The following is a 60,948-nucleotide window of genomic DNA, read 5'->3' as shown; positions in this document are numbered from 1 at the left end:
GAGTCTATTCAGTACGCTCTGCCAAATTTCGTGCAAATCGAAATATATATAGGGACTTTGGTACACCATTTATATTAAATCGGTCGAACATATATATGAGAGCTATATCTAAATCTGAACGGATTTTCAAGAAATTTTACATACATTATTCTAGACTCAATTCAGTATGCAATGCCAATTTTCGTGCAAATCGGAAGATATATAGGAACTTTTGTACACCATTTACATTAAACCGGACGAAAATATATATGAGAGCTATATTTAAATCTGAACCGATTTTTCCCAATTTCATTAGGGTTCGTCCCTGGGCCAAATAAGTGAGCTGCGCCAAATTTCATCCAAATCGGCTCATAAATGCGACCTGTACGTTGTTCACAAAAATACATGGACGGACAGAGGGACGGACATGCATAAATCTACTTAGAAAGTGATTCTATGCATATTCTCAAAAGGAACCAAGGGTCTATCTCGATTCCTTTTGTCTGTTGCAAACATATGCACAACGACAAAATATCCTGTACCACAGTGTGGTGAAGGGTATAAAAATTCCAAATTCCACCTAATCCATAAAGAAATATTTTACAAATCCTTGAAAAATATTCCCACTTCCCATGTCAGATATTCCTGGAAAACAACAAATGTAATTTGTAACTGTGTCCTGTATCCTTGTCAGTTGCCAAAAAAAAAAATTAATGTCATTCATTCTGATATATTAAGTGTTGAAATGAATGGTTTCCATTCCCATTTCGACTCTTCATCAGTTCTCCGGAAGAATATCTGTATTTGTTTAACTGACAGTTAACATGACAATTGACACACCGACATACAGACAATTTAATTACAATTATGTATTTTTGTTTTTGTGGTAGATAACATTAGGTTTTTGTTATGGTAAATATTACATACATAACTACATATGTATGTAGGTAAAAGAAATGGAGAGAATTCAAGACATATGGTTAAGGGGTAGGTGGATGTTAAACATTTTTGTGAAATTCTCCAGTGTTGCATACCCTAACTTCGTCTAAAACAAATTCCGGGAAATATTTTTTTAAAAATCATCGATTTTTTACTGGAGGTCTTACAGTACCACTGTGCTTCAACATTGTTACATTTAATTCTCTGGCAAGGCAAGAAACCAACCAACCAACAAGTGTTGTTGTTGCTACTGCTACTACAACATCTATTGTCTGGTAGAGACTAAAGGCTAAAGTCATTATCACCAACATTGTCACTGTAACGGCATGGCTCAACATCCACCTTGTCCGCATCATCCTCGTTAGGTGTTGTCTACTCTAGGCATCAAGGTCTGTCTCTGTCATTTTCACTACTTATGTTGATACATTAATTCTAGAACACACACACCTTAATGTGTATGTATGCATATTTAGTCACAATGCAGGTAAACAACAGGATCATCCTTCTAACCCTCTTCCCACAACCCCCCTATTTCTACCTTAATTGTTTTTTTTTTGTTTTGTCTAAAAAGTGCGCTCTTTACTTACTTGATGTACGGCTGATGCAGTGCCACCAAACTGGCATGAATGCCCACACTGACGGCAGCCAAATGGAAATAGTCAAACAGCACCGGCAGATGATAGTGGAGGCCACGTCCGGGATGGAAATTCAGCTGGAGGGTACGGGTCGAGGCCAATGCCAAATTGGATGCTGTGGCATTCTGTTCGGCAAACCACAATTCCAATTGTAATGAAAATTCTGCACGTTCTATGGATTCTTTTAAATGGCGGCTGTCAACTATGTGTGTGTGTGCGAAAATATGCAAAGAGAATGAAAAGAAATATAATATAATAAAATTATTTTAATGAATAACTTTTAGTTAACAGGAGATTATGGTTTGTACATTTTTTTTAAAGAAGTCTTTGCAAAAGAAAATACATAAATAAATAAATACAAATCTATGCCTAAATAAGGTTCTTAAAAATTAAAACAAAAATACTCCAAGCCCAATTGAGGTCTTTAATAATTTAAAACCCAGTGAGCGGAGCAGTATAGTCGGGCGGGGCCAACCATATGATACCCTACACAACTACCTCTACCTTACACTGAAATATTTTCCGAATATTACTAATATTCAGTACAGCCCTTCTACTTACTTGTCCATATTTCCTTCACGGTGGGTTGAGTTGTGAAGTTCCATAATTGGAACTTCATGGAATTTCAAAGTGATCAGCGCTATATTTCCGTCCTCTAAATAATATTGGTATATTCACATATATATACTTAATAGACTCCCATATTCGAATACATATTGAATATAATTGGTATCAATTTAAATATGTAATCTTTATCTTGGATATGTCCTTCTCACATTATGTCCTTACATATATTATATACCTATGAAAACAAATTTTGCCATTTTTCACACAAAAGTCCACGGTCCTTTTTAACCGCTAATTATAGAAAAATTTAGTTAAAAAATATACATGCTTGTTTGTGGGTCAATCCCCTTCTCCATGCAAAAATATTTTTTTTAAAAAATCGACACCTATTTGTCTTCGAAAAATATTTTTTTTTTAATTCACGCATTTCTATGGTCCTTGAAAAAATTTTTAAAACACTCGCCTATCTTTGGTACCTGAAATAATTTAAAAAGAAAAAAAGTGAAAAAGCGTTAAGTTGACACAGTCGGTCCGTACTTAAAGGTGGGTCTCCACCATAGATATACTGACAGGCATTTCAAATACAAATATGGGGAACATACCAAAAAGTGTACATATACCGACATTTCTACAAACCAATTATGGTTCAAAAATCCATGCCTATAAAAATGTTTCTTAAAACCCAATTTGTTTCAAAAAATTTTGATTTCATAAAAACTATGCCTATAAGATTAGTTCTTAAAAAATTAGCTCAAGTTAAAGCATGGGGAATATCGGTCCACTATAACCACGTATGTTCTATTTTTTGTTTATTTCGCAGATGAAATGATTACAACAGAGTCTTAGAAACAAACCCAAACACGGAACAAATTTTATAACTATTTTATTATATTCAAATGGGGGTCTAATTAAATGTTCACATTTCCTTCACCGTGGGGTGTTCGATTATAAAAAATTTCTGGTAGGGAGATTTTTTTACCATATTCGACTACAAAATGCCAAATTGCAGCAAATTCGGTTGAAAAACGCGCTCAAGAACCCCAAAATACAGAAAATTGGTGGTACCCATATATGGGGGCTATCCGAAAAAATTTACCTATATCTAGAATTTTTTGTGAAGAGATTTGGTAGCTATTAAGAACTCAGAATACTAAATTACAGCCAATTCGGTGGAAAAATACGATCAAAAAAATACTGAAAATTAGGAGGTACCGTTATATGGGGGCTACCAGAAAAAGTGGACCTATATTTATAATTTTTTGTAGAAACATTTAGTACCCAATAAGAACTCAATGTACCAAATTTCAGCGATTTCGGTTGAAAAACGAACCCCAAAATACCGAAAATTGGGAGGTACTGTTATATGGGAGCTATGCCTAAACGTGGACCGATATATCCCATCTTCGAACTTGACCTGCCTGCAGACAAAAGACAAACGTATGCTAAATTTCAGCACCCTATCTCAATTCCTTCAGATTACAACAGACGGACGGACAGACAGACGGGCGGACATGGCTAGATCGTCTTTACCTTATCGGATTGGAAATGAATATTTCGATGAGTTACAAACGGAATGTCAAAATTAATATACCCTCTATACTATGGTGGAGTGTATAAAAATCGACACCTATTTGTCCTCGAAAAATATTTTCTTAAAATCCACGTATTTCTATGGTCCTTGAAAAAATTGTTAAAACACTCGCTTTTCTTTGGCACCGGAAATAATTTAAAAAGAAACAAAACAGGCAAATCTGTAAAAAAATACCTTTAATTAAGTAAAAATATAAAAACTACAACAATTCAACCCTTAACAGACCACCAAGAATGGTGTGTACTTTAAGGCTGACGTCTGGATGTCTCATTCATTCCGCCATTCATAGCTGCGAACGTTATGAATGAACAATTAAATAATTTGCTTTCACCCCTTCGTGGGCAATTACATTGTGATGTTTTTTTATTTTATTTTAATTGAGACATTTTTCGTTTTGTTTTTTTTTTGTGCCATTTAATTAGTGAAATTATTTGAATTTCGAATTTATTATTCAAACAAAGGCTAATGATGACTTGTGAATTCGTTGGAAATTTGTCTGCAATACTCCGTTGGTATGTTTTGAAAAATGGATGAATTCTTGAAAATCCGCTGCAGCATTCAGTTTCAACTGCTAAATGAAAAATATTAATTAATTTAAAAAACAAATCTTTAAAATCAAATATTGTATTTTATAAAAAAAATCTAAAATCCAAGCACTATTGATTTTTTGAAAAAAAAAAACAAATATTTTGTTGTTGTTGTTGGTATTTTTCAGCTCGTTTCCAATTTAATTCATAAAACTATTGTATGCGTAATAAAATCCCTGGGCACCGGCATGCCTTGTGGGCATCAGCTAATCAAATATTCAACATTTCATTACTGTAAACATTTTATTTATTAGACGAAAATTTTGCAATTGAAATATTTGGATAGAGCCCAAAAACATTTCTATATTAATTAAATATTAGCCGTGAGCCAAAAAATAATTCTGTAACAGAAAAAACCCTTAGAAACAACAGAACATGAAAAACCCCACACATGTGCACATTCACACAACACAAACACACACTCACTCATATGTATGCAAATGCCAAAAATACGAATACTACAAACACACACACACAGATGTCGGATTTAATTAATATTAAATATCATAGATTACAATATTGGCAATAATGAATTTATTTCAACATTTTAAAATACGACACGGCGAGAGAATGCTGCCAATTTTTAGAGTAACCTGTGGTAGGTTATCGATTTTGGAATAAATTAATTTTAAAGACTAACAAGAAGCCAAAAATAATCAGTTAACTAAATTATGCTATCCTTTTCCACAATGCGGGGTATGGCAAGCCGCTATAAAAGTCTTCAAATCCCTTTAAGGCCACACCATAGGAATCCAAATTTGAAAAAATTATATTTCCAGCAGCTGGCCGTGCCTTTTGATGTGCTTGACATTGATATGCCAAATCAATTAAAAATTATACTTGAAATTAAAAAAAGAATTACATTCAAATACAATGACCTCATCCATACAAAATCCATAACTTTTCTTCTCCCCTTCGCGAATTTATTGAACCACCTGCAATTTCTGTCAGAGACTGACACTGACAAGTGCTCTGCGACAAAAGAATTCCAAATTGGAATTCTTTTTGAAGTGATTTTTTTTTGTTTTCTTCTTCGTCTACTTCTTAACATCTTTGTTCAGGTCCAGGTTGTCACAGCTCATGTCAATAGCAGAAGTGGTCTCATTATTCGCCCATTCCCATTTTTTCATTATTCTTCTACATGGCACGGCGACGAAGACTATAAAAAGGAAAATTTCGTCTTATTGGCAATTTTTTAAAACAAACGGCTGCAATGCCAAGTAACAGATTGCTCTTCGATTTGGGGGATGTTGAAATCAAAAAATTATAAAAAAGCTGCAATAAAAACAAACTGGAGTACTTTATGGCGCTCACGTTATACACACGGCAGGGGAGCAGATATACGCGGATTTTACAATGAACGTGCATGCATAAAGACAACGAGGACAATAGGTATGATGACAACCTCTTTGGCAGTGACCACATATGTATGAAATGACATTTCAAACGGAATCCATACATCGAGAAAAATATGAGCAACTCCTTTTTCGGATATTTTTTTAAAATTCACGCCTTGAAAAAATATTTCTTTAAAAAACCCACTCCTTGAAATTTTTTTGAAAAAAATTCGCGACTTGCTAAGTTTAATTTCATTCGGGCAGATTTAGAGTCGTTTGGAGTACAATGAGACAAACCTATTTAAATCAATTTATAGCAACCTTTATACAAGCTATTCGGTTCCATATTTGGTGTCCCATTTACCAAAATCGGATGAAAATGGGAGCTTCATCAAATCTAAACCGATCTTTACGATAATTAGCACACATATGCAGCACTGTTCAAAAGTTAATCTCAAACAGACACCCGTGCGAAATATATATGGAAGCTATGTCTGCATCTGCATCAATTTCAACACATCGCAATAACGTCAATCTAGTCTCAGTTTGATACGTAGTGTAAACTTTCATGTCAATCGGACAAACATTAGGAATTTGGTGCCCCATTTACCCAAAATCGGATGAAAATGGGAGCTTTATCAAATCTAAACCGATTTTCACGAAAATCGGCACACATCATTCTAGACTCAAATCAGTACGCTATGACAAATTTCGTGCAAATCGAAGGATATATAGGGACGGTGGTGCACCATTTACATTAAATCGGACGAAAATATATATGAGAGCTACATCTAAATCTGAACTTAATTCAGTACGCTATATCAAATTTCGTGAAAATCGAAAGATGTATAGGGACCTTGGTGCACTATTTACCTAAAATCGGACGAAAATATATATGGGACCTATATCTAAATCTGAACCGATTTTCATGAAATTTTATGCACATCATTCTAGACTTAATTCAGTACACTATACCAAATTTCGTGCAATTCGAAAGATATATAGGGACTTTTGTGCACCATTTACATTAAATCGGACGAAAATATATATGGGAACTATATCTAAATCTGAACCGATTTTCACGAAACTTCGCATTTATCGTTCTAGACCCAATTCAGTACTCTATATGAAATTTCGTGAAAATCGAACATTGGTGGACTATTTATCTAAAATCGGACAAAAATATTTATGGAAGCTATATCTAAATCTGAACCGATTTTCAAGAAATTTTATAAACATCATTCTAGTCTCAATTCAGTACGCTATGCAAAATTTCGTGCAAATCGAATAATATGTAGGGACTTTGGTGCACCATTTACATTAAATCGGACGAAAATATATATATGGGGGCTATATCTAAATCTGAACCGATTTTTTCCCAATTTCAGTAGGGTTCGTCCTTGGTCTAAATAAGTTAGCTGTGCCAAATTTCATCCAAATCGGATCATAAATGCGACCTGCACTTTTTTATACCCTTCACCACTCTGTGGTACAGGGTATTATGTCTATATGCATATGTTTGTAACAGGCAAAATGAAACGAGATAGACACCTGGTTCCTTTTGAGAATATGCATATAATCACTTTTTAAGACGATCTATGCATGTCCGTCCGTCTGTCTGTTCATGTTAAATTGTGAACAAAGTACAGATCGCATTTATGATCCGAATTGGATGAAATTTGGCACAGCTCATTTGTTTGGACCAAGGACGAACCCTATTGAAATTAGGAAAAATCGGTTTAGATTTAGGTATAGCTCCCATATATATTTTCGTCCGATTTAATGTATATGCTGTACCAAAATCCCTAGATATCTTTCGATTTGCACGAAATATGGCACGACGTAATGAATTAGTTCTAGAATGGTGTGTGTTATGTTTCTTGAAAATCGGTCCAGATTTAGATATAGCCCCCATATATATTTTCGTCCGATTTTTTTTAAATGGTCCTTCAATGTCCTTATATATCCTTCGATTTTCACGAAATTTAGCACAGTATACTAAATTATGTCTAAAAAGATGTGTGTTAAGTTTCGTGAAAATCGGTTCAGATATATATACATATATATATATATATATATATGTATACTTGATTTTTATAATTTTTTCCCTGGTGCTTCAAAACTTTGTAAATCTTTTAAATTTGGCAAAGCTGTTAAATTATACCGAATTATGTGTGTTAAGTTTCGTGAAAATCAGTCCAGTTTTAGATAAAATCAAAAATCCTTCACCATGAGGGGACCAATGCAAATATTTTTTAAAACAATCTACGCCTACACTTGAAGTAGAATTTTGAAAAAATATTTTTGTATAAAAATTATTTTTTTAATTCATGAAATGTGTTGAACTTTGTAAAATTTTTAAAAAATCCCTGCCTTGAGTATTGAAAAAAAAAAACATTTTTAAACAAATATACGCCTTGTTTGGAACCTTTACACCATATTTTTTAAAATTTGAATGAAAATATATTTTAAAAAAATCTAGGCCTTATTTTTCCAGAGTCTATAAAAGGCGTGGATTTTTAAAGAATATTTTTCCAAGGTCTATAAGAGGCGTGGATTTTTTTAAGAACATTTTCCAGAGTCTATAAGAGGCGTGGATTTTTTAAAGAATATTTTCCAGAGTCTATAAGAGGCGTGGATTTTTTAAAGAATATTTTCCAGAGTCTATAAAAGGTGTGGATTTTTTAAAGAATATTTTCCAGAGTCTATAAGAGGCGTGGATTTTTTAAAGAATATTTTCCATACCTATCGCAGCCACAGGCGTGGATTTTTTAAAGAATATTTTCCAGAGTCTATAAGAGGCGTGGATTTTTTAAAGAATATTTTCCAGAGTCTATAAGAGGCGTGGATTTTTTAAAGAATATTTTCCAGAGTCTATAAGAGGTGTGGATTTTTTAAATAATATTTTCCAGAGTCTATAAGACCTTAGGCGTGGAGTTATTAAAGAATATTTTCCAGAGTCTGTGAGAGGCGTGGAATTTTTAAAGAATATTTTCCAGAGTCTATATGTGTAGATTTTTTACAGAATATTTTCCAGAGGACCCATAAAGGCGTGGATTTTTTTAAAGAATATTTTCCAGAACCCATATTTGGTGTGGATTTTTTAAAGAATATTTTCCAGAGTCTATAAGAGGCGTGGATTTTTAATTTGTTGTTCTAAATTAAATTAAAAAAAAATGTAATATTCACAGAAGAAATACTTGTTAGAACCCGAAAGAAATGCCCCATTTTCATATTACATATTTCAAAAGAGACCTTGATCCTCAATGACTATTTGTTTTTCGATTTTTCCTTGTGTTCAGCACAAGTGCAACAACAACAAAAGGTTTTATATTTCAATAATCTGTCATATTGACATTCAACACAAATAAAATGTAGTACGTTCTTCGTTTGTTTTTTATTCTTTCCGCGTTTTAATCCTCTAGTGAACATTGAATCGATACGTAATGGAAATCGAAACAATTCCTTTTTTGTTGATATCGGCCAGAAGCAAGAAACAAAACAAAGCAAAGCAAAAAACTGAACTGAACAGAAGATTAAATGTGTTTCAAGGTAATGCCATCCATTCATCCATCCATCGAAGCCAACAGATGTGGCGGCATGCCATTGGTGGCGTTGGTAATGAAGCAAACATGACCACCATAATGCTCCCATTACGATTTCAGTTTTTTCCTTTGCGATTTTGATTTTTGTTATTTGTGTTCTGTTTAAATTACATATTTCGTGTTTAAAAGCAGTTCGATAAAAATTTGAAATACTTTTTTGTGTGCCTTCTGAGTTGACATTATTGTGTCGTGATTTCTGTGACTTTGTTGGTAGAGAAAATATCATCACAGTTGAGGGGTTAATGAAATGTTTTTTTAGAATCAGCGTGAATAGTTGTTAAAAAGTGGCGTGACTTTTAAGAAAATATTTTTTTCAAAGTTTCACAAATGGGGTGGATTTTAGATAGATATGTGTGTCCGTCCTTCTGCCCATTATAAACACTATACGGGCCACAGTTATGGACCAATCTTCACGAAATTTTGCTTGTAGGATGGGTCCTGGCCAATGAAGACCCCTATTGTTTTTGGTAAAGATCGGTTTATATTTAGGGGATGATATAGACCAATTACTTAATTTTTGTCGGTTTTTTGGTCGCTCTAGTAACCCATTATCACATTAGAGGGTGGAAATATAGCGGTGAAGTTCCAATTATGGTCAAAGACAGCGCCTATAATTTTCGGTAATGAATATAAGCCGAACATCACAACACAATCTACAGTGAAGGGAATCTGGACAAGTTGTTGTTGTTGTAGCAACTGTCTACATGTTTGTTGTATTGATGATAGATGAGTGGGTTTAGCAGGGCAGTTAAAGAGATGCAGCGTATCTCTCTCTAGATCATGTAGGCCTCTCCTTACGTGCCTGCGTGCGGGAATTCTATCCATAAGATTATGACATGGATGATACCTGCGATAACACCCAAGCAGGTACAGCATCGACAACATCCTGTTGTGACGATGTACTGGTAAGACCATTGCCTCCTGATGTAAATGGTCCACTGGCGTCATAAGGAGGCACTCTGTCGCAGTTTTCAGGGCGGCATTCTGACAAGTTTGTATGTTCTTCCACTGCGTATCGCTTACATTCGCGTACCACACTGGCGCCGCATAGCTTACCACCGACCGACCTATTGCTTTGTAAGAGGTCAACGAGGTATCTTTATCAGCACCCCAAGAGCTGCCGGCAAGCGACTTGATAACCTTGTTCTTACTTCTCATCTTATCGCAAATAGCGGTAGCTTGCGTGGACGACTTAAATAAGCCATCGAACATTACACCCAAAATTTTGGGGTAGTTTGTGGTCGGAATTATTGCACCATCGACCATGATGTTCAGAGGGAGCTTCATTTCAGTCGTCCATGTGATGAACAGAGTGTCTGTGGGTTTGGTGGCGGATAGAACTGTACTAAATCAGCTATGTAGACATTTAACCTTTCACAGATGTTGTCGATAATAGGGCCCGATGCCATGATCGTACAATCATCCGCGTATATTACGATCTCTATGCCGTCCGGTGGTTGTGGAATTTGAGAAAGGTAGAGGTTAAACAGTTTTGGAGATATGGCCCCACCTTGGGTAACGCCCTGTTTCACTCTACGGGGTTTAGACTTCTTGTTTCTGAATTTCGCATATGACTGGCGACCACACATGTAATTGATTATCCAACGTTTCAAGCTAAGCTGGAGGTTGGTCTTCTCTATGTCCTCGAACAGCTTGGCGTGATTGACAGTAATGAAGGCTTCGATAAGTCAAGATCCACCAAGACTGTCCCCGGCCTGTTCTGGTTAAGTCCTCTGCTTACATGTGTGGTTATGGCGTGTAATGCTGTATTTGTGCTGTGCATCCTCCGGAATCCATGTTGATGTTGAGGGATTGGAAACCGTCTTCTCATCAGAGGGAGGAGTAGTGACTCCAGCGTCTTTGCAACTGGAGGCAGAAGGGAAATCGGCCTGTATGATGCACCTCTGCTGGCATCCTTGCCTGGCTTCAGAAGCGGGACCACCCTGCCTATTTTCCAGGCTTCAGGAACAATGTGAGTGGCTAACGACAGGTTGAGAACAGCAGTTAAGTACTCCACTCCAGGTTCATCCACTTGCTTCAGCATTATCATTGAGATTCCATCCGGATGATTTAGAGTTTCGAATGACATCTGCAACATCATCCTTCGAAAATTGTGGTGTAACCTCCTAGGCTCAGAGGGCTCTAATACGACGAAGCACCTTTCGCTAAAAAAAAAACTTGCGTACCTCTTCGGATCAGTCATCGTTAATTCGTTAAACGTGACAGCCGTTCTATCATCCTTCCTTCCGGGATTCGAGTGTGACATAACCGTTGCCCACAATTTACTTGTTGCGTCTCCAATGTTGCAGAGCTTCAAGTGGTGTAGCCACTTTTTCCGCTTGTGCTCGCATACTAATCTGCTGACTTAAAGGGTAAGTTCTTTCACTCTTGGGTCTTCAGATGTTGTACGACGAAGCTCATCACGCTCATTCGCAAACACCGTCGCTTCTGCTGGGAAGTTTGGTGTCACTTCGGGTATACTACCCGTAGGTAAATGGCGGGCGGCTGCAGCAGTGATGATGTCTCGGAATTTCCTCTCGGCTACCCGAGGATCTGAGGGAATGGGCAGCTCTCTGAAGCGGCGATTGGTTAAATCTCTGAAACCTTGCCAATCAGCTTTACCATGGTTCAGGAAAGTTCGACGTTCAGAGGTTATGAAATCCCCCACCTCCGCTTCTAGTGCGATCCTTTCGCAACACATTTCAATCATCGCAACGGTGGAAGCTACAGGTATCAGTCAGCATGGTTTCCTGGATCGCGGCGACCATGATGTTATTCCGATTCATAATATCTACGACTTCGCTGATTTTATTTCGCAGTCCATCGCAGTTAAAGTGCAAAAACGATGGATTTCCTGGCAGTTGTTCAGCAACATGTGGTGTTAGACTCTGCATCTGCTGTATAGGAGACAGTGGGGGTGACGTTGGCGACGATGTCGTTGATGACGAAGACGTTGACGGCGAAGATGATGAGGACACGCTGGGAGATACGCAGAAGCAGCATGCAGCAAAATAACTCCTGTCACAGTAGTCCTGAAGTCGGCTAAGACCTGAACAGCCGCGGAAATGCACCCATACCATACATCTTTGGTGAATGCGGTTCCGACAAACGGAACAGAACCAAGATCCGGATTTTTTAAACATATTTTTTAAAAGTTCACCCAAGGCGTGTATGTTTATACCCTACACAACTATGTTGTCAGGTTATTATAGCTTTCTGCAGCCCCAAGGGTTTGTAACGCCGCGAAATATTGGTCCTAGACCCACCTTTTAGTATACCAATCGTCATATCTGAACTAGCTGAGTCGATCTAGACATGTGTGTCCGTCCGTCCGTCTGTCCATTATAATTTGTAAACACGATACAGGCCACAGTTATGGACCAATCTTCATGAATTTTTTGGTCAATATTTAGGGGATGATATTTTTGTCGGTTTTTTGGTGGCTCCAGAGACCGCAAATATGACCCGAACATAGCAAAATTTTACATAGAGAAGAGGATTGGACCAAAGAATATGCTTGCCTGCTTTAATAAAGATCAGTCATTATTTACCGGGTCAAATGGACCCTTACTTTTGTGTGAAAAATTACAAAATTTTTACTCTATGGCGTATATATTAACTCCTGAAGGATATATACCCGAGAAGTTAATAGTATATCCAAGAGGAGTGGCTGACCTTTAAATTGATACCAATTGTCGTATGTACTCGGATGTGGGAGTTACACTTAAATATTTACAGGTGCTTATGTACTCAGATATTATTTAGTAATCCATTACCACACCAGAGGGCGGAAGTATAGCACTGATCGCTATGAAATATTCCATGAAGTTGCAATTATGGTCAAAGACAACGCCTCTAATTTTTTGTGATGAATATAAGTCGAACGTCACAACACAACCGACAGTGAAGAGAATCTGGACAAGTAATTAGAAGGACTGTAGGGGCAAATATCACGAACTATCACCCAGGCTCGGAATGAACATCCGCCGAAAGTTAGAGTTCCGTGTTCCATACGATACTCTAGTATGGTCGGCCCCGTCTGACTATATTGCTCCGCTCACTGGTTAAAACATATTTTTTTTAAGTTCCAACATATTTTTTAAAGTTCCACACAAGGCTTGGAATTTTTTTAATATTTGTTTTTATAGTTCAACACATGGATTTTTGAAGATATTTTTTTCAAAGTTGCTCACAAGGCTTGAATTTGTTTTGAAAATATTATTTCCAAAGCGTGGATTTCTTTTGAAAGTATTTTTTTTTTCAAAGTTCCCTACAAGTCATGGATTTTTTCGAAAGTTCTATACAAGGACTGCATTTTTTTTCAATTTACATATTAAACCAGTGAGCGGAGTACGATACACAACTACCACGGAACTCAAATTTTCTGCGGTTGTTTATTCCGAGCCTGGGCAATATTTCGTGATATTTGCACTCTCTTGCCCGATTAGAGGTAAACAGCACTGACATATTTTCCGAATATTACGAGTATTCAGTACAGCTATTGTCCAGATCCCCTTCACCGTGGGTTGTGTTGTGATGTTCGGCTTTCATTTAAAATAATACAAAAATTAAGTTTTCTGTCCACTTCATTCCAAAATTATTATCTGATCATCACCGAAAATTATAGGCGTTGTCCTTGACCATAACTGGAACCTCATGGAACATTTCAAAGCGATCAGCGCTATAGTTCCGCTCCCTACAGTGATAATGGGTTACTACGAATACAGAGATACCTGTAAATATTTAGGTGTAACTTCCACATCCTAGCACATACAATAATATAATTGGTATTAATTTAAAGGTCAACCACTCCTCTTGGATATAATATCAACTTCTCGGGTCTATGACCTTCAGGGGTTATATATTTACGCTATAGAATACAAATTTTGTCAGTTTTCACACAAAAGTCAGGGTCAATTTGACGCGTTAAATATTGGCCGATCTTTATCAAAACAGGCATGCTTATTCTTTGGCCCAATCCCCTTCTCCATGTAAAAATTCGAAATGGTTGGGCCATAATGGCGGCTTCTGGAGCGACCAGAAAACCCGAAAAAAATTAAGTATTTGTTCCATTTCATCCCCTAAATATTAATCGATCTTTCCCAAAAACAATAGGGGTCTTCATTGGCATGCAAAATTTCGTGAAGATTGGTCCATAACTGTGGCCTGTATCGTGTTTACAAATTATATGGACAGACGGACGGACGGGCGGACACACATGCCTAAATCGACTCAGCTAGTCGAGATATGAAGATTTGTATACTTAAAGGTGGGTCTAGGACCAATATTTCGCGGCGTTATAAACTCTTGGGGCTGCACAAAGCAATAATACCCTGACAACATAGTTGTGTAGGGTATAAAAATATGTATTTTCACCAAAAAATAATTACAAAAGTTTCTGTCAAATTATTTGTATATCATATCTCGGATTGTCATGGACGACAAACACTATTGCAATTTTTATAATACAAAATTGCTATTCATAAAACAAATTTTCTACTACAACTGCAAAGACAACTACCCGTACTTTATCTTTCATTGTCGAAATTTATTCAACCATTCAGTTTTATTTTTTTATTGCTTCCTCTGTGATTCAGTGAATGATATCCGAGTTGTAAATACGGCATTTTCTTAGAGAAATTTATATTGTGTGTGTGTGTGTTTTCTCTTGCTTTATAGTAATCCCAAACTACTTTTTTTTGTTGATTTTTAGTGTAATTGTTGTCGTTGTTCCCTTTTCATTCAAAGGATTACCCAAAACTCATCTCAAAGAATGAAACAAACAATGAAATGAAATGTTCTTCTTTGGATTGCAATATGTTTTTTTGTCATAAAGAAGATGTTGTTGTTGACAATTTAATGTTTTTTATAGTTGCATGCAAAGAATGAATATTTAGAAAAAAAAAATCCTTTTAAAAAAGTACACAAAGATTTCAAAAAGGTATATTTCTTAAAATACTGTGCGGATATTTTAAAAGCATAGTTGTTAAAGGACCCAAAGGAAGTGTGCATTTTTTTAATATATTTTTAATTTTTTATTACTAAAATTAATAAACTCCATTATTCTTAATAGACTGTTCAGAAATAGCTTGACTGTGTATAAACATTCTTTTTTGTTTAATTCACTTAATAACCTCCACACACAAAAAATTGTTGTTACTTAAGTTAAGCATTCTCATTGTACTTCATAAACTATCAACAAAGTTTTTTGTTGCTATTGCTGTTTTTTTTTTGCCTAAAATGCCACTAACAAAAATGTTGACTACCCCTCTCCATTAATCTATTGGCCACTTTAGTGTTCTTGTTTTATTGCCAAAAAAAACCAAAACAAAAATTGCAACAAACCAATAGAAAAGAACGAAACAAAGCCTAAAGTGACAAAAAAGTTGTAAAACTTTCACGTAGGCATTCGGTGTGGAACCTCTGTAATGCCTAACGACTATAACGCCTTTCGTTGTGTGCATGAATGTGTGGTGTGTGTGTGCGTGTGCATGCAACTGCCAAAACAATGCCATAACCACATAGCTATCCGCACACACATACACATAAATATATATGTAAAAAAATCTATACAAGAAAACGGCATCAAAGGTAACCTTTTCCAATAAGGAAATTGTGTATGGAGACACTGGGATGCTTTGAGAAAATATTTTTCAAAAAAAAAAAAAAAAAAAAAAAATCAAGATTGTTGGGACCTATGGGACTGCAAATAAAACCATTAGACATAAAATAAATATTTTTTAAATGCGGGATCTTGAATTTTATTAAATCCATTCTGGTTGCTAAAGAAATAGTTTTTAAGTTTTTTGCCTTTGTTGGCGCCATGGACCTTAAGAATATAAATTTTTAAAAAATTCGTAGACTTAAAATATTTTTTAAACCAGTGAGGAAAGCTCAAAAGTTGAACGGGGCTGACTATATGATACCCACCACCTCTTTGGGTGCATACAAGAGATGCTCATATGTACATTATCCTTTAGATAGAATAGACCTAACATCTTTGGAGGACCATTGAAACTTTAGGACTAAAGTATATATGTGTGAGCTATATCTAAACATGGACCTATTTCATCAAAACTTCACTTCACGGACAAATATTGACAGTATGGTGCTCCATTTACATAAAATCGGACGAAACTATATATGGGAGCTATATCTAAATATAAACCGATTTCAAAAAAACTTAGCATATATCAATCTAGTCTTAATTCAGTATTGTATGTAAAATTTTTTTCTCAATCGGATCAATATTGGGAGTTTGGTGCACCATTTACATAAAATCGGACAAATCTATATATGAGTGCTATATCTAAATCTGAACAGATTTTTACGAAATTTAGAACACATAATTCTGGATCTAATTCAGAACGCTATGCAGAAATTCCTGCAAATCTAATATATCTAGGGACTTTGGGGCCCCATTTACCTTAAATCGGACGAAAATAATAAAATTGGAGCTATATATAAATGTGACCCGATTTTCTTGAAAATTGGAACACGTCATTCTAGACTAAATTCAGTACACTATGCTAAATTTCACGCCAATCGAGTGATATATAGGGACTTTGGTGCGCTATTTACATAAAATCGGACGAAACTATATATGGGAGCTATATCTAAATCTGAACCGATTATCAGGAAACTTAGCGCACATCATTCTAGCCTTAATTGAGTACGCTATGCCAATATTCGTGGAAATCAAAAGATATATAGGGTCTTTGGTACACCATTTACCAAAAATCGGACGAAAATATGTATGGAAGCTATTACTAAATCTGAACCGATTTTCACGAAATTTAACACACATCTTTCTAGACTTAATTCAGAATGCTATGCCAAATTTCGTGCAAATCGAAGGATATATAGGGACTTTGGTGCACCATTTACCAAAAATCGGACGAAAATATATATGGAAGCTATATCTAAATCTGTACCGATTTTTATGAAATTTAACACACATCATTCTAGACGTAATTCAGTACGCTGTGCCAAATTTCGTGCAAATGGAAAGATATATAGGGACTTTGGTGCACTATTTACATAAAATCGGACGAAACTATATATGGGAGCTAGATCTAAATCTGAACCGATTTTCACGAAACTTAGCACACATTGTTCTAGACTTAATTCAGAACGTTATGCCAAATTTCGTGCAAATCGAATGATATCTAGGGACTTTGGGGCCCCATTTACCTTAAATCGGACGAAAATAAAAAAATGGAGCTATATATAAATGTGACCCGATTTTCTTCAAAATTGGAACACGTCATTCTAGACTAAATTCTGTATGCTATGCAAAATTGCGTGCAAATCGAAGGATATATGGGGACTTTGGTGCACCATTTACATAAAATCGGAAGAAAGTATATACGGGAGCTATATCTAAATCTGAACCGATTTTCACGAAACTTAACACACATCTTTCTAGACATAATTCAGTACGCTATGCCAATTATCATGCAAATCGAAGAATATATAGGACGAAATCGGACGAAGATATATATGGGAGCTATATCTAAAGCTGGACCGATTTTCACGAAACTTAACACACATCATTCTAGGCTTTATTCAGCACGCTGTGCCAAATTTCGTGCAAATCGAAAGCTATTTAGGGACTTTGGTGCACCATTTACCTCAAAATCGGACGAAAATATATATATGTAGGATTTACCTCAAAATCGGACGAAAATATATATGGGAGCTATATCTAAATCTGCACCGATTTTTCCCTATAGGGTTCGTCCATGGGCCAAATGAATGAGCTGTGCCACATTTCATCCAATTCCAATAATAAATGCGACCTGTACTTTGTTTACAATTTATCATGGGCACACAGACGAAGGGACGGACATGCTTGAATCGACTCAGAAAGTGATTCTATGCATATTCTCAAAAGGAACCATGTGTCTATATTGTTTCCTTTTACAAACATATGCACAAAGACATAATACCCTGTACCACAGTGTGGTGAAGGATATAAAAATCAAGTCTAATATAAGGACACTATAAATATTGCATGTTAAAACATATACATAAATATAATATACACAGTCTGAAGAGACCTCCTATGTGCGCTAATGAACAGAAACCAAAACATGTTTGTAATATACATTAAAGAGGGAGCCTCTAATTTATTAGGATACCTTCAAAAAATATTTTTAAAAAATCCACACTTGTCCATAGAGTCCAAAAATTCATAAAATAAATCAATTTTGTCCAATGAGCCCAAAAATTAAAAAAAAAAATCGAAGCATATAAAGAGACCACCGAAGCTCTACGCACATGATGAGGTTTTCAACAATTTTTCTTTATAATTCCATACTTTAAAAAATGGTCGCTTATGAAGAGAACTTCAAATTATTTTTTTTTTCAAAAATCTACGCCTATGATGTTAAGTCCAATTTTTTGTTTAACTACTCCTTTAAAATATCCCGTGACATAGTCGAAGATCTAATTTCAGCCTAATGTAATTACTCATTTCCCAAAACTATTATCGTATCTGTTGGAATTGTCTGTGTACTACAAACAAACCATAATAACAAAAACAAACATTTCAGCACAAATATATATATATATATATATATTGCACGGCAACTAAAGTACAATGTTGCAACAGCAACAACAACAGCTATACCTAGACAGTCAACCAGCCAACAATTTGAGCAATGCGGCAGCAAAATTCGACAACATTAGAAGGCGCGACGGAAACAATTTCTCCGCTAGTTGTCTAGATGGTTGGTCGTTTTTTTGCCTGCCTAGCTATTTTGTTATCTATCTGCCGTTCATCGGTTTGTCGACGATACACGGGCAGCGAAGCGGATGCAATGGTTTGTAATTTATCCGAAACAAATGTAAAAATTGCAATAAAATGCTGCCAAATTTGTCCTAAACTCTATTTAAAATGTCAGAGGATGATGTTACACCCACTCCACCACCCCGCCACGTGGAGTTTGGCTAACGAACGTTATCACATTACACAAATGAGTTTTTTTTTTGGTTCATGTAAGTGGATTGGTCACGCTGAGGCTGGCGACCACCATTTGGTGTTCGACAAAATTGGATTGTAATTTCGTGGTCATGTTGTAATGTGAAGATTGCCTGATACATTTCATTACAATGTAGTATAATTTTGAATTAAAAAATAGACCATAGACCTCCATAAAATATTTTTCATTTCAAAAATTCACATTTCTGAAGTGACCTAAAAAATGTGTTTTTTGTATACCCTTCACCACACTGTGGTACAGGGTATTATGTCTTTGTGCATATGTTTGTAACAGGAAAAAATAATCGAGATAGACCCATGGTTCCTTTTGAGAATATGCATAGAATCACTTTCTGAGTCGATTTATGCATGTCCGTCCGTCCGTTTGTCCGTCTGTCCGTCTGTCCATGTTAAATTGTAAACAAAGTACAGGTCGCATTTATGATCCGAATTGGATGAAATATGGCACAGCTCAGTTGTTTGGCCCAAGGACGAACCCTGTTGAAATTGGGAAAAATCGGTCCAGATTTAGATATAGCTCCCATATATAGTTTCGCCCGATTTTAGGTAAATTGTGCACCAAAGTCCCTGAAAATCATTTGATTTACACGAATTTCGGCCTAGAGTATTAGATTAAGTCTAGAATGACGTGTGCTAAGTTTCGTGAAAATCGGCTCAACTATAGATATAGCTCCCATATATAGTTTCACCCGATTTCAGGTAAATGATGTACCAAAATCCCTATTTATATTTCGATTTGCATGAAATTTGGTATAGCCAACTGAATTAGGTCTAGAATGATGTGTGCTAAGTTTCCTGAACATCGGTTGAGATTTAGATATAGCTCCCATATATAGCTTTCCCCGATTTAAGGTAAATATTGTACCAAAGTCCCTATATATCTTTCGATTTGCATGAAATTTGGTATAGCCAACTGAATTAGGTCTAGAATGATGTGTGCTAAGTTTCCTGAAAATCGGTTCAGATTTAGATATAGCTTCCATACATAGTTTCGTCCGATTTAAGGTAAATATTGTACCAAAGTCCCTATATATCTTTCGATTTGCATGAAATTTGGTATAGCCTACTGAATTAGGTCTAGAATGATGTGTGCTAAGTTTCGTGAAAATCGGTTCAGATTTAGATATAGCTTCCATACATAAATTCGTCCTATTTTAGGTAAATGGTACACCAAAGTCTCTGAAAATCATTCGATTTGCACGAATTTTGGCATAGTGTATTGAATTAAGTCTGGAGTGATGTGTAGGAGGTGTACACATCATTCCAGACTTAATTCAATACACTATGCCAAAATTCGTGCAAATCGAATGATTTTCAGATTTGAAACAACGTATTGAAATTAGTATAAATTAATCACCGGCAAGTTTGCTTCAAATCGGTTCTCGTAGCTTCCATATATAATTTCGACTTATTTATTGAGATTAAATTTTAAACTGTGCAGCATACCGAATAGCGTGTGTGCTTTAAATCGATTTACACAAATCTGCCCCACTGTGCGCAAACGACTCTAAACTTGCCCAAATGAAATGAAATTTAGCATTGGTTCCAGAAAGATATAAAAATCACATATTTAAGTTCGTTCAATTTCATGTCAAAATTCCTTCAAAAAGTCGACGTCTTTTCGGATACATATGTACCTAAGAAATTTTTAAATATCCACATTTATAAAAAATTCCCAATGGTTTCTTCATTTGAAAAACATCAGGGAAAAATCTAATTGTCAAAATCTAAATAACATCACACACCCTTCTGCGTCATAAAAGTTATCCAAAGTTATCTCCAGTCATTCTGACCTCTATTAAATGGATCTTGAAAATCTTTTGCAATTGATTTTATTTAGCAGCAGCATTTATGTTCATCTCTGTTTATTGCCTCATACCGAACAGGCTGACAGCCAATATTTCCCTTTTATTGCATTCGTCAATAAAAACAAACTTTATTTGTAACAACTTTCTTTCAATAGAACATCGATGACATTTCTACTTGTTGTTGTTGTTACTACAGAAGTTTCCGGTTGCATCATAAAAATAAATTCACCAACAGCAAGGGGAAGAGAGGGTGACACTCAATATGATTGGGAAAAAGTTAAAATGTTTCACTTTGTCATTTATTGGAGTTTTCACAACTTGAAATATCGCAAGTAATTTTATTACAGCCCTCTCTGGAGGGTTGGGTGAGTACAATAAAGTTTTTTTTTTTTTTATCACAATCAATGTTAGGAATTCTGAGGGAGGGGAGCAACAATTCAATAAATGATGCATGTGCTGACTCTTGTTTGTTTAAAAAATCCATCCCTAGTTGGAATCTTTAAAAATAATTTAAAAAAATCCACTCCATATTGGAGCTCATAAAAGAATTATTTAAAAACCGGTAAGGAAAGTAGTAAAGTCGAATTGGGCCGACTATATATTACCCTTCACCACTTTGATATATTGTACATATGTCTCCTAACAGACTCCGCCTTTTCGAAAGAACATTGGCATCAAATTGAACGTACTTGAATATAAGATGTTTATGCCTTTCTGGGTCCTATGCTAAATTTTATTTATTTTCTATATCCAAATCTGGAACGATTTTCACGAAACTTATCGCACATCATTCTACGTTATGCCAAATTTCGTGCAAATCGAATGATATATAGGGACATTGGTGCACCATTTACATAAAATCGGACAAAAATATATATGGGAGCTATATCTAAATCTGCACCGATTTTCTCGAAACTTAACACACGTCATTCTGGACCTAATTCAGTACCCTATGCAAAATTTCGTGCAAATCGAAAGATATATAGGTACTTCGGTGCCCAATTTACATAAAACCGGACGAAAATATATACGGGAGCTATATCTAAATCTGAACCGATTTTCATGAAACTTTGCATACATCATTCTAGACTCAATTTAGTACGCTATGCCAAATTTCGGGCAAATCGAAAGATATTTAGGGACTTTGGCGCACCAGTTACCTTAAATCGGACGAAAATATATATGGGAGATATATCTAAATCTGAACCGATTTTCACAAAACTTAGCACACATCATTGTGGACCCAATTCAGTACCCTATGCAAAATTTCGTGCAAATCGAAAGATAGATATGGACTTCGGTGCCCCATTTACATAAAATCGGACAAAACTATATATAGAAGCTATATCTAAATCTGAACCGATTTTCTCGAAACTTAACGCACGTCATCCTGGAAATATTTCAGTACTCTATGCAAAATTTTGTGCAAATCGAAAGATATATAGGGACTTCTATGGCCCATTTACCTTAAATCGGACGAAAATATATATGGAAGCTATATCTAAATCTGAACCGATTTTCTCGAAATTTAGCACACATCATTGTGGACCCAATTCAGTACCCTATGCAAAATTTCGAAAGAAATACAGGGACTTCAGTGCCCCAATTACCTGAAATCGAACGAAAATATATATAGGAGCTATATCTAAATCTGAACCGATTTTCTTCAATTTCAATAGGGTTCGTTCTTGGGCCAAATAAGTAGCTTGTGCCAAATTTTATTCAAATCGGACAATAAATACGACCTGTACTTTGTTTACAATTTAACATCTACAGGCGGACGGACATCGACTCAGATAGTGATTCCATGCATATTCTCAAAATAAACCATGTGTCTATCTCGTTTCCTTTTGCCTGTTACAAGCATATGCACATACCATAGTGTGGTGAAGGGTATAACAAAGTTAAAGTACGTTTACATTGTACCGGATTTCGTAAACCCAGTGGGTTTAAATTGTCAATTTCATAGTATACATGTCAAATAAAACCTCATGAAGTAGGTTAACCTGGTAAAAAGTTCGAATGTAAATGCCGCATTAGAGTCTTTTAAACAAAATATTTAAAAATTCCACGGCTTATTAGACTCCTTTAGAGTCCTTTTTTGAAAAATATATATTTTCATCAAATTAAAATCCCTAGCTTTGAATTGAAGTCCTTTTTAAAAATCAACTACCTGTCAATTTGTTTTTCAAAATATTGGCATTTGGCGTGCACATAAATGCAGCTGTTAGTTGCTCAATTGACATGCAATGTGACCTAAATGTTCATCACACTCACTCGCAAAAATTTGCTTCAATTCTAGTCACTTCGAAGAACAACATCATCGTCATCATTACTGAGAGACATGACAGGCAAACAAAGGGCCAAAAAAAACAAATCCTAACCTCTCTGTGAATGTACACCGAAAATTAGGCAATTAAAACTTCATGTTGTTCATGTTCCTGTCATAGACCCATCACAGAGTGACTGTGACCGACGTCCGCTTCCTTTTTTTGGTGCCACATAAACATGTGCAGCACGTCAGCCATTGTACACACACACACACAGACCCTCACCCACCCATGTAAGTAGTACTTAAATTGTCAATAGCTTCGGCATGAAAGAATGAAAGTCGTACTCACCCAATAAATGTGTCCGAAAGTAGATCACGTCACGTAGTGTCACTTCCTCGTTGCGATAGAGTATTTGGAAAACACGTGAGGCTCCTGCCCCATTAATTATGCTGGCCGAGGCTAAATTGTGAACATTATTCGGCAGTGGTGGTATATCGGATGGTTGCTGTTGTTGTTGGTGCTGCTGTTGATTATTGTCCAACTGTTCCACAGTCTCTGTTCCATTGTTGGCACCCACACCGTTCGCATTATTAGCATCTCCATTGCCAGCACCATTCGCCAAGGCAATGGGTTGTACGGCTGGTTGGCCATTGGCTGTGGTCTCTGGTATTGTGGTTTCGATTTGGACCGGTAGACGGGGTGAGACACGCAGCGAGCATCGTACCTGATACAAACTGTTTAATGAGGTGTTGTTTGTTGTAGTTGTTGTTGTTGTTGGCAGGTATTTTGTTTTAAATAGTCCATGTTGATGACGACATCGAGGATGAGGAAGAAGACAATGACGACGATAATATTGTCAACGTTTCGCCAATAGCATGGTTAATGAAAGTAGAGACCAAAAAAGAGAAGAAAATAAAAATCCACAAGAAAAGTCAAAGGTTAATTGTGACACTAAAGCAAAACATCTTTTTTTTAAATAATAAAAATGTTAAATTATGATAATAAGGAGCGCGGGAGGAGGAGGAATGAAAAATGGGGTTCGTTATGGCTGGTTGATTAATAAGGGATTCATTAAAAATAAATCACGCAGTTGAAGGAGTAATAAGGGATTGTAAAGGTTGAGATTTTTTCTCTCATTCTTGCCTTCTAAAGACCCTTAAACATTAATTAAAAAAAAAAAATCTTCTTATGATGGACCCTTAGAAATTAATTTTAAAAAATCCACGACTTGTGTGGAATCTTTAGAAATTAATTAAAAAAACCAGTAAGGAAGTAGTAAAGTCGGACGGGGCCGACTATATGATACCCTTCACCACTGTGGGTATGAATCCTAACAGACGTCGAATTTTTGAAGGACCAGTAAAATGAAATTGGATCCATAAACATGTTATTCTGCAACATATACTAAATTTTTCACTTGGTCAGATACAGGGTTGCTTCAAGCTAGGTTATATTATATTCAATACGTTGTGCCAAATTTTTGTCAATCGACCTAACTTTGGGTCTTTGGTAAACCATTTATCTATCGGAGGAAAATATATATGGGAGCTATATCTAAATCTGAACCGATTTACACAAAAGTTAACTTACGTCGTTCTGGACCTTATTCAGTACGCTGTGCCAAAATTTGTGCAAATCCAAAGATATATAGGGACTTTGGTGCCCCATTTACCTTAAATCGGACGAAGCTATATATAAATCTGGACCGATTTTCACGAAACGTAGCACACATCATTCCTGACCCAATTCAGTACTCTATGCCAAATTTCGTGCAAATCGAAATATATATAGGGACTTTGGAGACCGAAAATATATATGGGAGCTATATCTAAATCTAAACCGATTTTCACGAAACTTAGCACACATCATTCTGGACCTAATTCAGTACTCTATGCCAAATTTTACGCAAATCGAAAGCTATATAGGGAGTTTGGTGACTCATTTACCTTAAATCGGACGAAAGTATATATGGGAGCTATATCTAAATCTGGACCGATTTTCACGAAACGTGACACACTTCATTCTGGACCTAATTCAGTACCCTGTGCCAAATTTCGTGCAAATCCAAGGATATATAGGGACATTGGTGCACCATTTACCTTAAATCGGACGAAACTATATATGGGAGCTATATCTAAATCTGATCCGATTTTCTCGAAACTTGACACACATCATTCTGCACCTAATTCAATACTCTGTGCTAAATTTCAGGCAAATCGAATGATATGTAGGGACTTTGGTGCACCATTTACCTTAAATCGGACGAAACTATATATGGGAGCTATATCTAAATCTGGACCGATTTTAACTAAACGTAGCACATTTCATTCTGGACCCAATTCAGTACCCTGTGCCAAATTTCGTGCAAATCCAAGGCTATATAGGGACTTTGGTGCACCATTTACTTTAAATCGGACGAAACTATATATGGGAGCTATATCTAAATCTGAACCGATTTTCTCAAAACTTGGCACACATCATTCTGGACCTAATTCAGTACTCTGTGCCAAATTTCGTGCAAATCGAAAGATATAGAGGGACTTTGGTGCCCCAATTACCTTAAATCGGACGAAAATATATATGGGAGCTATATCTAAATCTGAACCGATTTTTCCCAATTTCAATAGGGTTCGTCCTTGGGCCAAATAAGTGACTTGTGCCAAATTTCATCCAAATCGGAGCATAAATGCGACCTGTATTTTGTTTACAATTTAACATCTACAGACGGACAGACGGACGGACGGGCGGACATGCATAAATCGACTCAGAAAGTGATTCTATGCATATTCTCAAAAGGAACCATGTGTCTATCTCGTTACCTTTTACCTGTTACAAACATATGCACAAAGACATAATACCCTGTACCACAGTGTGGTGAAGGGTATAAAAACTACGCCTTGTGTTGGACACTTAGAACTAATTTTTACAAAATCCACGCCTAGTTTGGAGGCCTTAGAAATGAATTTTAAAAAAATCCACACCTAGTGTGGACCCTTAGAAATAATTTTTAAAAAAATCACGCCTAGTTTGGAACCCTTAGAAATAATTTTTTAAAAAATTCACGACTTGTGTGAGACTCTTAGAAATAAAGGCCATATATTTGGATTTTTCAAACATATTTTTCCACCTGTTGATAATCCCCTTAATGAATATAAATTAATTACAGCAACCTTTCAATATCCTTCGTCAAATCAAAATTGTCAACCTTTTTTCATAAACGAATATTTGCTATTACTTCCATTTTAATTAACATACCTCTTTAAAAAAAAACCCCATTTGCCACACCGCTGCTTCCTAACTCAACAATTATCCTTCACTTGATTTAGTCCTGTTGCTGTTTCATAAAAAAAAACTTTTAAACTTTAACCTTTTCCCCCCAATAATTTTCTTTTTTTGTTGTTGTTGTCGCTGTTCACAAAGTTATCGCTTGACTGTGTCGCTTAATTGATGCCTTCGACAGGTTCGGGTGTTCGTTCATAAGTTCGTTCGTTAGTTCATCAGTCAGTTTGTTTGTCGAAAAGGTCAAAAAGGTAACAGCAATTTAGTCCAGTAATTAAAAATCACATTCTCAATAAAATATTTCTCGTGTGTCATTAGTTTGTGGCCCTGGTGCGGATGGCTGTGGATGTCTGTGAAATAATTGAATTTGAGTTCGTTTTTACGAAAAAAAGGTAGAGAAAGTTTTAATAAAGTTTCAGTTCCAACATGTGTGTTGGTTTAATTTGTGAACCAAATGGGCGGAATATATATATATATATATATACATATATATAATGACCTCAAATAAATAATATTTTTAGAAAGTTTTAATAAAGTTTAAGTTCCAACATGTGTGTGGGTTTAATTTCCGTCCGTCTGTCCATTATAATTTATATACACGATACAGGCCACAGTTATGGACCAATCTTCACGAAATTTTGCTTGTAGCATGGGTTCGGCCCAATGAAGACCCTTGTTGTTTTTGGTAAAGATCGGGGATAAAATGGATTAAATACATAATTTTTGTTTGATTTTCCGGTCGCTCCACTCCGCTCAACTATTAACGCTAATCGATTTGAAATGTTCAATGAGGTTCCAGTTATGGTAAAGTACAACGTCTATAATTTTCAGTGATGATCAGATTATAATTTTGGGATGAAGTGGACCGAACATTTATTTTTTTTTATTCATTTATAGGCTACAATTATAAGCCGAACATCACAACACAACCCACGGTAAAGGGAATATGGACAAGTAATTAGAAGAGCTGTACTGAATATTGGTAATATTCCGAAAATATGTCAGTGTAAGGAAGAGGTGCTTTTGTGCTCTAATCGGGCAAGAGGATGCAACTATTACGAAATATTACCCAGGATCAAAATAATAATCCGCAGAAAGAAAGATTTATCTGGTAGTTGTGTAGGGTATCGTATGGTCGGCCGCGTCCGATTATACTGCTCCGCTCACTGGTTTAAAGAATAATTTTTAGGGACCTCAAATAGGTGTGGATTTGAAGAAAATAATTTTTAGGGACCTTATATAGGCGAGGATTTAAAGAAAGTAATTTTAGAGACCTCAAATAAGCGTAAATTTAAGGAAAGTAATTTTTAGGGACCTCAAATAGGCGTGAATTTGAAGAAAGTAAGTAAAGTAAGGACCTCAAATAGGCATGGATTTAAAGAAAGAAATTTTTAGAGACCTCAAATAGGCGTGGATTTAAAGAATGTAATTTTTAGGGACCTCAAGTAGGCGTGGATTTAAAAAACAATATTGAGGACTTCAAATAGGAGAGGATTTAAAAAAGTAATTTTTGGAATTTTGAGGGACTTCAAATGGGTGTGGATTTCAAAAAAGTAATTTTTGGAATTTTGAGGGACTTCAAATGGGTGTGGATTTCAAAAATTAAATGTTGAGGGACTTCAAATAGGCGTGGATTTAAAAAAAGGAATTTTGAGGGACCTCAATAAAGAATTTTTTTTTTAATTTTTTTAGAGTTATTTTATAAGTGTGGATTTAAAAAAAAATATTTTGAGGGACTACAAAAGGGAGTGAGTGGATTGAAAAAAGAAAAAAAAATCGGAAATCTTTTTTTTTTTTTTTGGACTTGAACAAATATTCGTTGGAACACAAAAAAGGTTTGTAGGATTAAAAAATGCGTGGAGAGAATCCCAAATAAAAAATGAATTACCGATTTGAGGAAAAACCAGTAAGGAAAAAGTCGGATGGTGCCGACTATATGATACCCTTCACCACTTTGGGTATATTCAAGAGATGAATTTTAACAGACGTCGCATTTTTAAAGGACCAATAAAATTAAATTGGATCAATAAACATGTCATTCTGCAACCTATACTAAGTTTTTCATTTGCTTAGATATATATCTGATCCTCTATCTAAGTCTGAAACGATTTCAACGAGACTTCCCAGAGATTCATTTATATTAACCAGAGATTAATTTATATCAACTTCATTGTACAAAATTGTGTCAGCTGAACAAACTTAGGGTCTTTAGTGCACAACTTACATAAAATCGAAAGAAAAAATATATAGGAGCTATATCTAAATCTGCCAAATTTCGTGCAAATCGAAAGATATATATTGACTTTGGTGCACCATTTATATTAAATCGGAGGAAAATATATATGGGAGCTATATCTAAACCTGAACCTATTTTTACGAAACTTAACATACATCATTCTGGACCTAATTCTGTACCCTATGCCAAATTTCGTGCAAATCGAAAGATATTTAGGGACTTGGAAGCCCCATTTACCTTAGATCGGTCGGAAATATATATGGGAGCTATATCTAAGTCTGACCCGATTTTCTCGGAACTTGGCATACTTCGTTCTGGTCTTAATTCAGCACATATATGCAAATCGAAAGATATGTAAGGACTTTAGTGCACCATTTACATAAAATTGGACCAGGCTATATATGGGAGCTATATCTAAATCTGAACCGATTTTCACGAACCTTAGCACACTTCATTCTAGACCTAATTCAGTCCTCTATGCCAAATTTCGAGCAAATCGAAAGATATAAAGGAACTTTGGTGCCCCATTTACCTGAAATCGGACGAAAATATATATGAGAGCTATATCTAAATCTGAACCGATTTTCTCGAAACTTTGCACACGGCATACTAGACTCAATTCAGTACACTATGCATATTTTCGTGTAAATCGAAAGATCTATAAGGACTTTAGAGGACCATTTACATAAAATCGGACAAAACTATATATGACAGCTATATCTAAATTTGAACCGATTTTAACGAAACATAGCACACATTATTCTAGACCTAATTCAGTACTCTATGCCAAATTTCGTGCAAATAGAAATATATGTAATGTATTTGGTGCACCAATTACCTTAAATTGGATGAAACTATATATTGGAGCTATATCTAAATCTGAACCGATTTTTTCGAAAATTGGCACACTTCGTTCTGGACGTAATTCAGTAATCTATGCCAAATTTCGTGCAAATCGAAAGATATTTAGGGACTTTTGTGCACCATTTACCTTAAATCGGACGAAAATATATATGGGAGCTATATATAAATCTGAACCGACTTTGCCAATTTCTAAAGGGTTCGTCCTTGGGCCAAATAAGTGACCTGTGCCAAATTTCATCCAAATCGGATCATAAATGCGAAATGTACTTTGTTTACAATTTAACATCTACAGACAGACGGACGGATATGCATAAATCGACTCATATGCATATTCTCAAAAGGAACCATGTGTCTATCTCGTTTCCTTTTGCCTGTTACAAACATATGCACAAAGACATAAAACCCTGTACCACAGTATGGTGAAGGGTATAAATAGAGACCTCAAATAGGCGCTGATTTAAATAATAATTTTTTTACGGAACTTAAATAGGCGTAAATTTAAAGAAATAAATCCAAAAATAGTAGAGCTGGAAGATACCATTACATACAGAGGAGTTCCATGAGGTGTTCTAATTACATAATAGCTCAGAAGGTCTTCTAATGATCCAGGAGGACTCTTAATTATTGAGGAGCTACATGAGGTCATTTTATCTATCGAAGAAAGGCTGGAGATATTGCATCTACCAAAGAGGAAGTCCCTGTATAACTCTTTCTAGTTGTAGAATAACTATAGAGGTCATTCCATTTATAGGAGAGTTACAGTAGATCGTGTATCAGTAGTAGAACTACAGGAGGTATTGTATCTGTATAAGGGTTACATGAGCTCATCCATCTTTATAAGGGCTATGGGAAATCTTTTATCCATCGACGAGCTACAGGAGGTCTTATATCTAATGAAATGCTATTGGATCGTTTCTATCTATAGAAGAGCTACTGAAGACCTGTTATCTATAGAAGAACTGCAGTAAGCCTACTATCTATCGAGGAGCTACAGGCGATCATTTTCTCTAGTAGAAGAGCTACAGGCATACATTCTATGGCTCATATATTTACAAAGCATCTCTTGTGGCCTCTTGTGTAGCTAGGGAACCTCCAGTAACATTTCGACATACAGAAGACCTTTTGTATTTTCTTCCGCTATTCAAAAAGCCATAAATTTCCGAACAATAGAAAATTTGGAGCACAATATTTATTTGCAGCGCAAAATCTCTATTTTATTTATTCATGACTAAGGGAGAATCCATAAAATTTGTCCAGAAATCTGCTAAATCCCATGGCAATCTGTCACATAGTTCAGAGTTTGGCAAACACTCACAGAAGAGAGCCAAACGTTTTTATCTATACTTCACAGGGTGTTACTATGGCTAGTTTCAGTTCGGTGCCATGAAGGGAGGGAAAGGTGGAGGCAAAAAATAAAAAAAAAATGAAGATTCACTACTTACCCCCTTTGAAATAAATCCACATTGAAGAATTTATATAATTCCACAGAAAATTCAATTGTTGCTTGTAAATCACCCATTACGCTTGAGAGAATCGAGAATTGCCAAGGCGACTACGACAACTACTACTGCCGATATGAATGAAGAAGAATGATGGATGGATGGTTGGTTGGCTGGCTGGTAAGTGAGGCGGAGGAGGAAGCGGTGAAGAATTACCAGTTGAGGTTGCTGTGGGTTAAAAAGTTTGTGTCCAGTTATAAAACTGCTCTTGATGCTGGTTGTGAATTTTTTTCTTTTCACTTTTTTTTTCAACTGCAGGATATTGTTGTTGTTGTTATGGAGGACACCAGCATCAACGTCGTCATCATCATTGTTGTTGTTTTTATTGTTGTCATTATAATTGTCATGATCATCGACAATGGCATCATCATCATCATCATCATCGACATCGGTCGCATTGTCATTTTATAATGTCGTCAAACCAAACAATCCAACTGAACCGGTAACTAAATAAACATTCAGTCATCCGCAACTATGGTTGTCGTTGCTGGTATTGCCATTTCAAAATTGTTATGCATAACTGTATGGTTGGAGGACGAGATGCTTTTGGTGGCAAAATGCTATGCGAAAAAATAGCTGTGGCAGCTGATGTTTTGGTCGGATACCCTTCTCTTGCTTGCTTTCCTCTCTCTCTCTAACCTTTCCTCTATACAGAGGAACTTGGTGGAATATAGTGCTGCTCTTGTTGTTGTTGTTGCTATAGAATATTATGTACTGCAAGGATATGTCTGATGGCAACACATATATATGAACACTTTTCACACATATACACTTGCACACATGTATTGACATGTACACAACGAACTCGTTAAGATTACCAACCAGGTTTCGCAGTAGTGCAGGGCAGCTGCAGAAAAAAAACACTCAAGAGTTCTTCAGTCAAAATTGTTTACGTTTGTACTTAACATTATATAACGACATAATGACATCTAATGGCAACGTGGTGAGGAAGAAGAAGTAGCAGAAAAATATGGACCATATATGTGTGAGTACAGATGATGTTGGTGGCAGTTGGTTGGGCGAAAAGAAATGAGGGCTTTCGTGTGTGGTAGCCCTTTTTATGGCGGGGTCACTTATTTTCACTCGCTGTGGTTCAACTAGCAGCCGGCCTTGTTTCCTACAGTTGAAATGTCACCTCCGACAGCAAATAATCACAAAATCTAATGTTTAACATTTGACATTGGCCATTGCAGTAGTTCTGGTTCGGAAAGGGTCTGGCAAGCGGTGACATGGATTTCATGCAATTCTCGTTAAAGGTTTTCAGGATTATTTGTTTTTAGTTTTCCTTGTTTCCTCTAGGATCCAACATCCATTTGCTGTGTATTTATTTATGTATATGTATTTGTGTGTTTTACTCTGTAAATATAGAGCTGATGATGTTATCGTAGCTCGGTGTTTACCTTGCTAGAAAATTAAATCTGTTTTTTTTCAAAGTATGATTCAGCTTCAGGATTTCATTTCACAATCCTTTCGACATTTCACCGTTTATCGGCTGGTTTCATCATCTAGGCGCTCGGCGGAGTTTCTGGAAAACGCACCAATCGCACCAATTTTTTTTTGTAGATTTTCTGGAAGAGAAAAAATAACAGAAGGAAATAGAAAAGGAAAATTAATAAAATGGAAGAGAATATTATATTTGAAGTTAGAATAGAATGATATTTCCAGGAAGCTGAGGATAGGAGGCAAATACGGTAAGGATAACGAAATCAAATTTTAATATGATAATTTAAAGATTTTTTTCAAAGTGGATTTTTTAAAGAACATTTTTTCAGGAACGAGACAAAGGCTTAGATATTTATTCCCTACACAACTATATTGACAGGGAATTATAGCTTTGTGCAGCCCCAAGAGTTTGTAACGACGCGAAATATTGGTCCGATCATATCTCATATCTCGACTAGATGAATCGATCTAGACATGTGTGTCCGTCAGTCGATGAATATTTAGAGGATGATATGGACCAAATACCTAATTTTTGTCGGGTTTTCTGGTCGCTCCAGAGGCCGCAATTATGACCCAAACATCTCGACTTTTATATGGAGAACTGGATCGTGTCAAAGAATAAGCATGTCTGTTTTACTGAAGATCGATCAAAATTTAGCGAGTCAAATGGACCCTGACTTTTGTGTGAAAAATGTCAAAACTTATATTCTATGGCGTATACATTTGCACCTGAAGGACATAGACCCGAGAAGTTGATAGTATATCCAAGAGGAGTGGTTGACCTTTAAACTGATACCAATTATATTGTCGTATGTAGTCGGATGTGGGAGTTATACAGAAATATTTACAGGCGCTTACGTATTCAGATATTATTTAGTAGTAAAGTCGGACGGGGCCGACTATATGATACCCTTCACCACTGTGGGTATATTCAACCGATGAATCCTAACAGACGTCGCATTTGTAAAGGCCCAGTAAAATGAAATTGGATCCATAAACATGTCACTCTGCAACCGATACTAAATTTTTCATTTGGTCAGATATAGAAGCTATATCAAAATCTGAACCGATTTTCAAGAAATTTAACACACATCTTTTTAGACTTAATTCAGTAAGCTATGCCAAATTTCGTGCAAAACGAAGGATATATAGGGACTTTGGTGCACTATTTACCAAAAATCGAACGAATGTATATATATGGGAGCTATATGTAAATCTGAACCGATTTTCACGAAATTTAACGAACATCGATCTAGACTTAATTCAGTAAGCTATGCAAAATTTCGTGCAAATCGAAGGATAAATAGGGACTTTGGGCACCATTTATCTAAAATCGGACGAAAATATATATGGGAGCTATATCTAAATTTGAACCGATTTTTTCCGAAATTTAACTCAAATCGTTCTAGACCTAATTCAGAACGCTATGCCAAATTTCGTGCAAATCGAAGGATATATAGGGACTTTGGTGTACCATTTACATAAAATCGGACGAAAATATATATGGGAGCTATATGTAAATCTGAACCGATTTTCAAGAAATTTAACACACATCTTTCTAGACTTAATTCAGAAAGCTATGCCAAATTTCGTGCAAATCTAAGGATATATAGGGACTTTGGTGCACTATTTAGCTAAAATCGGACGAAAATATATATGGGAGCTATATGTAAATCTGAACCGATTTTCACGAAATTTAACAGACTTAATTTATTACGCTATGCCAAATTGCATGCAAATCGAAGGATATAAAGGGACTTTGGTGTACCATTTACATAAAATCGGACGAAAATGTATATGGGAGCTATATGTAAATCTGAACCGATTTTCACGAAATTTAACACACATCTTTCTAGACTTAATTCAGTAAGCTATGCCAAATTTCGTGCAAATGGATGGATATACAGGGTCTTTGGTGCACCATTTACCTAAAATCGGACGAAAATATATATGGAAGCTATATCTAAATCTGAACCGATTTTCACGAAATTTAACACACATCGATCTAGACTTAATTCAGAATGCTATGCCAAATTTCGTGCAAATCGAGGGATATATAGGGACTTTGGTGCTCCATTTACCAAAAATTGGACGAAAATATATATGGGAGCTATATCTAAATCTGAATCGATTTTCACGAAATTTAACACACATCATTCTAGACTTATTTTAGTACGCTATACCAAATTTCGTGCAAATCGAAAGATATATAGGGACTTTGGTGGACCATTTATCAAAAATCGGACGAAAATATATATGGGAGCTATATCTAAATCTGAACGGATTTTCACGAAATTTACCACACATCATTATATACCTTATTCATTACGCTGAGCCAAATTTCGTGCAAATCGAAGGATATATAGGGACTTTGGTGCACCATTTACCAAAAATCGGACGAAAATATATATGGAAGCTATATCTAAATCTGAATATATATATATATATATATATTTCGTGCAAATAGAAGGATATATAGGCACTTTGGTGCACTATTTAGCTAAAATCGGACGAAAATATATATGGGAGCTATACCTAAATATGAACCGATTTTACCCAATTTCAATAGGGTTCGCCCTGGGGCCAAATAAATGAGCTGTGCCAAATTTCATTCAATTCGAATCAAAAATGCGACCTGTACTTACAATTTAACATCTACAGACGGACAGGCGGACGGACATGCATAAATCGACTTAAAAAGTGTTTCCATGCATATTCTCAAAAGGAACCATGGGTCTATCTCGTTTCCTTTTGCCTGTTACAAAAATATGCACCACAGTGTGGTGAAGGGTATACAAATTCAGAGACCAAAGACAAGCGTGAACATAAAAAAATCTGACATTACAGACCGGCGTAGATTAAAAAAATAATATATATATATATATATATATAACAGAACAAAATATTCTTTAAAAATTCTGAATTAGCTGTGGGTCTTTTACGATATTCCTTAAAACCTGAATTAAATAAAGGTTTTAAAGGACATTCTACTGTGTTATTTCATGTGTGAACCTTCGAGCGTATAAGTGTTGTCGTTACTTATACGCCATCGGGGGTCAAAATACAAATATCCGATAATCATTTGTAGAAGAGATAGTTCACATGTTTTAATTTGCTAGAAATTTAATTAAAATTCCCTTTAGTTTGGATTATTTAATTCATGTTAATTAGGTCGAATACAATAATAAAAAAACTATTCCCTGATTAGATAACCTCAATGTTCCGAGTAGCAGCATACAATATGTACCCACTTCTAATGTTAAAGTGGCCACAGCACTTGACCACATAAACTCATTTCATTTCTCGTGAAGACAGAAATAAAACTTCGTTAGCTTAATTTATTCTTACTTCGTCGGGTTTGTGTGGGGCGGTAGAATTTGCTCATTGGAATTACCCTTTGTTTGGATTATTTATGGCCCGTAAGATATTCCAGCGCAATTTGTGGTGGTGGTGCTCATTAAAAATCAGCAGCAGCAACAGAAACTAAAACAACAACCACCCCTGCGACTGGTATGTAGGGCAACAACTAAACAAACAATGTTCGATAAATTGATTAAGTTTTAATGAGATGCACTTGCAAAAATACACACAGCAAGCAGAAGCCCGAAAGCGTTAATGTAAATTTGCCCAGGTATGGGATAATTGTGGATACGAAAGCGAAAAGGGAAACAAGAAAACAGTTTTCATTGTTTGCATTTTGTGGAACAAGACACCGATTTTTTTTCGGCGAGGTTATGGGGTCAATAAAAAAAGTGAAACGTAAACCGATTTTCGCCCCCCCCCCAACCACTAGTGAATTGGGATCACCCCTAAATCGAACGGAGAAATGTGTTACACATAGTTTTCACTGCTTTCTAACTGATTCTCTTTTGTTATACTTCTCAAACACTGTTGAAGGGAAGGATGCGATAAAGGAAATTTGAAAAGTCGTATAATTTTTGTATGAAAATTAAATATTTTTTTAGGAATCATAGAACTAATTTCAGAAAACGATACCATTCATAAAATATTAGTTTTTATCCCTCTTCGTAACTCCTACTTTTTCATTTAAAGATATTTGGCTTGTAATCCCTTGGTGGCGTATAAGTAACGACAACACTAATAAGCTCAGATGTACACAAAATAAATCAAGCCTGGATTTTTCAAAAAATATTTGCCAAGGGCTAGATTTTTAGAGAATATTATTTTCAAGGACCACAGAGGTGGATTTTTTAATTGTTATTTTTTTAGGGATATAGTTTTTCAAGTACCCCGTTATTTTAAAGAATGTTTTTTAGAAATCAAATTAAGAGCGGGTTATTTCAAGAGCCTCATATAGGCATGTTTTTTATGGCATACTTTGCGGGGCCCACCTATAGCGAGTATAGTACATGGACTTTTACTAAATAAATATAGGATGCCAGATAGGCAAGGATTTCCCGAAGAGTTTTTTAAGTCTATTATTAGAGGGTAATATGTCTTTGTGCACACGTTTGTAACAGGCAAAAGGAATCGAAATAGACCCATGGTTCCTTTTGAGAATATGCATAGAATCACTTTCTGAGTCGATTTATGCATGTCCGTCCGTCTGTCGGACGACCTGTGCGACCTGTACTTTTTGTGAACATAGTACAGGTAGCATTTATGATCCGATTTGGATGAAATTTGGCGCAGCTCACTTATTTGGCCCAAGGTCGAACATTATTGAAATTCATGAAAATCGGTTCAGATTTAGATATAGCTCCCATATATAGTTTCGTCCGATTGGGATTTTGCAAGGTAAATTAGATCTAGATTGATGTCTACGAAGTTTTGTTAAAATCGGTTCAGATTTAGATATAGCTCCCATATATAGTTTCGCCCGATTTTATGTGAATGTCCTTATATCTCTTTCGATTTACACGAAATTTAGCATAGGGTACTAAATTGATGCTAGAATAATGTGTGTCAAGTTTCGAGAAAATCGAATCAGATTTAGATATAGCTCCCATATATATTTTCGTCCGATTTAAGGTAAGTGGGGCACCGAAGTCCCTATATATCTTTCGATTTGCACGAAATTTGGCACGCGTGTAATCAATTGAATCTAGAATGACGTGTGTTAAGTTTCAAGAAAATCGGTTCAGATCATGCCCGTCTGTCCGTCCATGTATTTTTGTGAATAAAGTACAGATCGCATTTATGATCCGATTTGGATGAAATATAGCACAGTTTACTTATTTGGCACAAGGACGAACCGAATTGAAATTGGAGAAAATCGGTTCAGGTTTAGATATATCTCCCATATATATAGTTTCGTCCGATTTTTTGTGAATGATACACCAAACTCCCAATATTGGTCCGATTGGTACAAAATTTTAAACAGAGTACTGAATAGGGTCCAGATTGATGTCTTTGATAAAATCGGTTCAGATTTAGATATAGCTTCCATATATAGTTTCGCCCGATTTTATGTGAATGATGCACCAAACTTCCAATATTTGTCCGATTGGTACAAAATTCTGCACAGAGTACTGAATTAGGTCCAGACTGATGTCTGCGGTTTAGATTTAGATATAGCTTCCATATATAGTTTCGTCCGATTTTTTGTGAATGGCACACCAAACTACCAATATTTGTCCGGTTGAGCAAAATTTGGCATAGCGAATGCAATTGAGTTTTGATAAAATCGGTAGGTTTGTATAGTTCCCATATATAGTTTCGTCGGTTCAGAGTTTGATATAGGTCTTATATATATATTTTCGTTCGATGTTATAAATGGTGTGCCCTTCTTGTTCGATTTACAAAAAATTTGGCAGAGGGAATTAAATTGAACATTGAGTATAAGCGTGGATTTTTTAAAGGAAAGTTTTTGATGACCAACAGGCCTATAAGCGTGGATTTTTAAAAGGAAAGTTTTTGATGACCAACAGGCCTATAAGCGTGGATTTTTAAAAGGAAAGTTTTTGATGACCAACAGGCCTATAAGCGTGGATTTTTAAAAGGAAAGTTTTTGATGACCAACAGGCCAAAGAATCCAAGTCTGCCCGTTTGACATGCATTTTTTTATTTATTCCATACATCCGATCCATCATTGATTCCATCCATCCGATTCCATTTCAATGGTAGTCCAAAGGTTCTATGTCTTTTCTATCTTTAGGATATTGTAGATATTAATATCTCGTGTATGTACCCAAAATTGGTGAAGGGTATCATTTTGTCGGCCATGTCCGACTTCTCAACTTTCCTTACTGGTTTAAAGAATATTTGTTCATGAACCCTAGGTAGAATATTTTTTCAAGGGCTACAGATAGGCGGGATACGCTTGGATTTTTTCAAGAATATTTTTTTCAGAGACCACAGTTAGGGGTGCATTTTTTAAATATTATTTTTTCAGGGACCACAAATAGCCGTGGATTTTTTTAGGAATATATTTTCAGAGAGAAAGATCGCATATGGACATGGACATGTTAAAGGTATATTTTTCAGGGACTATACAAGGCGTGAATTTATAATGTATATTTTTGCATGGACTATTCTAGGCGTGGATTTTTAAAGGTATAATATTTTCCAGGGCTATAATAAGCGAGGATTCTATCAAGAATGTTTTTTCAGGCACCACAGATAGGCGTAGATGTTTTCAAGAATCAGTAGTGTTGGCGGGTTATTTGGGATACCATTTGTATTTTGTTTTTGCAAAATAGTCAGGCTTAATCCCAGTTTGTTGTTTTTATAAAAAACAACTATTTATTAGTGGGGAATGTATGGCATTGTCCGCCGGGTAAGGCAGGGAAGACTATAGTTTCGGATCTCGCCACTGATCCTCATCAGTTCCCTTAGTTTTTTGTTGGGATATTCTCCCCAGAAGCTATTAATAGCTTCTTTACAAAAAACCTTTCAAACCCAAATGTCTCTTGTGACAATTCGAAGTTCTTACGTTACCAGTGATACGACCCCAATGAGAAGTTCGTTTCGTTGACGCCTGACTTCGTGGTCAACAAGGCATTTACAGACAACTACAATACATTTCCCACTGCTATGTGTCGTCACTTTGTGACGAATGCACATAACGTTGTTGTTGGTATTGCTAGTTAAAGCAATAAACCAAACAGTATGACCGTGCCTTGTCTACAACTTCAGTAGTGTTGGCGGGATTATTTGGGATACCATTTGTATTTTGTTTTTGCAAAATAGTCAGGCTTAATCCCAGTTTGTTGTTTTTATAAAAAACAACTATTTATTAGTGGGGAATGTATGGCATTGTCCGCCGAGGGCTAAGGCAGGGAAGACTATAGTTTCGGATCTCGCCACTGATCCTCATCAGTTCCCTTAGTTTTTTGTTGGGATATTCTCCCCAGAAGCTATTAATAGCTTCTTTACAAAAAACCTTTCAAACCTAAATGTCTCTTCTGACAATTCGAAGTTCTTACGTTACCAGCGATACGACCCCAATGAGAAGTTCGTTTCGTTGACGCCTGACTTCGTGAGATCCGAAACTATAGTCTTCCCTGCCTTACCCCTCGGCGGACAATGCCATACATTCCCCACTAATAAATAGTTGTTTTTTATAAAAACAACAAACTGGGATTAAGCCTGACTATTTTGCAAAAACAAAAAAAGTTTTCAAGAATATTTTTTCAAGGCCTGAAATGTTTCAAGAATATTTTTTCAGGGTCAGTGGTGTGGATTTTTTCAAGATTTTTTTTCAGGGACCTCAGATAGGCCTGACTTTTTGGGGGACTTTCCCTTCATTCTTTTCGTTTCAAAGCAAAATCAACGAAATGAGGTCACCCCAAACGAATACAATTTACTGTCACGTAATTCTTACTAGCCAAGATTAAAGCCAAAATAATAGTAATAACAACAACATGAAAATGCTACAACAATCAAAGTACGCCTACAACAACTTAAACAATGGATAAAACTTTTAATCGCCAACAAATGAGAAGTAAAGAAAAACTTTCTTCTCATTGTGGCCTTTCTTTTGCCATTTGGGGTTTCTTCAACGAGAAATTTGGTAAGGAAACGATGACGTCGACAGCAACACCCACCCTCTTCCACACAGATATGTGAAATACAAAAATACACACACACACACTGAGTAGGTAACACACAGCTACCTCACCCATTTCGCAAATGGGGTCCCTACTTGGCCTCATTGTCAGCAAACTGGCGCCGCCGGCAGCAGTTGTGGCAAACAACGACCGACATGACGTTGGGAGCAGCTGTTCGTGTTTTTGTAACACTTGTAGTTGAATACACCGCCACGGACAACAATAACAACAACAGCAGCAACTACTGTCGGCTGTTTGTTTCTGTTTTCACTTTCTTTCTTTTATTTTTCGTTGTCGTTGTCGTTTCTGTTTTTTGTTCCACTGCTCTTTTTTTCTCGTTTGTCGCTTTTCAGGTTGTTCGTAGTTGTTGACACCATAAAACACATTGGGAAAACCGTTTGTGAGACAGAGGAGTGCGAAAGGAAGGGAAGGTGAAAAACAAGTTTCGAAACATCAACCTTTCCGTTTCCGTTCGTTTGTTCGTTTTCATTTTCTTTTTGTGAGCAGAAAGGAATATGTTTGCATGAAATAAAGAAAAATTACTGCAATAAATAGTTAAGCTCTCCGAATTTGTCTCTGTGCGAATGGATGTGAGTGTGTGCATCGGTTTGTGTTATGTGTGAGAGAACAAGTTAATGTTGTGGCTTTCACACATACGTACGTATGTATGAGTGAAATTTAAGATTTCTTGGAAAGAACAAGTTCGTTGTGATGTGAGTGTGTAACAGAGGTGTTGAAAACTGTGAGAAAGTGCTAAATTCGCCTTAAGGCATAAAACATGGGAGCGTATTAGATATATTGTTGATGACATTACTTATCCTCTAGGGGGAAATTCGAGGTCCATGCGATGCAGAAGCTAATATATACGAGGATTTTTTTTAAGAATATTTTTTCAAAGCCCAACACAGTTGATAATGGTTTAAAGAATATTTTTTCAAAGACCACCGGCTGAAGTGGATTTTTACAAGATGGTTATTCAGGGGCAGCGATAGGCGTGCAATTTTTTAAGGTATGATTTTATAGATAGGCGTATTTTAAGGAATGATTTTTATACCCTTCACCACACTGTGGTACAGGGTATTATGTCTTTGTGCATATGTTTGTAACAGGCAAAAGGAATCGAGATAGACCCATGGTTCCTTTTGAGAATATGCATAGAATCATTTTCTGAGTCGATTTCCGCATGTCCGTCTGTCCGTCCGTCTGTCCATGTATTTTTGTTAACAAAGTACAGGTCGTATTTATGATCCGATTTGGATGAAATTTGGCACAGTTCACTTATTTGGCCCAAGGACGAACCCTATTGAAATTGGAGAAAATCGGTTCAGATTTAGATATAGCTCCCATATATAGTTTCGCCCGATTTAATGTAAATGGTGTACAAAAGTCCCTATATGTCCTTCGATTTGCACGAAATTTGGCATTGCGTACTGGAAGGAGTCTAGAATGATGTGTGTAAAATTTCATGAAAATCGGTTCAGATTTAGATATAGCTCCCATATATAGTTTCGTCCGATTTTAGGTAAATGGTGCACCAAAGTCGCTATATATCTTTCGATTTGCACAAAATTTGGCATAACGTACTGAATTAAGCCTAGAGTGATGTCTGCCATGTTTCGAGAAAATCGGTCCAGATTTAGATATAGCTCCCATATATAGTTTCGTCCGATTTAATGTAAATGGTGTACCAAAGTCCCTATATGTCCTTCGATTTGCACGAAATTTGGCATAACGTACTGAAAAGAGCCTAGAGAGATGTCTGCCAAGTTTCGAGAAAATCGGTCCAGATTTCTATATAGCTCCCGTATATAGTTTCGTCCGATTTCATGTAAATGGTGCCCAAAGTCCCTATATATATTTCGATTTACACGAAATTTGGCACAACGTACTGAATTGAGCCTAGAATAATGTCTGCCAAGTTTCGAGAAAATCGGTCCACATTTAGATATAGCTCCCATATATATTTTCGTCCGATTTCATGTAAATGGTGCACCAAAGTCGCTATATATCTTTCGATTTGCACAAAATTTGGCATAACGTACCAATAGGCTGATAGGAACAAAACGTTCTGAATTACTATAACCTAACCTGTGACATTTTTGTTTTAAACCGCTTAAGATTTGGGTAGAGCTTCCATATATATTTTCGCCCGATGTTAAGTAAATTGGGCATCAAACTCCTCATGTAGTCAGATTGACATCAAATTTTGCACAACTTACAAAATTGAGCATAGAATTACGTAGTTGCGTTTTCTAGAAGTACAGACATAGCCCAGTATTTGTTTGAAGTCGATTTACATACTTTATGTATAGATCTAGGTAGATTCACATTTAGATAAATATCACATATTTTATTTCATCCAATTTCATGTTAATAGTCCTGTTCAATATACCCACAGTGGTGAAGGGTATCATAGAGTCGGCCCCGTCCGACTTTACTACTTTCCTTACTGAAGAGTTGTTAAAGATGAATCGAAAGGGGCTCAAATTGTTTAAACATTTTTTTTCAGGAACCACATCGTGATTTCTTTAAAGATTTTTTTTCAGGAACGACAGTTTTTTTAAGGAACCACAGATTTTTTTAAATAATCCTTTCAGGAGTTTATTTTTCTGAAACCACAGATAAGATTTTTTAATGATTTTTTTCAGGAATTACAATTAGGATTCTTTAAATTTTTTTTCAGGTACCACATATAGGCATGGATTTCAGGGACCACAATTTTGGATTTTTAGAGAACATAGGCGTGCATTTGTTTTACAAAAAGGAGTGGATTTTTTAAGATTTTGTTTCAGGAATCACAGATAGGCGTCGATTTTTGTTTACAAATTTTAAACATTTTTTTTTTCAAGAGCCACAGATAGTTTTTGATTTTTCAGGAACCTTGAAAATATATTTTATAAATTTCCGCCTATAGTTGTTGATAGAAATATATTAGGTTGGGGAAAAATAAATCTATTAGGCCGGTCGTCAAAAATATAGATGAAATGCGAAAAATGATCGCCGGGATGTTAGCAGTCGTAACATCGTCCAGTAGCTAAAAATCGACCACAAAACTGTTTTAAACCATTTACACAAAGCTGGATTCAAAAAGAAGCTTGATGTTTGGGTGACACACCAATTAAAAAAAAAAAAAAAACAAAAAAACAGTGGGCGGAGTAGTATAGTCGGACGGTGCCGACCATATGATACCCCACACAACTTCTACGAAAATCTAACTTTCTGTGGTTCTATATTCTGCGCATGAGCAATATTTTGGCGATATTTGTACCCTCTTGACCGACTAGAGGTCAACAAATATTAAAAATATTCAGCACAACCCTTCTAATTACTTGTCCAGATTCCCTTCACCGTGAGTTGTGTTGTGATGTTCGGCTTTCAGTCGAATCGAAAAAAAAAACACAAAAAATTAGTTATCGTTCCACTTTATCCCAATATTGTTATCTGATCATCACCGAAAATTATAGGCATCGTCCTTGACCATACCTGGTTCCACATGGAAAATTTTACAGCGATCAGCGCTATATTTCCGCCCTCCTGTGTGGTAATGGGTTACTAAATAATATCTGAGTACGTAAGCACCTGTAAATATTTAAGTGTAACTCCCACATCTGAGTACATACGACCATATAAATGGTATTAATTTAAAGGTCAACCACTCATCTTTGATAAAATATAAACTTCTCGGGTCTAGGTCATTCAGGGGTATATATGCCATAGAATAGAAATTTTGTAATTTTTCACACAAAAGTCAGGGTCCATTATTTTGACGATTTTTAACAAAACAGGCATGATTTTTCATTGGCCTGATCCCTTTCTGCCTGTAAAGATTCGCAATGTTTGGGCCATAATTGCGGCCTCTGGAGCGACAAAAATAAAGTATTTGGTCCATGTCATCCCCTAAATATTAACCGATCTTTACCAAAGAAAATAGGGGTCTTCATTGGGCAGAACCCATCCTACATGCAAAATTTCGTGAAGATTGGTCCATAACTGTGGCCTGTATCGTGTTTACAAATTAGAATAGACCGACGGACGGACACCCATGTCTATATCGTCTCAGCGAGTCGAGATATGACGATCGGTATACTTAAAGGTCGGTATAGGACCACTATGTCGTCGCGTTACAAACTATATACCCTGACAACATAGTTCTTGATGGATCGAATTTCCATCTGCGAAGCCTTGGCCAAACGGAATGAAAAAAACACCCATTTATTAAACGGATAGTGATTGGAGATGAGGAATGGATCACATACGATAGCCCTGTGCGAAAACGATCGTGGTCAAAGAGCTGTGAAGCACCTCAAACGGTGGCCAAACCAGGACTAACGGCCAGGAAGGTTCTGCTAAGCATTTTGTGGAACTGGAAGGGGATTATTTATTATGAGTTGTTTCCATATGGCCAAACGCTAAATTCTGATCTCTACTGTCAAAAACTGCACCGTCTGAAAATAGCAATTGACCAGAAACGGTCAGAATTGGCCAACAGTAGAGGTGTCGTATTACACCAGAACAACGCTTGGTCACACACATCTACAGTGACTCGCAAGAAAATTTGGGAGCTCGGTTGGGAAGTTTTAATGCATCCGCAATACAGTCCGGACTTGGCACCAAGCGATTATAATTTTTTCCTTGCATTGCTAAATTTTGAGAGAGGATAACAAATTGGTTTTAAAATGGCAACAAATCATACAACCAAACGGTGCATAATTGGCCCAAATCGAATATTCCGAAGCATGTTAAATAGAGTCCAATCGTTCATATAAAATTTTCTTTTTCACCAACCTAATTTTTAAACAAATCCACACCACTTCGGTTTCACTTCTGTAACTAAAATTGTTTTCTATACATCGAAAACAAGGTTCCCTTTTGGTAAAATCCTTAATAACATTTCCTAGTTTTTATTCCATATACATTTTTATAACAAATTTCATTTTCAATTTCATGCATAAAAAATTATTTTTTTGCGCTGTATTTGATGCCTGAATATAGGTCATGATAAAGCACGATGAAAACATATTGATTGAGGGAGACAAAAAACAAAAACTACTGAAATTTAATCCCAGGCAATTTACAACAATGTAATGCGAAAACCTAAAAAAGTAACTATCCAACCATCTACTGAAATGATTGAATTGGGGATAAACCTGTGATTGTGTTGGACTAACTAAACACCGCACACCCACACACAAACACACTTAATGTCAGATATACCCATACACACAAGTGGTCTTAATACACATGGTATTGAGTAGTGGATACTGTCCTCATTTTGCCACTCAGCTGGTTAGAAAAAAAAATCCACAACAACATTGACTTCCAAATGAGGATATGCGGAAAGGAAATCTGAAACCCAAATCAATATAGTTAAGAGATAACCTAGTCAGCATAGTAAAGATGATGTACCGGGAACATATTTTTGCCAGTGTATTGGTAATGCCTGAGGATTGGTGAAAATAGGTGGAAGAAATTGAATGTTGTCAGGATGAGATTGTGGAATGAGGTAGTCCGATTCAGGATGTGATGAAATGCGGTTGATAATACCGCGAACAAGAAATATTGGTAAATTGTTCAACGAGTGTGTGTGTGTGTGTGTGTGTGAGAGTGAGTACGTGCGTGCTCAATGAATGGCGACAGGAAGCTGAAGTATATGAGGCAACAGAACAAAAATAGAAGAAGAAAGAAACAACAACAAACAGCTGAAGTTGAGAAACCGCAATAAATAAACAGAAATCTAACATACATATACATATGTACATACGTATAAAAATGCCTTTGCACAGCAAAATTAATTTTTGCAAAGGCGTGGAATTTTTTGGAGAAGTTTTTTTTCAAGGTCGATAATATGCGCGAATTTTTATTACGGCATAAAATTGGAGGGAATTTTTTAAAGAATAATTTCTCATAAATAGAATGGCGTGGTTGTTTTTTAGAATATTTTTTCAAGGACTATACAAGGCGTGGATTTTTTAAAGAATCTTTTTTCCACAGACTATAGAAGTCGTAGATTTTTTAAAGAAAATCTTTTCAAGGACTATACAAAGCGTGGATTTTTTAAAGAATATCTTTTCAAGGACTATACAAGGCGTGGATTTTTTAACGAATATCTTTTCAAGGACTATACAAGGCGTGGATTTTTTAAAGAATATCTCTTCAAAGACTATACAAGGCGTGGATTTTTTAAACAATATATTTTCAAGGACTATACAAGGCTTGGAAGTTTTATAGAATATTTTTTCAAGGACTATACAAGGCGTGGATGTTTTATAGAATATTTTTTCAAGGACTATACAAGGCGTGGATGTTTTATAGAATATTTTTTCAAGGACTATACAAGGCGCGGATATTTTATAGGATATTTTTTCAAGGAGTATACAAGGCGTGGATGTTTTATAGAATATTTTTTCAAGGACTATACAAGGCGTGGATGTTTTATAGAATATTTTTTCAAGGACTATACAAGGCGTGGATGTTTTATAGAATATTTTTTCAAGGACTATACAAGGCGTGGATGCTTTATAGAATATTTTTTCAAGGACTATACAAGGCGTGGATGCTTTATAGAATATTTTTTCAAGGACTATACAAGGCGTGGATGCTTTATAGAATATTTTTTCAAGGACTATACAAGGCGTGGATTTTTATAGAATATTTTTTCAAGGACTATACAAGGCGTGGATTTTTAAAGAATATTTTTTCAAGGACTATACAAGGCGTGGATTTTTGAAAGAATATTTTTTCAAGGACTATACAAGGCGTGGATTTTTGAAAGAATATTTTTTCAAGGACTATACAAGGCGTGGATTTTTGAAAGAATATTTTTTCAAGGACTATACAAGGCGTGGATTTTTGAAAGAATATTTTTTCAAGGACTATACAAGGCGAGGATTTTTGAAAGAATATTTTTTCAAGGACTATACAAGGCGTGGATTTTTGAAAGAATATTTTTTCAAGGACTATACAAGGGGTGGATTTTTGAAGGAATATTTTTTCAAGGACTATACAAGGGGTGGATTCCACACACATATTTGTCAAAACCATTAATCCTGTTGTGTTTTTTGTTTTGGTTTCTCAAACTACTGCCACGAAGAACATAGTGAAAGTGATGACGTTATATTTTACTGAAGTTCGGTCTGTCTCATTGTGGTGTCTTTTTTCCCTGTTTATTTTCTTGCTTGTATAGGAGTTTTATATGTGTAGTTGTAAAAATATATGCCTGTTGGTATGGCGGTTTTTCTCTTTTTCATAATTACAAGGCGGAAATGTTTGTTTGAGTCACGTTTTTGGGGTGCGACATATACCACAATCAGGATTGAGGTTATGTTAACTACGTTTGGTTTTATTTCTTTCTTTATTGAAACCTACAAGCGGAAGTCAACGGAATGAAAAATATTACAATTAATATAAATAATAAAATAAATATGTGTCCGATATGCTATACACAGAAGGAGTAGCTGTTGAGTTAAGTCCATGCCTATTAATAGACTAATTCAACGAAATAAAAAAACTCAATTAAAATCTAGGCTCTGATTCTGCTTGAAATATATACTAATTTCAAGGAATATATGAACATCAAAGGGTCCTCCCATAGTTGTCTACAATGTAAATGAAACGAGAACCATTGTTCATAATTAATTTCGTATCCTCTTTCCCCACCTTACTGATGTGTTTCGCATTCCTTTTCCACAATTTGTCATGTAAATATTTAATTGTTGTCCAATGACAACTGAAATACTGGCAATGAAAATGTAATGACAGATTAACTGATAAAAAATGCAGGAAATTACAAAAAGGGGTGGTGGTGGTGGTGCTGCTGGTGGTTAACAAAATGAAAACTTAACAAATAACCTCAGCAAGAGAATTGGAATTGAATATTTGAGGTTTTGTAACGTTTGAATTAAGAATGACAGATTGTCAGGACGTTCGGTGTTCGTTGTGAACAAATGAATTGTTTGTATGTTCTATTTGAGATTTGTTGTTGTTTTAAATTTTTAATTAAATGCCATGTAAATTGAATACAGTTGAATGAAAGTGGATTTCTTTTATATGGAATAATAAATTTGAAGTGAAATGAGGATGTGGTATCAGCAGTAATGCCAAGTACTGAAAAGTAATGTCAAATGTGTGCTAATTTACATGATTGCGGTTACATGGGAATTAAATATGCAAAGAATAGAATGGATATAATTTTGGTGCTTCCTTATAACCTCATTGCAATATATATATATATATATGCCCTAATCTTTAAAAACATTCATTAAAGAAACTACGATATGTTACTGGCCATTATTAAAAATACAAAAAAATGTCTGCCCTTTGTCTTAATTAAACATTTTTTAATACCCGGCCTTTGTTCCTTGGAAATATTTTAAGGTCTATAGTTGGCGTGTATTTTTTAAATAATATTTTTATTTTTATAATTGTCGTGTATTTTTTAAAAATATTTCTTCTAGGTCTATAATAAGCGAGGAAAGAACTTCTTTTTTTTTTAAGGATTATAATAGGAAAGCTTTTTTAAAAAATATTTTTTTCAAGGACTATTTTTTTGAGGAATGTTGTTTCAAGGACTATAATAATAAAATAATTTCTAAAAAATTTCTTTAAAGGAAATTTTTTTATGAACTACAATTGGGGTGGATTTTTTGAAGAATATTTTTGCAAGGACTATATTTTTTGGGTTTATAGTATAGTCGTGATTAAAAAAATATATATATTTACCGAGGAGTGAAAGGCATGGATTTTTCTAAAACCTTGTACCGAGGAGCGCAATTGGCAAACTTTGGTTACCCTCCACCATAGATATACTGTCATGTACTAGAAATGGAAATATAGGCAACATACCAAAAAGTGGACTTATACCGACATGTCTAAAAACGGATTATGTAAACCATAATACAAATTTCAGAAATTTTTAATTGATAATTCAAATTCGAAGATAGGGAATATCGGTCCACTCCTTCCGAAACCTCCACAGGGGCTAGGTCTAAATACGGCTATACTTCATTATCAAACCTTACGTTCTAATTTTTTTATCTCGCTATCCTCCGCAGGTGAAATGATTACAACAGAGTCTTAGAACCAAACTCAAAACGCGGAAAAAATCAGATAACTATTTTAATATAAATAATACCGTGTACCACAGTGTGGTGAAGGGTATAAAAAGGGGGTTATATGGGGACTACCCCAAAAAGGGGGCAAATATAAATACTTTTTGGTAGGGAGATTTGTTACCCTATACGACTACAAAATACCAAATTGCTGCAAATTCGGTTGAAAAACGCGCTCAAGGACCAAGAACAAAGAATACCGAAAATTGGGGGGTACCCTTATATGGGAGCTATGCCAAAACGTGGACCGGTAAAGGCCATCTTCGAACTTGACCTTGACCTTTTGGTGATCTATCTCAATTCGTTTAGACGCTAGAGTGATTACAACAGACAGACGGACGGGCAGACGGACATGGCTATATCGTCATAGAATTATACGCTGGTCAAGAATATATATACTTTAAGGATCGGAAATGATTATATCGATGAGTTACAAACGGAAAAACAGAATTAATATACCCTCCATACTATGGTGGAGGGTATAAAAAGGTGGTGGATTTTGAACAATTTGTTTTCAAGACTATAATTGGCGTATATATATTTTTTAAAGTGCTTTCTGAGGTGGGTAATAGTCTTAGGTGTTTATAGAATATTTTTCACAGGTAGGGTTTCTTTGTTTGCGTCTATAATAGGCGTCGAATTTTTTAAAGAAAAAATGTACAAGGACTACAACAGTAGTAAATTTTTCAGACATATTTTATTATGGACTATTATAGGCGTAGATTTTTATACCCTACACAATTATGTTGTCTGGGTATTATAGCTTTGTGTAGCCCCAAGAGTTTGTAACGCTGCGAAATATTGGTCCTAGACCCACCTTTAAGTATACCAATCGTCATATCTCCACTAGCTGAGTCGATCTAGACATGTGTGTCCGTCCGTCCGTCTGTCCATTATAATTTGTAAACACGATACAGTCCACAGTTATGGACCAATCTTCACCAAATTTTGCATGGAGGATAGGTTCGGCCCAATGAAGACCCATATTGTTTTTGGTAAAGATCGGTTAATATTTAAGGGATGAAATATTGAAATATTGGTCCTAGACCCACCTTTAAGTATACCGATCGTTATATCTCCACTAGCTGAGTCGATCTAGATATGTGTGTCCGTCCGTCCGTCTGTCCATTATAATTTGTAAATACGATACAGTCCACAGTTATGGACCAATCTTCACCAAATTTTGCATGGAGCATAGGTTTGGCCCTATGAAGATCCCTATTGTTCTTGGTAAAGATCGGTTAATATTTAAGGGATGAAATGGATCAAGTACTTAATTTTTGTCGGTTTTTCTGGTCGCTCCAGAGGTCGCAGTTATGGTCCGAACATTGTGGACCCTTACCTTTGTGTGAAAAATTACAAAATTTTTATTCTGGGGCGTATATACTTTCTACTGAATGACATAGAGCCGAGAAGTTGATAGTATATCCAAGAGGAGTTGTTGACCTTCAAATTGATACCAAACTTATGGCTGCATGTACTCTGATGTGGGAGTTATACGTAATTAGGTAAAGGTAAACTATATGCAGAGTATTACTATTACTTCATTAGAGGACGGAAATGTCGCGCTGAAAGCTTTGAAATTGTACATGAACGATTATGGTCAAGGACGACGCCTATTGTTTTCGGTGAAGTTTAGATTTTATTCAGGGGGTGCAATGAACTGAAAACTTTAATTTTGTCAGATTTCCTAGTCGCTCTAGAGGCAATTATTATATGCCGAACATTACATATTTTACAAGGTGATGGGCATCTGACCAAATACTTAGAGCGGCTGTTTAGATGATGATCGGTCAATATTCCGAGGGTCAAATCAAACCAAACCTAAAGTGAAAATTTTTTATTTTACGGCGTAAAAATTCACTTCAAGAAAAAAAATTGGAAAATATGCCAGGGTTAGAAAGTGAAGTTGTTGATCTATAATCGGTAAAAAGGATGCAAATGTCTCGAAATATTGTCCAGGCTCAGAATATAGAACCGCAGAAAGTTTGGTTTCGTGGTAGTTGTGTAGGGTATCATATGACTATACTGCTATACTGCTCCGCTCACTGGTTTAAGAATGTTTTTAAAGGACTTAAAATATGGGAATTATCATAAGAATATGTTTTCCAGTCCCGCATATAATTGGTTGAAATATGACATTCCATTCGCTTGATATTGGATTTAAACATTTTGAAAATTTTGACCATTTGTGGGGGTGGTACCAGAAGGAGTGGACTAATGGGTCTCATCTTCCTACTTGATCTAGGCTTTGTAAATATAATAGGTTGTACAAAAGTTTCATTAAAATGGGGTAGTCCGTTTGAATGTTATTATAAAATTATTTTTTAGCACAATTTTGACCATTTTGTGGGGTAGGTACCAGAAAGAGTGGACTAATTGGTCCCATCTTCAAACTTGATCTAGGCTTGGTTAAGGTAATGGGTTGTGCAAAGTTTGGTTCAAATCAGACATTCCATTCGCCTGATATTGGATTTATTAATATTGAAAAATTTGACCATTTGTGGGTGAGGTACCAGAAGGAGTAGACCAATGGCTCCCAACTTCGGACTTAATCTAGACTTCGTAAAGGTTATTGTGAAAATTTTGGTTTACATCGGACATTCCATTCGCCTGATATTGGATTTACAAATATTAAAAAGTTGGACCATTTGTAGAAGGTGTGGACCAATGTGTCCCATCTTCCTACTGAATATAAGCTTGATAAAGATAATTGGTTGTACAAAGTTGGTAAAGATAATAAGTTGTACAAAGTTTCGTTAAAATCGGATAGTCAGTTTACATGTTATTATAAAATTAATTTTTAGCACAATTTTGGTCGTGGGGGAAGGAGTGGACCGATATTCCCCACTGATATTCCAACTTAACCTAAGCTTGAAAGAAATATTAAGATGTGCAAAGTTTGAATGAAACCGGTTGCTACCTTCGAGAGTAATCGTGTGCGCCAGCCAGCCAGACAGACAATGGACAACGGACGGACGGACATGTGTAAATTGACTGCAAAATTTCTGAAACGGATATGGTCCATAAAAATATGGGATCTAAAACCAATATTTCGATGATTCACATTTTCACCGCATCAAAGTGTATCAAAGTGTATAGCAACATTTTTCATTATAAACATTTTTTGAAGTCTTCCCCCGAACAAAATTAATTAATGGATTGCCATTTTCCACTTCATTATTTTTTAGCTTTGATCTGCCATCAGTGTTTCTTGCTAATATTTAATGATGAATGAATTTTCGAAATTTCCTGGAAAAGCCCAATTTTATTTGGCCTTTGATGTCTGCCTTGCTTCTGCAAACTGGTAATCAATTTCTCCAAAATATTTTCAGATATCCAACACAGGCAGATGATTTACTCTTCCATTTGTTCGACATTTCCGACAATTTGTCATACTAATTGTTGTCATTAAAATTGTCTGTCAATGTTTTTCGTTAAAAGATGTATTTGTGTCAAATATCACCATGGATATGCCAATGTTTGCTGCTATTTGCTGGCCACACCAAAGGTTCATTCCAAAGGACGGACATCCAATTTGTAGAGCAACAAGCCTGGCAAGTTATCCAATTTGAAAAGTAAACATTAGAATGCTGTACTTTCTCCTTCGTTACGAAGCCAACTACAAGGATGGGGAGAGCATACATTTAATTAAAGTTCAAAAGATGTTGGCAATATAGTCTTGGCAAAACTTTCACGGAAGACTAAATTGCTTTTGCCAAAAAAGAAACGAACAACAACAACAAATGTATTTTTACTATGCGTAGCTGAACTATATTCTACTGGAAGTCCTTCGAAAATATTCTTCAAAAATGCTACACCTGAAAAAAACTTCTTTAACAAATCCATTTCTACGGGAGGTCTTTCAAAAATACTTTTAAACCAGTAATGAAAATAGTAAAGTCGAGCTGGACCGACTATATGATACCCTTCACCACTTTGGGTATGTTTTACATGTGTATCCTTACAATTGCATGTCATCTGGCGAAGGAAATATACTCATGCCTTTCTGCAACCTATGATAAATTTAATTTCATTCTGGCAGATTTAGAATCCAGCTATATGCCAAATTCCGTGTCGTGCAAATCAAAGGATATATAGGGTCTTTGGTGCACCATTTACAGAAATCGGACGAAAATATATATGGGGGCTATATCTAAATCTGAACCGATTTTCCCGAAACTTACTACTCACCATTCTAGACTCAATTCATTACCTATTTACCTAAAATAAAAATATATATGGGAGCTATATCTAAATATGAACCGAGTTTCACGAAACATAACACACATCGTTCTAGAGTTAATTCAGAACGCTCTGCCAAATTTCGTGAAAATCGAGAGATATATAGGTACCTTGGTGCACCATTAACCTTAAAAAGGGCGGAAATATATATGGGAGCTATCTCTATCTAAATCTGAACTGATTTTTTCCAATTTCAATAGAGTTCGTCCTTGGGCCAAATAAATGAGCTGTGCCAAATTTCATCCAATGCGAATCAAAAATGCGACCTGTACTTTGTTTACAATATAACATGGACTGACGGACCGACATGCATAAATCAACATAATAAGATATTCTATGCATATTCTCATAAGGAACTAGACAGACGGTTCCTGTCTGTTACAAACATACGCTCAAAGACATAATACCCTGTATCATGGTGTGGTGAAGGGTATAAATATGCTACACCTGGAAGTAAGAAGTCCCAGAAATCTTACTTACTTAGCTGGCTTGTGACAGAATTTTCGTTCCATAAGCCGAGCTTAGAAAAGATTTCCAGGCGCGTCGGTCTTTTGCACAGTTTTTTCAATTTGAAAGACCATTTTCGGCGATGTTGCCTTCGACTTGATCTTTCCAACGTATTCTTGGTATCTCCCTTCTGCGTGAACCATCAACTGGTTCGCTTTTATATGCCTTCTGGGCTGGGGCATCTTCATCCATTCTCACAACATGACCTAGCCAACGTAGTCGCTGCAGCTCAATACGTCTAACAATGTCGATGTCCGAGAATAGCTGGTACAACTCATGGTTCATTCGACGGCGATCTTTCGGAGAATTTTTCTCTCAAACACTCCAAGAGCTGCCTCATCTGCTTGCGTAAGTACTCATGCTTCAGATCCATATAACAGCACGGGTAGTATCAGCGTGTTGTAGAGTGTGAGTTTGGTTGGCATCACAAACTGATGTGGCGCGTTGCGTGTTTTAACCATTAGCTTGGTCTTCTCGCCGTTTGCTGCCAGACCCACTTTGGCAGACTCCTTCTCAATTCAAGGTGGCTTTTACCGCTCTCAATGTTTGACCCATTATGCCGATGTCATCGGCGTAGTAACATGAGTGGCATTTCTGTTCACTTTTGCCTCTCATATGACCTTTTCCAGCAGGATGTTAAAAAGGTCACACGACAAACTATCACCTTATCTGAATCCTCGTTCGGTATAAAAGGGCTCCGATAGGTCCTTTCCGACTTTGACTGCTGATCTTGTGCATGATAAAGTTATCCTGTAATGCCGAATTAATTTTGCAGGAATGCCAAACGCAGACATGGCTTTATACACCTCTGAACGGATAGGGCTGTCGAATGCGGATTTATAGTCGACGAATATGGTCCCAGAAAAACATCCTTAAAATCCACTCCTATAGGAAGTCCGTCAAAAATTGTCTATTATAAAATCTTCTCTTGTTCTGCTCCTTGAGAATATATTCATTAAAAATCCACACCTTGTGTTGAACCCAAAAACAATGCGTTCAACACAAGGCGTCTTGTGTTGGCCGTAGAAATAAATCCATGTCTCCATTAGTCCTTTGTAAATCTACGTCTCTATTGCTATCCCGCCATTTTTTACAAATCCAGAATTGATTCTCCTGTTTGTGATCCTAAACAAATATTCGTGAAGGAAATCAACATCTGTATGAGGTCCCGGAAAATCATTCTTTAACAAATGCACGACTACTGGAGGTCCATCAAAAATGCTACACGTGTAAGAAAGAGGTACCCGAAAAAAATTCTTAAAATTCATTTTTATAGGAAGACCTCCAAAAATGTGTTTTTTGTTTAAATCTGCGACTTGTGTTGGTCATTGAGAAAATATTCATTAAAAAATTCACGTCTTCTGTTGGACCTTAAAACTTATTCTTTGGAAAAAGCAGTGTCGTGTGTTGGCCCTAGAAATAAGTCCATGCATCCATTAGTCCTTTGTAAATCTACGCCTCTATTGGCTTTTAGATCCAGGCCTCAGCTGATCCTTGAAAAAAAAAATATTCTCTAAAAATTCACACCACTTCCGATCCTTGAAAAAGTATTCTTTAAAAAAATATATTCCTTCCTCGTATTGTCTTTTAATCCAGTAGATATTTAAAAGAGGATAATTGATAAAAGGAAAATTTAAAAAATATATTTTCCGAATGCACTACTGTGATAATCATTTTTTGAATTCCCTGACACAATCATCCCTATTCCGATCTCCATTGTAGATTTTTAATATCTAGAAAAAATCTGGAAACCGTTATTTTGCTTCATTAATTCAATTACAATTTCTGCAATTGTTTTATTCACTCAACGTTTTCAATTTCTTTAACGAAACTAAGTTTCATCAACTTACTTGAATTAAAAAAAAAAAAAAAACGAAAAAAAACAAACTTTTAATTGAAATTGTAGCGTAACGGAAACTATGAAACTAAAATTTTCTAGGCCAAGTCGAGTAGTTCCAGTTTGCAGTGAACGATGCTCTTAACAAAACGAAAGTTATTGGTTTCCCCATATCAAGATTAGAAGTGGTTGTTGTTGGGCGATATACTTGAAAAATCCATACGAAATTCAAATATAAATGTGCATATTTTTTTTATTCAAACTCTATTCAACTGCTTCTATATGATGAATGAGATCAAATTAAAATATATATATATTTTTTAAAAATCTTTATTTTTTTAGTTTATAGAAAAATAGATTAAATGTATTTATTTAACACAAATCCAGAAAAGAAGACAATAATAAAAATCCCATTAAAGCAGAGCAAACAGCAATTATTCCAGTTGTGTAGAGACATAAAACATCGTTTTGTTCCTTTTTTTCATTCTCCCGACTCAACTCTGCTCTCCAATGGCGGAACATTTAACATTGGCCAATAATTGTCCACTTTATTTTGAGCTGCCTTAGATCCTTTAGCGGTTGATGGTGGTCTTAACTTAATGTCCGTTTCCTTTAGATTTTTCTCTTCTTTTATATAATTTGTTTGCTTCCTCTGCGTCAACAACATTATTTTCCCTTTTTATGAAACGACATTTAAGGGACGGATCTCCCCCCAGTCTCTCCTCCCCTCTCATTCCACGCTGTGGATTTGTATGGAATGGAAACGTATTTATGTTTACACATCTTCATAATAAAATAAATTGTTCCTTTAAGGGTCCTTTTCTGAAGTGAAATTCTATAGCTGGTAGTAATACAAAATTGTGTGGACTCTGTCTGCGAGATTTAATGTAACTGAGAGTCCTTTTCGTGTAGATGAGAGTGCATTTAAAATGCATGTTTAAATAGCAACCATAAAGCAGCATAAGAGTTGCTGCAGTCGGATATGAGCTGAATTTTAATGTTGAATTATGTCGGCAGAATGGGGCGATGCACTGAGAGAAATATTAAATATTTTTTAACAAAATTTACTAAGCGTGAATTAAAAATAATTTTTTTTTATTTTTTAAAAATATTTTTTTAAACCAGTGAGCGCTGCAGTATAGTCGGACGGGGCCGACCATACGATACCCTACACAACTACCACGGTACACTAACTTTCTGCAAAGTTTTATTCCGAGTCTGGGCAATATTTCGAGATAGCTGCACCCTCTTTCCCGATAAGAGGACAACAGCTCCTATTCTTTACACTGAGAGATTTTTATACCCAGAGATTTTTATACCCTATACCACACTGTGGTACAGGGCATTATATCTTTGAGCATATATTAAGGAAACGAGATAGACACATGGTTCCTTTTGAAAATATGCATAGAATCATTTTCAGTGTCGATTTATGCATGTCCTTCCGTCCTACTGTCTGTCTGTCCGTCCGTCTGTAGAATTGTAAAATTGTAAACAATTGCTGAATTGTAAACAAAGTACAGGTCGTATTTATGATCCGATTTGGATGAAATTTGGCACAGCTCACTTCTTTGGCCCAAGGACGAACCCTATTGAAATTGAAGAAAACGGCACAAGTTTGGATATAACTCCCATTTATATTTTCGTCCGATTTAAGGTAAATAGTGCAACAAAGTCCCTAAATATCTTTCGATTTGCACAAAATTTCACATAGTGAACTGAATTAAGTCTAGAATGATGTGTGTTAAGTTTCGTAAAAATCGGTACAGATTTGGATGTAGCTCCCAGATATATTTTCGTCCGATTTATGATAAATAGTGGACCAAAGTCCCTATAAATCTTTTGATTTGCACGACATTTGGTATAGAGTACTAAATTAAGTCTAGAATGATGTGTGCTAAGTTTCATGGAAATCGGTTCAGATTTAGATATAGCTCCGATATATAGTTTTGTCCGATTTCATGTGAAGTGAATTAAGTCTAGAATGATGTGTGTTAAGTTTCGTGAAAATCGGTTCAGATTTAGATATACGTCCCATATATATTATCGTCCGATTTAATAGAAATGGTGCACCAAAGTTCTTATATATCGTTCGTTCAATTTCATTTTAATGTTCTTTCGAAAAGGCGACGTATGTTAGGAGACTATGTAGAGTTATGCCTTAAAAAATATACCCGAAGTGATGAAGGGTATTATATAGTCGGCCCAGTCCGACTTTACTGCTTTCCTTGCTGGTTTAAAAATATTTTTCCGAGACCACAGACAGGTGTGGACTTTAAAAAAATTCAGAAACAGACAGACTTTCTGTTAAATATATTTATACCCTACACAACTATGTTGTCATTATACCCTACACAACTATGTTGTCATTATACCCTACACAACTATGTTGTCAGGGTATTATAGCCCTAAAATGTTGTAACGTCGCGAAATATTGGTCCTAGACCCACCTTTAAGTGTACCGATCGTCATATCTCGACTAGCTGAGTCGATCTAGACATGTGTGTCCGTCCGTCTGTCTGTCCATTATAATTTTAAACACGATACAGGCCACAGTTATGGACCAAATTTCATAAAATTTTGCATGTAGGATGGGTTCTGCCCAATGAAGACCCCTATTGTTTTTGGTAAAGATCAGTTAATATTTAGGGGATGAAATGGACCAAATACTAAATTTTTGTCGGATTTTCTGGTCGCTCCAGAGGCCGAAATATTGGCCCTAACACCGTGAAATTTTGCATAGGGATCGGCCCAAAGAATAAGCATGCCTATCTTGATAAAGATTGGTCAATATTTAGCGGTTCAAATGGACCCAGACTTTTGTGTGAAAAATGACAAAATTTGTATTCTATGGCGTATATATTTACCACTGAAGGACGTAGACCCTAGAAGTTGATAGTATATCAATGAGAAGTGGTTGACCTTTAAATTGATACCAATTATATTGTCGTATGTAATCGGATGTGGGAGTTACACGTAAATATTTATAGGTATTTACGTGTTCAGATATTATTTAGTAAACCATTGCTACAATGAAGAGCGGAAATATAGGGCTGATCTCTTTGAAATTTTCCATGAGGATCCAGTTATGGTTATAGGACAACGCCTATAAATTTAGGTGATGATCAGATAATAATTTTGGGATGAAGTGGGCCGAAAACATATTTTTTGTGTTTTTTTTTTTTTGAATCGATCTATAGGCCACAATTGAAAGCCAAACATCACAACAGAACCCACGGTGAAGGGAATATGGACAAGTAATTAGAAGGGCTCTACAGAATATTGGGAATATTTGGAAAATATGTCAGTGTAAGGAAGAGGTGCTGTTGACCTCTAATCGAACAAGAGGGTTGAACTATCACGAAATATTGCCCATGCTCGGAATAAATATCTGCAGAATGTTTGAGTTCCGTGGTAGTTGTGTAGGGTATCGTATGGTCGGCCCCGTCCGACTATACTGCTCCGCTCACTGGTTTAAAAATATTTTTTTCAAATACCACAACTAGGCGTGGATTTTATAATTTTTTTCAGAGACCGCAGACAGACGTGGATTTTATAAAAAAAACTATTTTTTTTTTCAGAGACCACAGACAGGCGTGGATCTTTTTAAAATATTTGTACATGGACTATTCCACAAAATAGTCATGCACAAAATTTTACTCCGTGTCATTTTTTGTGACCCGAAACCAAAAAAAAAAGTTGAACATGCTTTTCAAGTATTTTATCTTAGTATGCATGCATACACGCCCTCCAAGAATTTCATACGTAATGTGGCATTTGTACACCTTCGGCTTCATTCACTCACTCGCCACATATGCTTATGGCCACGTTTAACTTTGTGCATGTGTGTGTGTTGTAAGCATGCAACACGAATAAATGTTATCGTTGTCCTAGGCATTATATTTCGAAAAAAAAACAAGAAGCAAACTTTCACATGGCATGCAATATGGCGAAGCGTGTTAAGGTTGCATTCAGTAAGTGTGCTCGCTCGCTCGCTCACCTCACGTACGTGTAATGATTTCGTTTTTAACAGCTGAAGGCATAAAATGTTAACAAATCATAAAAATTTGTTTGCTTTTTGCTCGGAATTATGTTATAAATTATGTTTGCCTTAGACTAACAAATATGCCAACATTGCGGGCCGGTCAGTGGGTGGTTGGCGGAGATTGGTGCCACTGCAGATAGCGGAATTAAGGTTGTAAATTATGAGCAACAAACTATAATTTGTTTGAACAGTGATAATGTTGAGCGCTTTGCTTAGTCAGTGTTCGGATGTTTTGACAGTTTGAATTGCTGCTCGTATAGCTGGTACATACATAAATCAGATTGAGTTTAAGGGAACCCCCGCCCCCCCCCCCCCCCCCCCAACCAATCTCCATTTTTTATTTTTAAGATTTTGAATGGGCTGGTTAATGAATACCAATGCTTGTTAAGGTTTGTAACTTGGCACATATATATTTGAAGATTTAAAAAGGAAGAAAAATAATTTACAAAAATTTGTTGTTGTTGTTTTGTTGTTGTTTTTTGGGTGCAAAGAAAAGTCCACATTTTCGATGGCGGGCATGATAACTCCTCACTGGAACATCGGAATC

General features: G+C 35.8%; 1 protein-coding gene across 1 annotated transcript; it reads right to left on the bottom strand.

Annotated features, from left to right (window-relative positions):
• Positions 1 to 1,501: 1,501 nt before the first annotated feature.
• Positions 1,502 to 31,246, bottom strand: LOC133336793 (protein FAM135A-like). Its single transcript, XM_061545071.1, has 4 exons — positions 31,149 to 31,246; positions 23,905 to 24,061; positions 23,676 to 23,868; positions 1,502 to 1,755 (listed from the first exon to the last, which is right to left on the bottom strand). Exons 1-4 carry the CDS (start codon positions 31,223 to 31,225, stop codon positions 1,502 to 1,504), a joined length of 681 nt encoding a protein of 226 aa, XP_061401055.1. The 5' UTR covers positions 31,226 to 31,246.
• Positions 31,247 to 60,948: the final 29,702 nt, after the last annotated feature.

The sequence above is a fragment of the Musca vetustissima genome, unplaced genomic scaffold, assembly GCF_032173495.1.
Source record: "Musca vetustissima isolate MV318-11 ecotype Yass unplaced genomic scaffold, APGP_CSIRO_Mvet_v1 utg92658, whole genome shotgun sequence".
NCBI lineage: Eukaryota > Metazoa > Arthropoda > Insecta > Diptera > Muscidae > Musca > Musca vetustissima.
This window is presented reverse-complemented; position numbering and strand designations above follow the sequence as displayed.

Coding starts and splice junctions, on each gene's coding strand:
- LOC133336793 (XM_061545071.1), bottom strand. CDS start 31,225: ATGGGTGATTTACAAGCAACAATTGAATTTTCTGTGGAATTATATAAA. Junction 24,062..31,148: donor GTGGATTTATTTCAAAGGGG/GTAAGTAGTGAA, acceptor CTCATTAAACAG/TTTGTATCAGGTACGATGCT. Junction 23,869..23,904: donor ATGCTAATAATGCGAACGGT/GTGGGTGCCAAC, acceptor ACTGTGGAACAG/TTGGACAATAATCAACAGCA.